We start from the raw sequence: 71,300 nt of genomic DNA on the forward strand, positions 1-71,300 counted from the left end.
TTTTAACAATAGTGGCCCATATAAAGGTCATTAGCAGGCAAGAAAATACTTCCACTGCGCACATACAACCTGCCCCCCCCACACACACACACACCCATGATACCCTTATTGCTCCTTATACAAAATTATGAGATTCTGAGTGGTGCTTATAAAACCAGAGATTTCTAATAAAATACTGCTGGCCAGAACTGCTTTATTGCAACATATGTGGCAACTGGACCACAATACATTATATACCAAAAAGCACTATCATTGTTTCCTGACTGTCAGGACACATTGCACAGAGATCAGATATTATTCAGTACAGAATGTACTTTTATGCACAGCTTCTTGCCCTCGACCAAAACTAAAAGATCTTAAAATAATTCAGTGACAGAAAAAAAGTAGCCAGTTGAAGCAAGCATATGATGACTACTTAATTCCAAAATGCATGGATTTGTACCATTATAACCAAGGTTTTTCAAATCAGTCCTAATTCTAATTCTGATGAAGATACGTAGCATGAAGTGGGGGGAGAGGAGGGAACAGCCACCAGCCTTGAAGTCATTTACTTCATTCTAATATTATTTAAATTGAGAAGTAAAATAATCCCTTGCCTATAAATGTATAAGGAAGCAGCTTGCATAGGTTTTGATCACCTCACTTTGCACTAGTCTGCTCTTGAAAACAAGCAACTGGAGAAACTCAGCTAAAATTTATTTTACAACACTCTTCATATCAACAAGAAAAACACACTTCTCATCTTATTTGGGGCTAAAATAAAAGATCACTTATCTTCCTGAAGATTATCACCCAATTCACTGCTCAGTTAACATACTAATGCTTTCATTAGTTAAAGCCACCACTGTTTTGTGTTGCATTGCAGAGAAAATATTTAAAGAGCCAAAATAAAAATGGGAGTTGTTCAAAAATTTAAGGCTAAGGTTACACCTTATTTTTATATATATATATATATATATATTAGTTAAGATCACTCAAACCAACTAAATGTTCCTATAGCATTGCCAGACTCCCAGTGTACCATTCTTGCTCCTTTAGTACCAGTTTTGGAAGCCGTGTTACTTTTTAAGAGTGTTTTTTCTAACAGTTTTAGAAGGCACCAGCCTATTGAAGAAGATATTTTAAATACTAAAGAAGCCATTATACTGGGGCAATAATTTTGTACCACCATTAAAACCAATCTTTCTTTCTCCATCGTTTCTCATAAGGGTCCCACAAAGCTCACAGTCATAGGCAGGAGGTATCATAAAAACTCTGCCCCTGTAGTTCGCTGGTAAGAGTACTGAACAAGTGAATCCTAGAACACTGCTTTTATAACTGTGTTCAAACATATAATCCAATACTAAGTGTGATGGTTCATCACCTCTTCAACCTTTGACTTTTCTACATAAGTGCTCTAACTTCATGAATAAAGTTTAGGAGGTTTCTGTACCAAGCTATACTAACTGTGTGTCTCATGACACTTTTGTAATTTGCAGTTCATCTGCCTTTTTGAGCAGTGGAAAAGGTTGCTTTGGATACGCTATTTGTCTAAATCAGGAATTGCTGAAATACATCTATGTTGACATAAGGTTGTCTCAGCATTCTGTCTTGTTCTGAGGGTGATTCTATGGAACGGAGTTAAGATGTTTGTGTAACTTTAGCTATATATCTGCATACTTTCATTTCAGCCCTGAGTGGCGGGGCTCAGGCTTCAGCTTTAGCCCTGGCCAGCAGGGCTCAGGCTACAGTCCCCCCACCCAGGGCTAAAGCCCTTGGGCTTCGTCCACCCTGCCCATTGCGATGGGGCTCGGGCTTTGGCTTTGGCCCCCGCTCCTGGGATCATGCCGTAATATGTAGCAATCATGCAGGGATCACAGTACAATGGAGTTTGAGAACCCTTGGCCTAAAGCGATACATGCTTTCAATTTTAACTGCAGGTTCAAGGGGGGTTTTTTTGCTAGGAAACTCCCTCAGGTTTTTCAAAATCCACAAGCTCTTCCAGCAGCCACCCGCCCCTTCTCTTCCCCCTCTTGCAGAACTAATTTCTTAAGAATGAAGGTTCCCTTTGCTCCTCCCTCTCCCAATGGGGAGCTCATGAGCGCTGCTCTTTTAGTGATTTCAGCTCTTAGTGATTTCAGCTTGTAGTAGGGGAGCCCCAGTGCTGGTGCACTACTGACCCAATGTGAATTCAACTCAGCAGCCTCTAGATGGACTCCTAATGGAATCAAAATTAGCTCTGCTCTTCAAACAGTGGAGAGAGGAGGAGGTGCAATGGGTGCTCCAGGCCCTCAAAAGGGGCCCATACCATAAGGTACACACACCAGTGAGCTCTGCAAGTGAGAGTTTGACAGTTCCACAAGAAGGGCTGGAGGTAAATCCATTCCTCCTTAGCATGTGCTGTAGATGTACAAAGGCTCACAAAAGTTACATTTTCAGTCCTGGACTGTAGCAGACTAATCTACTTTTCCTGCTATCTTCCTTAAAATGTGGCAGCACTATGGAAATCTCCCCCCTCCCCGTCAACTGCCAGCAATGCAAATCCAACCTGAGCTCTAAGAATCAAGGTGTGGTTGTTTTATTCACACGCCGTCATTAGTAATAACGTTTCTACAATTTAAACTTGCTTAAACAATTATGTTAATGATGCATGAGGCAGAACGGATTTCTGTTCACTCTCCCATGGCCACGTTAGCATTGCAGAGCAATCAAGGAGTAAGTAATAGTAACATTTTTGTCAGTAAAGTCATCAGATATGACTCAGAGTGTCGCAGGGAGCAGACTTGGTTGGGTAAGATGGCATTATTTTTAAACTGTCTCTTTCTGATCATAAATACAATTCAGTGTGTTGTTTATGGCAGTGGTTCTCAAACTTTTGTATTGGTGCCCCCTTTCACACAGCAAGCCTATGAGTGCAACCCCCCCACTTATAAATTAAAAACGCAAATGTTTATATTTAACACTATTATAAATGCTGGAGGCAAAACGGGCTTTGGGGGTGGAAGCTGACAGCTCGTGACCCCCCACCTAATAACCCTGAGGGGTCGCAACCCCAAGTTTGAGAACCCCTGGTTTACAGCTTTCAGTATCCATCTTAATGATACTCAGACTGTAAGTGATCATATGGATCAAAGAGTCTGTAGTAAGTTAAAAATCAATATATATTTGTAAACAGTTATCAACGTACAACTTTGAAGAAAATATTGAAACTCTACCTGAAAAGTGTCAAGATGCTTAGAAAAGCGATTCAGAACCAAAAGGAGTAAAACACAATCAGTAGATAGAGTTGAGAAGTGACATCTAAGGAAGTTTAGATGCACGAAAAGCTGTGGTTGTAGCAGTATATGTGAGCTGATTTACAAGTATACTAAATACAGTTTTTATTACAAAGTTACACTATAAATTAAGTGTTTGGGTATAGACAAACACAAATTGTCAAATGTAGATCTGAAATGCATGTGCAAATCCTGTGGTCTGCATTTGCAAATGGGCTCTTGCACGTACAAAATGATGAACTGTGCACTTAAGTGTTCATATATGCATGCAAATAAGGAATCTGCATTCTAGGCAGCCACTTCTGAAAACCGAGTCCATTGTTTTCAAAACTATGTAGCTCAGCTCAAATGATTAATGCAACAACAGTTAATTTGCTTTTTGATGTACAATAGCATTTCCCAATCTCTAGATAAGGCATTAGTAAAATAGATCAATTTCTACCATACACACCACACACTCCTGATAATATGGTCTCTTTCTTCAATTTTGCCTCAGACACCTGCATCACCTAAGCAGGCAACAAGAGTTGTGTGACCTCTTACTTTTATATTAATGAAGGGAGTCACACATTAGTTGATAGCTGGAATAAGAAATCATCTTTTCTGTTGTCTAAAAATATCTAGGTTTTAGAAATGTAGTGAAGGTTCTCTCATCCACCTTGGCCCAGTGAATGTTTATATAACTTCCACAATGAGTGCAAGTTTCTGGGTGATGCAGATATAAGCCTAAAGCTATGTGTTGCTCTTGCTCCATGGAAATGCTCCAAATGCTACCAATAGGAGCTGTGTGCAGAGACTGAGCCTTTTAAGTTACCCTTCTAACTATTGTTGCTGGATCCACTTCTCCCTTCGGTACTATTAAACTGTTTTGTAACCTATTTTGGGTCTTGTATATGAAAATATCACAGACCTCATCACATTTGACTACAGTCTATAAATGCAAGTACAATCCATCTATGCAGACTGCAGTATATCACACAGGTAGCATCTATAGAAGTGGTATGGCTGGTTGGAAAATGATTCATGGAGAGTGAATGGGTGTGGGTCTCTGAGCAGCTCCGTTTCCCAGGATTTTATTATTATAATGAACATTAAATGTTAATGTGCCAGGCTGAAGAGAGATTTTGAGGCAGAATCTGAATAGTCAATAGGAAAATTCTTGAGTTTTTAAGGACTTCAAATGTATCAGTGTGTGCACCCTGTGTACAGCATGGAGCTCTGCTCTGTGTGGCTGCCTGAGTAGCAGCATGCAAGTTCTCCCATCATCCACCAAGCACAGCTACGTAGGGGCCCATGGAGGCTATCTGATACATTGTGCCGGAATGGCTCAGCTGCCTGTGGGAACAAGGAGAATTCCTCCCTTGAGCCCCCCTTCCCTTCCCTATATCTGTGCAATGCATAGCCCAGATCTACGCTGGGCACTCGGAAAAAGGTTTGTTTTATATTCCTTTTATATTTTACCTTGCACCAGGCCACAAGATAGAGCAGCTTTCTCCAAAGTCTTGCTTGTGCAAGTAAAAGCAACAAAGCATGGCTGTGATTTTGGTGACTTGGGAAGCTTTACATCTCTACAGTAAAAACAGTAAACCACATTGAACCAATAAAATACAGTTGGATGCATTTTTAGTAAACCAGAAGAGCCTGCTGAACAACCTGGGTTGAGTATCATGTCATCACCAACTAGTGTTGCTAGAATAAAGGATCTTTCAGTGTAAATAATTTCCAGAAATTCATCACTTGACCATAATCTTTGACTATGTTAAGATGAAACCTAGCAGTACAGGTATCATTTTTATTATCAGTATTACAGTAGCACCTACTAGCCTCTTTCTACTGAGCATTGTACAAACACATACTAAGTAAGAGTATATGCCCCAAAGAGTCTACAGTATTATCATCATCCCATTTTACAGATTAGAAATTAGGGCACAGAAGTATTAAGTGTTAAGTATCCAAGGCCACACAGGAAGTCTGTGGCAAAGATGGGAACTGAAGCCAGATCTCTGAATCATAGCCCAGTGCCTTAGCCATAGATCATCTTTCCTATCATCACTGAAGCACATATTTTAAAACTCTTATTTGGATTAAAAGAAAGTTAAACCATTCTGTACAGCATAGTTTTCTGAAATGTCACTGGCGCCCAATGCTGAAGTCTCCACAGGGAAAGCTCCCAATGGAGTCAATAGGATTTTTGGCTGAATTAGGACAGCAGTTTTAAGCTCATTGGGAGAACATTGCTGTATATTAAATAACTGACTGTGGGCTTCAAAACCCCACAAGCATTTCTGCCTAACCGAGAAACTCAAGCATTTCTGCCTAACCGAGAAAACCAGCTCAATTACCTGACCTTTTATTTTTAAAACATTCCAGGCCATAGGATCTGCTCATCAATTTCATTATTTTATCAAGTACACAAAAACTGCCCTGAAAGAAGAAAACCAAAACAAACATATTTTTAGTATAAACATTTATGAAAATACCAGTCTCTGATTTTTGTTTTTGGCTTGCTAATATATACAGTTTTGTGGAGACAAAGATAACTCTTTGTCTCTGTAGGAATCTGACACATGGCCCTTTAACATTCCTCCACTCATGATCTCTTGTATACTGCACCAAGTTGAAGTATCTCATCCTCACCTTCAAGGCCTTGGCACAGCTCCCTCATCATACATGCCAGATGTTGTCTCCTTCCACATTTTCCCTTTCTTTCCCTCCACTAGTGACACCAGACTTAATGCCTTGTTCCTACACCCATTCTCATATCTGATCCTATTTCACGCAGTCACCTATGCCATTTTGCCAAGCCTTTTCTCATGCAAATTCCTCCTAAAAACCTATTTCTGCAAAGCATACAAGAAGTCAACTTATAATAATTATAAAAAAAATACAAAAGGCTCTCAATTATCCCCCCTCTAGATTTATCAGTACATCCCGTCTTTCATGTGTCTGCATATTAGAATGCAAATTCTTTGGCGGGGGGGTGGACTATCTTCATTTTTGTCATTGTACAGTGCTCAGTATATCAGCAGCAATAAATCAATTTTAAAAAGTTATTTTAAAGCCTCTCCTTGTATCATATCAATGATCAGGGTGAAAATTCATGTAATTCTACAGTGCAAGTATGAGTTTGGAAGCTCAGAGGCAATTTGATAAAACACCTACAAGCATGGCAGAAACCATTCCCATCAGAGTCTCAAATAAACTTCCTATTTTCTTTCAGAATTTTATTTCTTCTGGCTCTCCAGTTCATTTTTGTGATTGTTGATGTTCAGTTGAAACAATGCTTTGCTCCAGTTCAGAAGTACCAGTATAAGCATTTTTCAATACAGCTATAACAGGGGTAGGCAAACTTTTTGGCCCGAGGGCCACATCTTAGAATAAAAATTGTATGGCGGGCCATGAATGCTCACAAAATTGGAGTTGGGGTGCGGGAGTGGGTGAGAGCTCTGGTTGGGGGTGCAGGCTCTGGGGTGGGGCTGGGGATGAGAAATGAGGAGTTCAGGGTGCGGAAGGGGGCTCTGGGCTGGGGCACAGAGGGTAGGGGGTGAGGGTTCCAGCTGGGGGTGCAGGCTTTGGGGTGGGGTTGGGGATGAGGGGTTTGGGGTGCAGGAGAGTGCTCCAAGCTGGGATCGAGGGTTAAGAGGGCGGGAGGAGAATCAGGGCTGGGGCAGGGGGTTGGGGCATGGGGAGAGGCTCAGGGGTGCAGGCTCCGGGCGGCGCTTACCTCAAGCAGCTCCCAGAAGCAGCAGCCATGTCCTCACTCCAACTCCTACACAGAGCCGCGGCCCCATTCACAGGCACCACCCCTGCAGCTCCCATTGGCCACAGTGGCGCTTGGGGCAGGAGCTGCATGTAGAGCAGAGCCCCCAGATGCCCCTATGCGTAGCAGCCAGAGCAGGGCCATGCCGCTGCTTCCGGGAGCTGCATGGAGCAGCCCCTGACCCTGCTCCCCAGCCTGAGCACAAGGGCTGGATTAAAATGGCTGGTGGGCCAGATCCGGCCCAGGGGCCACAGTTTGCCCACTCCTGAGCTATAATGTAAGTGACTCACTGAAAGTCCCAGTTTATTATTTCTGCCTTCTGCTACTCAGTTGTTAATTGAGATACTATAAAACAAGCAAAAGTGCTGGTGCTTAGCTCAAACTTGGGGGAAAATTAGCAGGAGCATAACTGCTGCTTCCTTCACATCCTGGGTCAGTACAGCCAGAATCATTCTGGGAATCCACTTGTTGGCTGGAAGCCAGCGCCTGGTTCACCAGATGCCCTGACGACAGCCCAGTCAGATCTGCACACTCATAAGACCAGCCTCGGAGCATAAATTCATAACTTTGCTAGACACTAGAAATCATGGTCTTAATAAAGACACTGGATTTACAGCTTATTACAACAATCTATAACCCACTAATCCCCCTTTTTTGTCCAATGATTTTGTTGTCCTATAGTGTTAATAGGCCAGTTCACCTTGAATCGTCCCTTAGTTTAGCACAGAGGTAGGCAATAGGCAGACCACGGGCCAAATCCAACCTTGCTGGGACAAGGTTTGTCAGACCTACAGAAGAGCTCTGTGTAGCGCCAAAGCAGGTCTCTCTCACCAACAGAAGTTGGTCCAGTCCAAGATCTTACCTCACTCACCCACCTTGTCTCTCTAATATCCTGGGACCCCCGCGGCTACAACACACATCCTAGGGCACAGACTCCTGGCAGACGCGAGTTCTCCCTGCGCAGCCCTAGCAGGAACCCCGCTGCGCGTGGAAGGGAGGTGATGGGCTCCTCATCAGAGCAGACCGTCCCTCAGGTGTGCGAGTTCTCCAGCAAACACATCCTTAGCCGGGCAGCCCCCAAAGGAGTCGGACCCTAGTACTCGTGGCGGTCAGTTCTGCCCCCCGCACGCTGCATGTCACACTGCCCAAGGGGCAGCTCGCCCCGCCCGCAGGGGGCACTGACTAGCCCTGGGACACGAACCCGCAGCAGAGGCGAGAACAGCCGCCTCGGGCGAAGGCACCTGTCCCAGGGCCACAGCTGGACACAGCCCCCGGCACCGCGCAAACGCCGGGCTGCAGCCTTTACCTGGGAGGGAGGCTCAGCCCCGCTCTGGGCGGCCGGCGCTAGGCTTCACCTGCGGGGCCGTCTTGGCAGGGGAGGCGGGCAGCCGGGCTGGAGACCCGCTGATGGAGAAGGCGCCCTACACTGCCCAGAGACCAGCGCCCGCCGGGCTCGCTGCCTGCAGCGCCGCCCCCCTGCCGGCTGCCGAGGGGAGGAGCCCGGCGCTGCACAGCCCCGCGGACCTGCAGCTGCGTGTGAGCGCCGCCGCCTTTCCCCGCGCCTGAGTGGCGGGGCGGGGGGCGGGAGCGCTCAGCTCTCTCCAGCGGCCGAGACGCACTGGCCCTGCTGCCACTTCCTGGGGAGCTTTGGCTGCTGCCCAGCTGGGGGGACTGAGGCATCGGGAAAGGGCCCGGCTGCCTCTATAGCACCCCTCAGCGGAGCATGGGGGCCCCAAACCTTCAAAACGCCTGAGTCAGGCTGCCAGGCATCCTAAGATTTTATTATTTATTAAAAAGGGCCCCAAATTGTCCCTTCTTTGCCTTCTGGTTTGTGATCATTTTCAAAGGTTATTTTCCCCCCTCACACCTGCACTTTGGAGGGGCTCAGGGACTCACCAGCCTCCAGCAGCTGGGGCTTTAAGGAAAACCATCAGCTATAATGAGATGAGGTTACTGGGGGCAGTACCATGGCATTTTCCCTGGGTGGAAGTCAGGAATTGTGTTAAGGATAGTTAGCTCCAGCCATACGGTGGTAGCACACAAAAGCTGCAGTGTTAGGGACACCGTTGTAAATGCATTGTCAGACTCACTCAGTTCCTCACAAGGTATTTAGGCACCTAAATCCCACCAATTTCAATGGGAGTTGGTGCCTAAATACCTTTGAGGTCTGGGCCACAGTCTGCCCTGAAGTGCTTACAACTTTAATTCCATGAACCTAGAAAAAGAAAGCTTAATGATCTGCAATGTCCTTAATCTAACCCTAAGGAAGCCCTATTATAGATGTTATTTTAGGATTAATCTATTGCTGTTAATTTCTAAAAAAAACAACCTATTGCTATGTTTGTATGCAGTGTTACTGTAGACATGTTAGCCCAGGATATTAGAGAGACAACATCGGTGAGGTAATATCTTTTATTTCAAAAGCTTGTCTCTCTCACCACCAGACATTGGTCCAATAAAAGGTATTACCTCACCCACCTTGTCTTTCTAGTACGGCTGTGCTTGTAATTCATGCTCTAGGGTGGTACCACTGCCCTCTACTGGATGGATTCACAAGGCATGAGGGATGAACTGTGTGCCATAGTCTGTGTATAGCTAGCAACGTTTCTTTCCTTTTACTCATTTTGTAGGAGGCTGTGCATTGGGATCAAAGTTCTAAATTCTACACTCCGCCATCACCTTTTGAGCAGCTAGAATGCATAGTGAGAAATGTTCATTCTTCGAATGCCAGAGATTTGCCACACTATTACTAATCATTATATGGTTTGTGCTCTAATAATACAGAGAGCACTACACAAACTTTAATCCTTATGCCCCTCAGCCCCCAGTGAGGTGTATAAATATTCTTATCCCCACTTCACAGACAAGGCAACAGATACAAAAAAGATTTCTTGACTAGCTCAAAGCCACACAGCAAGGCAGTGGTACTGCAACATATACCTTAGAGTCCAGATAATGCAATATAGTCTTTCACAGAATAGAACTTTCATTTTAAAGGATCACATTACATTGTGCTTTCCATACCATCCTGAATGTACAGAATATTATATTATATGCCCTTTGTAGTGCTAATGTGATAATTTATCTATTCAGGTATACACTGGTCATTGTCTGTAGCATTTTCCTAGTATGATACAACAGGTGCAATTACAGTGAAACTTTTGTTAACAGTCACCTACTAACCCTGGCCACCTGTCTTTATGGGCAATGAAATCTCTGTTATACTACATTATACAGCTGCTTGTTAAAACTTCACGGAAAATAGTTACTTAGATGCCCACCATTAACAGTTTTCCCTGTATTTTTTTTAGTCTCATCCCCAAATGAAATGGTCCACTGCAGTGTCATTGAATAGGCAGAATAAGGGATGTCTTAGTTCAGTTATTAATGTTTACAATTTTAATAGATAATAAAATGATAAATAACCTATTGTCTTCTTGACTCCGATTGGCTGAATTTTTTTTTTCTTGATTCCCTACCCATTTTTAAATGATATTGTATAGGCTCTTATTAAAATAATCAAACAGCACAAAATTTACATTTGCAACATGTTTTAAAAGGTTACTATGGTTGTCCTGAGTTTTAGCATCTTACTTCATGAGTCTTAACCTGAATTGCTGGAAATGCTGGTCCTGATGAATGCACAACCTCTTCGATCATGCTGGAAGTATTTCCTACAGAATCTTCCACAGAGCCTGTTGTGCCTACCCATGGTGTTGCTCACCTCCCATTCAAACTGCTTGCATTATGTTTTGTGATTGCCTCTACCAGACAAGGAGAAAATCCTCAAAGTGCTCTCCCCGCCTTCCTTCAGACTTGATTGTTGACTTTTCCGCACAGTAGCTGACCTGGCAGTGGGCCAACAGCCTCCTCTACACTGTGAAAATTACTATATTAGAGTGCCCACTTAATTCAAATATTGCTGGGTTATAGCACAGTTTGGTAAGAAAGTTAAGACATGGTTTGATCCTATCTACACAGGTATGACCAAAAATCACGTGTTAAGCCTATGAGGGCATTAGTCTGTAGTAACCAATCAGCCCAAAGGGTAGAATTTATAGTGTAGCTTGGAACAAAGGTGTACAGAACTGGGAAAGTGGTTCCTTACCAAGCATGTATTTATATTTTTATGTTTCTTTCACAGGACCTGTTATTCCAACAATACACACAGATGCTAATGTGACGAGTTCACTTTGCTAGAGGTTTTGTTACTGTGCTCTGTGGGAGCCTCCCTTGGAATTAAAAAAAATATTATCTGGAAAGCAATTGTCTTCCTTTGGTTCCTTGCCTGGGAGAATCCTTATAAACCTGCTGCATATGCAATATTTCTTTTTCCCATACTTACAATGCTCTCCCTATCGCAGTGTTCCGAGTGCCCACTCTTTTCATTCAAATCGCCCCTGAAATCCCACTTCAGCAAGGTTCACAATATTAACCCACTGACTGAAAAGCAGTGTATGTATTACAAGGCTCAAGGGATTCCAATCTATTGTTTCTGATCTTTGTGTGCCTTTCAGACTACCAGCTCCTTGCAGCAAGGATGTCTGCATTTAGTACAGCACTTGGTAAGCTGTCTGCATGCATAAAACATTCTGCATCGAGAGCAGCTAAAGAATTAGGTCCAAAATTGTCTGTGTTAGAAGCAAGAGCCACACATTAAATTAATTATAGAAAAGTTGTGACCAAGAATGTCAATACACTGGAGGCTCCTTGCTAAGAACGTGAGGTCATTCACAGACTCAAAATTATATAATGGAAGACTCAAGCGTCTCATTTATGGTCTTCTCACTAGATGCCCTCAATGTAATTATTGGCTTACCTACCCATCATTTTCTTGTATTTAAAAATAAATAGTTTTGCCATCCCTTTTAAAGAGGCAGACCTATCACCCGGCTGCAACAAAAATACAGCTCAAAGAGGCAGTCCTGCCCCCCGGGGTTTGAATTGGATCTCTGAAGGAGATCAGAACAAGGTGATGTACTCACTGTTTGCAAGGCTAGGAACCTTGCCCTCCACAAGGAAAATAAACCTGCCTTCAGAATCTGCTGACTATCATTCGTTCCTCCATTCTTTGTAGCTTAACACCAAGCTTGTCACTTCCAGGGCTCTCAGCCAAATCCAGGGTACAGTGAGGTCCAATGGCAAAACACCCCATTGACTTCCGTGGGACCAGGATGTGATCTCACATACTGGTCTTTTAGATGTGCTTTACAGACAGCATACAGAGAGATCGCTTCACTGCCATTGAAATCCAGCCACCTCTCATCTGCAAGCAATCCATCTGGCACCTGCACACTTCATTAAAATTTATGAAGCAAATGAAGAATTACTTATACAAATGAAGATCTCTTTTCCCTTCCCCCCTCCCTTTGCAAAAAGTTCTATGGAAACTTTCGTGAAAATAAGTGCTCAGGATCTTTCATTTACATCTCACCTCCAACCATATAGTGGCCTCTAGCATTAGGCTGGGACATTGATTCATAACTGAATTAGAGAGGTGTCACTTAAGCCCTGATCCTACAAAACACTGGAGCACTTGCATAAACTTTATTCTTGTTAGCAGTCCCAGTGAAATCAATGGGCCTACAAATTGCCAACCCAAGCATTTAATTCTCATGGTAGAAAAAAAAAAAGTCAGAAGATTGGCTTTAAAAACATGACATTTAAAAAATAATTACTGTCTCTTTTGCTTTGCCTTCAGTGCCACGCTGTAGAGAAATATCAGCTAAAATCACCTCATCCTGTGGAAAATGGTGCCAGTAGTCAGTACCAATTCTTTATACTCATAGCTTTATGCAATTGAACAATTCCCTCACCTCTGGCAGGCAGTACTCACCATGGCTGGTGCTGTGAGTGACACCATGCAAAAGTACTCTGAAAGGAGAAGCACCAATCAGCGTGTCTTGTTTAAAACTTTGAGGGATGAAGAGAAGGAAGATTATACCAACAATGGTACCTCTGTGTTTTATCTGTAGCAGCTGCCAGTGCAGCTTTGAGGGGTTCCCCTTCCACACCCGTGGAACACCCGAGCCAGATAAGGAGAAAGAGGATTCTGGATGACATGTTCAGTGAGCTCCTGCGAGCCAGTGCTGCATCAGACTGTGAACAGAAGGCCTGGAGGATGAATAATGCAGATTGTATGGAGAAGGAAAGAGCGGACAGGGGAAAGATCCAGGAATTGGAGAGGGACATAATGTACCAGGACATAATGGGGTTTCCTTCTGCAGAAAACACAAATGTTTCAGACTGTTGTGGACCTGCAAGTTCAACAATCCTGGACTCACCTCCCTTTGCAGCCCTTTGAGAACTCCAGAATAGCATCTCCCTCAACTTTCCATGTGGCGTCAGGGGCTGCATCCTGTTCTTACCACTACATGCTGGGGCGGGGAGGAGAATATCAAGGACAAATCACAGCTTCACACAGGGGCGGCTCTAGGTATTTTGCCGCCCCAAGCACGGCAGGCAGGCTGCCTTCGTTGGCTTGCCTGTGGGAGGTCCCAGGTCCCACGGATTCGGCGGCACGCCTGCGGGAGGTCTGCCGAAGCCGCAGGACCAGTGGACCCTCCGCAGGCATGCCGTTGAAGGCAACCTGCCTGCTGCCCTCGCGGTGACCGGCAGAGCACCCCCCGTGGCTTGCCGCCCCAGGCACGTGCTTGGCATGCTGGTGCCTGAAGCCGCCTCTGGCTTCACATACATTGACCTGAGAGGCCACAGTTGATGCATGTGTAGCTAAAATGAGGGGCAATGCAAGGATGTTTCACGCCCTAGGTGTGAAAAACACCTATTTTAAAGCGGCAACTGGAGAACACATCCCATCAAAAGCCTTCCTAAAAATCAGATAGATGCACATTTTGTATAACAACTGGACTGGTGAAAGTGTACTAATTGTGCATTTCAAAGACATACCAACCTTGTAATACCAAAGTGACCTGCACATGAAAGGTATCTTCCTCTTGCCCCCTTTAAGGTGAGAAAAACCCCACACATACACCCAGAAAGCTAAATTCAAGAAGCAACACACATGGTTAAGGTTCTTATAGCAATTTAAAGCCATCCTACTGCATTCTAATGTTTTTGGATTAGTAGATTGTTTGGCATATAATATTAGTCTGTAGTACATGCACTTCAGGAGAATTAATGATATTATGAGAACCTTAGCTTCTCTTTAAGTATGCTTACATTTGCAATCAACAATGCATTAGTGCTTTAAAAAAAAATAAGCACATATGCTAGCATACATAAAGAGACCATTGTAGATATTTACTTGTCTATATTAGTTTCAGTCATTTGTTCAGTTTGATAGTCTCTCCCATTATAATGCTAAAATTAGAAAAATTACAGAAGCCCTATTGGTAACAAATAACCCTCATCTTTACAGACCCTCAGAGAAAAAGGTAAAATAAGTATATATTTTAATGCATTTACAATGTAGTCTCTCAAATCCTGCTAACTATGGAAGACCAGGGGTAATTTTCAGAACAGACAGCATGAACACAATCCTGATAAGCAGTAGAAGCTGTAGGTGCAGCCATCACATCAGACATCCCCAGCCAGCTAAAACTTGATGCCATACGAGGCAGTGAACCTGATTACAACCCAGATAACTCCCAGTTTCTGTTAGTGCTGTTGTGTCAGAATAGCAATGGCTACCTGACCTACCATTAGAGAGAAACTCATCTCAAGCAAGATGACATGAATCTTAGGATCATAGAATTTTTCACTGGTACAAGATTGTATCAAAAGCCTGCAAGGTTATTTAGTAATCTTCCTAAAATTAAGGTCTCAAATATCACTAGCAGTACAAGAGAACCATGCTTCTGTTTTAATTATATATTTCTAATTACACTCTACCTCCACTGTTTTACTATAACAAACAATTCATATATGCAATAAGGCAGATTTAAGTGCATTGCACAATGCAAGTGAAGGGATTCAGCTGATATGGGGAGAGTGGGAGAGGAAGGAGCAAAAGTTAATATGATGCTGGAACTGTAACGGAGGATTTCCTCACTGATGAGTAATTTAGTTAGATTTATTTATTTTTTTAAAACTAAGTTGCTCTAAGGGAAAAACTCAATCCAAATAAGAAAACTCAATTCTAGGCAAAATAGGTTATGAGTTAGCATTCACTTTTCAAAAGTGAATACATTGCAAGGATTTGAGTAAAGATATTGAGCTCAGAATCTTCCTGTATCCCTAAAAAATGCTTCACTATTGTCCACTATTTTCTGACAGAGAGAGAAAGAGAGAGAATTGCTTTTTACTAAGATACCAAAGATTTGAACTGGGTAATGAAAAGAGAATGAAAAAATGCCACAATGCAGTCAAGCTATGTCAAAGTCATACTTGGTTTTATTCCTGTGGCCAAGTACCGGAGATTTGAGATATACCAATTCTTACAGAATTGATGTATATTAAAGTTAAACAAACAATTATTATTTGGGGGGGGGGGGGGAGAGGGGAGAACAATGGAGGAGAAAAGAGGAGCAATATAAAATGAAGTTCATAAACGTATTTGGAGGAACAAAGTCTCTCTTTGTACTGATCCGCAAGATGTATTTTAGTAGTTAAATAGCTTTGGAATAAAACTTTAAAATCTTTGTGGTCAAAAAATTACATGGAAAGTTTGTCTTGAAAGGGTCCGTTCTTTCTGTCATCATTAATCCAGTCTCTTCAAAACACATCCTGCAGGAGTTGTTTCCATTTCCTGAAGCAAAATAATTTTTTTTTTCTGTAGCAGCTTTCAAAATACTATCTGGGGAAAGCTTCGTAGATTTCAAATCCAATGAATTTTCCACAAATATGATGTATGGAATTAGACAGTTAGTTACTTGTAGCTTGTTCCAGAACCCTCAAAATACCATTAGTTTTGTTCTCCTCTAGAGAAGTGGCCTTTTTCTTCGTCATGGTAGCAAACAGTGTATCCATCATTCCCAAAACTTCAAGTAGTTCCGCCTGGTAATCAATTTCTTTTTCTATGATCTCTTGGAGTCTTAAGAATTGTTTATCAATTACTGCCGATTGTCCAACCACAGGGAGATAAATATCTGGAGAAAGGAATGTTACTTAAGTTAGTCTATGTGCAGATATCCATTTCACTTGGTTTATATTTTATAAGCATGTATTATATTTTTTAAATAGTTATTTCTGATAAGTCTTGCTTTGTGGTAAGATGGAGAATATTTTAATAGCTTTCTGAAAAGTTATTGATATAGTCTTACAGTAACTTTCATGCTAGTAAGCCTGAGGGGGGGCTTAACTTTTGTTTAAATGTTTACTACTTGTGGTATTATGCACTGGGAGAAGTTGGGGAAGCTAGTCATACCACACAACTGCATAAAAATAGCGCCGAGGGCATTCAGCGCCTGGGACAGGTGCTCTTCTGTACAGTGAGCATTAATCAAAGTGAAGTGTACAGTCTGATCAATCATCTGGCAAGAAAAAATAAAGCCTGGAATTTTCTGATTTTATTTTGACCACTGGCTTTTTTATTACCGTATTTTCCAGCGTATAAGGTGACTGGGCGTATAAGACGACCCCCTAATTTTCCAGTTAAAACATAGGTTTTGGCCTATACTCGCCGTATAAGACTACCCCCCCCTTCCGAGGCAACACCATTTAATAACATCAGATTTGATTTAAATAATTTTAATTAAAATGGTTTTGACTTACCGGTACTTACAGGGAGTCAGAGGGCTCTGGGCTGCCCGCTGCGGCGGGGAGCCCAGAGCCTTTTAAATCCCAGCCGCGGCGGGGAGTCAGAGGGCTCTGGGCTGCCCGCTGCGGCGGGGAGCCCAGAGCCTTTTAAATCAGCACAGGGACGTTCTGTATGTAGCCGAAGCTACAGTATGTTTATACCCGGCGTACAAGACGACCACCGATTTTTGGGGGTTGTATTTTAGTATAAAAAGTCATCTTATATGCCGGAAAATACGGTATATCAGTTTTAAATTCCACCCTGGGTGGTTAGGCAAAAATGTAGAACTTTACTCTTTGGAACAGCATAAGCTTAGCTTGGAATACTAGTAGTTTCCTTTTGGTACATTACTTACAGAACATTCATTTGACGAAGTGGGTATTTGCCCACGAAAGCTTATGCTCCAATACATCTGTTAGTTTATAAGGTGCCACAGGACTCTTTGTCGCTACTTACCAATAATCATTTCTGCAACTTTTATCAGCATAGGGGCAAATCTTGGCTCAACCACATACCTGCAGAGACAGAGCAATTCTTAAAATTGGGGAGAGGGATAGCTCAGTGGTTTGAGCATTGGCCTGCTAAACCCATGGTTGAGAGTTCAATCCTTAAGGGAGCCATTTACAGATCTGGGGCAATAAAAATACAACAACAAAAAACACTGTCAGGGACAGTATTTGGCTCTGCTAGTGAAGGCAGGAGACTGGACTCGATGACTTTCCAAGGTTCCTTCCAGCTCTATGAGATAATTTTATACCTAAGATACTAGCCATTTACTCCCATTCCACCAGTATGAATAAACAAACAGTTTTCCTATACGTATATACAATTTACCACACAAAAGTTTAACTAGACAACTTTTCATTCACATGAAGGGGTAAAAGCAGTCCAAGGGATGGGATAATCAGGAAGTCACACGTAGCAACCCCTCAATGAGGAAAGCACTGGGGCTTGGAAAGGTGGCAATATTCTTTTTAAATAAAGGAAGATAAAACACAAGCTTCAGACAACAGGGCTCATTAAGATGGAGTGGGAGGGTAGCAGGCAAAGGGGCAATAAGGCAAGTTTAAAGAAACCTCATCCTCTTTTTGGTGGGTCTCATACTTCCTCTAAAAAGAGAGCAGCAAACTTGATCAACATACATTTTATAAACAAAAGGCAGTGTAGTTACCATACAAGCACAAGTCCATTAAGAACACAAAGTAATTGTGAACAATGGTAGGGGTAAATTCTAAACTTGTGCCTCCACTGAGGTCAGTGGCAAAATTCCTGTTGACATCAGTCGGGCCAAGGTTTCACTCGAAAGAGGTGTCTGCAGGTAAGTGTGGCAAAAGCTGGCAACAAGAAATATCTGCCTGATGAAATAGCCTTGTCAGAGGTAATTTAGGTGAGTGATACCTTATCAAGAAAGCCAGGAGGACGCTAAGTTGTGTTTCATCTCGTCCTGCAAGTGCATTTTGAAGTGTTCCTCTGCGATTTAGCTCCTGCATGACTGCAACTGTAATTTCAGGCGTCCTGTTACGGGCCTAAGTGTAGTAAAGAGTTTAGTACCAGTGCTCATCTTCAACATGAAATGAAACTTGCATAAGCAGGTCTATGTACACAAGAGAGATTTCTTCCCCTTCTAGCCTTGTCTAAAAGTTATATTATTTCATAATATGTAAATATAAATGTCAAATGAAGGCACTGAGTATTGATGCACAAAGCAGTAATGGCCTTACCTCAAGTACTACATCAAGAGCCTTGGTGACCTGGAAGCTTTTTAGTAGTTTGTCATACTTTTTTAAGTGACTTCTCACAGGTTTACTGACAAAGAAATCCTCCTAGAATTGAAAGGACAGTTCAGGACTGAGCAAACATGTTTAATATGTATTTTTTCAGCACTAACACTACTTCTCAATTTCTTTATATTGCTTTTCCAGATAGTGCAATTTGCTGTCCAGGTGTCTTTTGTTCTTATCAGAGTTCTGGGAAAGTTTTCAAGGGGGGGGAGGGAGGAGGAATGTTGTATTTGGAAAGTCATGTTAAAAATACAGTTGTCAGCACAGCTAATTAGATCATTCCCTTTAAAACCCTTCATACTAATATTAGGTGTATAGATTTTTTTTTTTTTTTTTAAAAGCGCAATTTTTATTTTGAAGAGTTATACAGAATGCAGCTACCACACACACACACCTTCCTCTCCCCCATACCTGCTTCGGCATGTAGTTTCTTCCTTTTACAAAGGTTCTGTATCCTGGCCGTTTCTTCTTTGGAAAACGTTCTTTGCTTTCTTCGTGTTTTCTGTTTCTCACATTTAGTACCCCATTGGTCATACCTACAACTATAGTTTCATCTTCAGGCTAAAATGAACACGAAATTGAGTTAGTAACAAAGTGTTTTTGCTGTGATGAAGCTTTCCATAGCAGGCAGAGTTCTCTGGTTATATAAACATTGTTAATCTATTTTGTATGAAACAGGTCTGATAAAAACCCCAAAATACTAAGGCCTGCTGATCTAAACAAAATTTTTGGACACAAGGGCATGGAACAACTCCCAGAGGAGAGACTAAAGATTAGGGATGGTCGTCTTAATAAAGAGATGATTGTGGGGGAATATGATAGAGGTCTACAAAATCATTACTGGTGTGGAAAAAAAAATTCTCTTTCCCACAATACAAAAACCAGGGATCACCTGATGACAGGTGGCAGCAGGTTCAATACAAACAAGAGGAAGCAGGTTTAATACAAACAGGAAGCCCTTCTTCACACAATACAGTTAACTTGCGTAACTCATTGCCAGTGAATGTTGTGAAGGCTCAAAAGTATACGGTAAGTGGATTAAAAAAAAAACTAAATTAGTTCATGGAGACAGGTCCATCACTTGCTATTAGCCAAGATAGTCAGGAATGTAACCTCATGCTCAGGGCAAATCTAAATCTCTGATTGCCAAAAGCCAGGAAGGGAAAATGAGGTGGATCTCTCCAAACTTGCCCTGTTCTGTACACTCACCCGGAAGCTCTGGTGCTGACCACAGATGGAAGACAGGATACTGGACTTGACAGTCCATTGGTCTAACCCAGTATGGTAGTTCTTATGTTTGCCATGGTACTAAAAACAGGCTGAGGTCTCTATACTCTGAACCTTGACCTTTGTTTAAAACTGTTAATGTTGTACAGTGACAGGGTCATGTTAGCATCTTTGACTCTTTGGGCTCATATTTATCTAAATACCACAGACCCCCCTAGGACTCAATACCTCCCTTCCCCCCTGGTCCCCAAGAGATGGCTGTGAGGGGCCAAGACAAGGAGACCTCCAGAAGAGCCAGAGAAGGGGGGGGGGGGTTTGGGAAGGGAGAAGAGGTAGTCAATTGATGCCAGACTCTCTACCAACTATGAGGGTGGCCCTCTGAACTACCACTGGGGGGAGAAGGGAGCTGTGTCTGACCAGCCTTCTCAGCCCCACCAAGCAGAGAATTTGGCTCTTCCCTTGACTCTCAGGCAGGGAAGGTAAAGGGATGGCTTGCCAAGCAGTTCATTCCCTTCCTCCTCTGCAGAAGTTCTGACAGGAGAGCAGCCACAGCTAGCTCTGCCTGCAGTAGGAGTGAGCTGTCAGGCAGCCAGAGAAAAGCAAAGCCAGCCCCTGCATTCCCTGCCAGGAGGTTGTTTGTCCACAGCTCCTCCTATGGAAACTAGTTTCTAATGTCTCTATCCTTAACCCTTCATCACAGGGGAAGCCTGTTTGTAGAGTGAGGAAGGTTTCGGCAGGTGAACTGTTTGATTCTATCCATGTCTTCCCAGACCAGATTGGCTCTAAAAGGCTCCTGGGGCAGGTCCTCCCACAACCACTGACTAGCTTCAACAACTGGTCCACTTCCAGCTGGAGCTGCAGAAGGCTCCCCAACAAGAAAAAGTACAGCCTTCTTTACAAAGTGAAGGTCAGACCACAGCAACATTCCCTTCCCAATCACTCACTCCTTGGGGGAGCGCACTGCTCAAGACACTCCCAGCTCAGAGTACACTGCTAAGACCAGTGCCAGACTCAGCTGCGGGACAGCATGTTAAGCCAATGGATTGTTATGACAGCCTAATGTATAATACTCAAAGTCTCCAGGTAATATTTGTATGTGTAGAATTCACTTAGTGACACACACACCCCACATACACACCCCATCCCTCTGACATTTAGAGATTGCAACAAAAGCTAACATGAATTATGTAGACCACTTACTTTTTTTTTTTAAATACACCAGTTCCCAAAGAGCCTAAAAATTATTTTTTATATTATACTTACGGCCAATGCAAGACTCAGAATTGACGCAGCATAATCAAAGCTGTGGACTACTTTGTAGGAGGCTGTACTGTAAACCTTCACATGCCTGCATAGAAAAGCAACTTATTTACAACTTCACATTTCCATGTCTCAGTCTAGATATTTTACAGGAATTTCACCTCTTACAAATGTCACAGACTCGTCTAGAGAGAGTTCAACAAATTTTACATAAAAGTTTCTTCATTGTACAACAGATTCTACTTTTATTGGTCTCTTCAGATATCTAGCCTGCAGAAAGATTTCATACTCTCAAATTCTTACACTTGCTGTACCATCAGGCCATCAGGTAGTGGTTCAAACATCTGGCTCATGGTCCAGACCTGGCCTCCACAATATATTTACGTGGTTGGTCTAGGATATGCAGATTCTGCAGAAACTAAGCTTTCATTTAAAATAATATTTCAATTTCTAACTTTCAAATAACCTTCCAAACATGAACCGAGTGTCAGGGTACTACTGCCTTCCCTAGGCACCAAAGGAAAAGCCAGAAACAATGGCTCAATCATTTGAACCTTTTATCTTTTTAATCTCTTCTTGCACTAGGTACGTCCCTCTGTGGGTTTGGGCCCCTCTTGCTAGTGAGTTAGAAGGAAATACTCAGAAGAAAGTAGAGGAGACAGTTTCCCTTGGAGCTCTTATGCTGAGCTGTGACTCAATCCAGGGATCAAGGACCAGGGCAGCCACTTTTGGGGGTAGGGAACAACTGCTAATATGAATAAAGAGTGGGGTGGAGGTTGCCATTTTTGATGTAAGGTGCAAGTGAGGATTATTAGCAAGAGAGGACTCTGACCTAGACTGAAATCAGAGGCACTAGTAAGTAAGTAAGTAAGTGCAGCTCTCTTTTCATATTAAAATGGGACCAACTGGCATGGGGGGGGACTTAAGTTTGGAGTTTCAGGAAACAGAATAGCAATTTGGTGAAAAGTCACAGTTTGGCCCTTTGAATGATTTATGCATTTGCCACTTAAGTCAGTCAATGGGAATTACGAGTGCACAATTAAAGGTAGAACAAGGCCCCAGAATGTGTTTCAAAGTTACTTGCACCAGTAACTGTAATATGAAAAATATTGCTTTTATTACTTTTAGTCTGGTGTTAGTCTCCTGCCTTGATCTATAGCAGTCATGATTACAATGTGTTTTTCCCAAATTTAAAAATAACAAAACCCCTAAAAAGTTAGATCAAGTGAAAGATACTAACCTGTCCAATGAGCCTGAGAGCAGCCTTTGCCCAGAGCTACTGAGGCATAAACAGGTTACAGTTTTATGGTGATTTTTCAGCGACACTAGTAATTGCCCTCCTTTTAGAATGTCCCAGACTTTAACATACCGGCCTCCTGTAAATAGGAAACACATGCAAAGCAGTTTTGACATATACATGTTTAAGTTTCTTTGCATAAATTTTCAAGTTAAGAGCACAAAAGAACACACTAGCGGAAAGTCATGGTTTCCTTTTAACACTAAGTTTACTGCCTCCACCCTTGTCCACTTATGATTATGGCATAAGTACCTGTCAAACAAACAATTTGAGTTTATATTCTATAGGAGACATGAACTTCCTCTAGAAGCAACTGGGAGAAAAATATTGTATCACTCAGGTTATAGCAGCTGTGGGCGTCAATCATGGTCTGTTAGAGATGTTAAAAAAGGAGAAAATTTATAACTTCCCTCTATAAGAACATTATGGAGGCTCAGCATGGAGTTGGGGATCTTCTGTTTGTGTTCAAGCAAATCGAGGGGGGGGGGGGGGGAACGGACCCTGAAGAAAATAAAGATTCTTAGCTCTACAGATCAAGAGTGAAAAATTGACATCTTTCAAGAATAATCTTTGTCCCATGAAACAATTTATCCCATTCTTCCACCCTTGCACACTATGGCACTACGCCAATGAGAGTCAGTTTCCAGTCCTAAGGTTTCTTATTTTAAGTTTTGATTAACAGCAAGTGGGAGCAGATTACAAAGATGAAGACCCTCTTCTGAGAATGCCCTGCTGCCTACTCCTTGAGTTTAGCTCTTAGGACAGACTGCAAATTCACTACTATAGTAGGATCTCTAAGACAGCTGGAACCAGGCCACTCATGGCTGCATGACAATCGAGAGTTCAATGCATTATTAATTCATAAGGCAGTAGAAGTGTGCAGCCTTGGTGTTTCAGTCTCAGCAATGACAAATGTGATACCTACTCTGTGGCTGCAAGTTAAGGGGGCGAAGAAAGGAAAGAAATTTCATTTTGTTCAAATACCTGCAGACACTAGAAGACCCCCAGAAGGGAAGAGAAGAACACTCTCCACAGGCTGTCCATGCTCTACAGTCATAACACTTTTTTCTGTCCGTACATCAAATACTTTCACAGTGTGATCGTACGAACCTGAAAAATACCCCAGTGAACAATTTAAGAACCCATAACATTTCAAGTACCAAAAAACCCCACACACTCATCTAAGATTAAATGTTCAATCTCAAACACAAGTCCATAGGAACTGCTGACCAACAGAAAAGCATTTTGCTTCAGTTTAAATAGCCAGTATCTTACATAAGTGAATTTCCCTCTTTCAGATGTTATAAGGATCTCACCTTTAGTCCTACTACCAAGACACTGGACCTTACAAACCCTGTCATTCAGATCAGTTTTCTTCCTACCCACCCTTGAATTCATATGACTATAGCAGCAAGAATCACTAGAACCACTAGAGCTAAAACACGTTTTATACCATGTAAAAACTTGGAATATCAGTTTTCAAGTGTAATGAAGCATAACTATAGTCCAACCAGTGGTCTGATAACCATAACTTTACGTTAGTAGTGTTCTGTGTAAGAGTTATCCATCAGTTATATTGTGCTATAGGAGTGCATGGTATTTAATCTAGATTATGATGAAAATATCAGGAAACTCAGTAGCAGTTGGTTCTAATAGCTACTTAAGCTGCATTTGTTCCAGTTTTGAAACTTCAACTTTTAGACCACACAAGCCATGTTCACTGGTGCCATCTTTTCCTAAAGTCTTAGCAAAAATTTTCAATTGCATTGATGTATTAGGTTTTTGCTAATTGCTGCCCAGAGGATTCAGGGGGCCTGGGGCAAAGCAATTTCCAGAGGCCCCTTCCATAAAAAAAAAGTTGCAATACTATATTCTCGTCGGGTCCCCTGTAGGGCCCAGGGCAAATTGCCCCACTTGCCCCCCCCGGGCAACCCTGTATTAGGAAAGTGGAATGCTTGCTTACTTATTCTTAAAAAGTCAAGAAATAGTCTAGTATTTTAGCAGAATCATTAACCTTAAAGGACTAGTGTAATGTTCTAATCACTATGAAACATGTAACACACAAAAAAACCCAAAGAACTGGCATAAGAGGCAAGCCCACTGTCGTACTGTAATAACAAGAGTCATCCTGTAAAGATAAATGCTAAGATAATCAATATTTTAAACAGAAAAAATCAAGGAGAGAGAGAACACATGAAAGGCAGGAGACTCCCAGTGCAGGGGAGGGGAAATTAGTGCCATTTAGATGTAGAACCCAGGTCAAGAAGAAACTGCTTTTCTGAGTTTCTTATATGAGACCAATTCAAGACAGACAAGTATTTTACAGAACAAACCTGTTACAAAAAGATCTGTGTTCAGTTTACTTGTACAGCCACATCTCACGTAATCCATATGCTCGCTGTATGACACAATTTCTGTTGCACTTGGAATATCCCACAACTTCGAAGTATAATCGTCAGCACCAGAGACTATACGGTATTTATCAGACAGAAAGTCCACTACGTGTACTGCTCTAGAAACCAAAATGAACGATGTCCAAGATTACTACAAGTACTTCAAACTTTGAATACACAGTTATTATAGGAAAATATGTCCACTTAATCTGAAGTGCTATAATAAACTGGCTAACAAAATATCTGCTACTGTAAGGTATAGTGCCGCAGCTTGCAAGTCAGATATGCCTTCAACGGTTCAAAGTTTATATTAAAAATACAGATCACAAAATATGGGCTATGCTGACTTTTTTCTTAGAATATGCATTAATACCACTCCACCCCTCCATCAAGGGCAATTACATATTCTTTTGTATATAAAGAGAAGATTCAAATAGGGTAGGAGCCTAGTAATTCTATATAAAAGTTGTAAGGGATTTTGGTATGAGTGTTAGTCTGATGTTAATATTTCTTGTTAAGGAGTGCCTGAGTGTGGTTATCAATAAAGCCGGATGCCTGTGTTTGAGTGACATCTACCCCATCCCATTCTGTGACTGGTTGGCCGCCACCCACAGAATGGTAATATCAGATTGTACCATCATTTAAATGTACTTACATAATAATTCTAGATGCGATACAGGAATATTCCATATAATCTGTGTCTTTTATTTTGGTGCGCCGCTTTAATTATACGATTCTTTAAAATGTAATTCTATTGTGTTTTATTCTATTGTGCTCTATATACCGGGTATTCTTTCTTGCTTTATTAAAAACATTGTAACCACTTATTTCTTTTAAATAAATAATTATTTTGTTTTCGAAGAAATTCTGCTTGCGTCCATAACACCCTAGCAATTCCTTTAGGGCAGGCCACAACCTTGTTTCCCTTTCGTTAAATTAGAAATGCTAATGCATGCTAATTTTAATTGGCGTGTAAAATTTAGGGTAACAAACTTATCTAGTTCTGAACCCTGTTAATGTCTTCACCTTCACAAAGTATTCCGTGGTATTTCAATCATAAAATGTACACGAGAAAGCTTTTATACACAATGAATAAAACCATGTTGTCTTTCTTACTTAGTGTGACCATCATATTGTCTCAGTGCTGCTCTTCCATGGATATCAAAGAGCCGAACGACACCTTCTTCACTTCCAGCAACAAGCAGCTTGCCATCATCTCTATATGTAGCACAATAAGCAGCATCTTTGAAGCGAGAGAATGTTTTGATTGGCTCCTGAGAGTACCGACCATAAATATGGATCTAATAAAAATAAATTTTAAATTAGTACATTCTCATACAACACTAATTGAAAAACAAAATAGGGCTAATTATGAAAACTTACCCTTGAAGAGGCTGTGACTGCATAATTATGTGGAGGAATTGGAGAGAAGTCAATTTTATTCACTGCACCAAATTCCTTTATCTGAACAGGAGTCTAAATGAATTGAAATGAGATTAAAGAAATTTAATCTTTACCAAAGATTTTTATTAGCAGTAGTCTTACAAAGACATGAAAGCTTGACATGGATATTCTACCATTGTCTAGTTTCTAAACTGAATTACAAAATCCTTTTAAAGAATTAGAACAGAAAAAATCATGGCTGTATTTAAAAAAAAAAAAAAAAGTTTTTGCCCCTCCCAAAATTTTACTTCCTCTTTTTTGCTTTAAGAATTTTTTTTTCTAATTTTATGTTTAAAGTGTAAGGTTGTTTCATTACTAGGGAATTTTCCAAAATGCAAAACATGCTCATATTGTATAAAATATGTACTTTTCAAATACCCATATGTACATTATACCTAAATTGTCTGGTATACATTTTCATTTTTAAAAAAGAGACTTACTACAACAAACTTATTGTAATGATTGCCAGTAAGATAAATGAAGGTGACCATATTTATTAGAGTGATCTGCATATATTAGAGGAAGAAATTTGTGATTCAAGTCAGTCTGGGGTCTTGAAATGTTGACAAACTCATTACACGAGTAAGATGCAAACTTGATTTTAAAAACAAACATAGGCAAGCTGTCACCTCTACTGAAGCTATTTTGCTATAAAGTGCACAAAGAGAGAGTCCAGTTACAACAATGGATAGGAAAGTCATTTTTGTTTTTAAGTTTTGGCCATTTATACTGTTGCATAAAAGCAAGACAAAAATCTTTAAGCAAAAACTACTACACAAACGCTTAAGTTATATTCCCATATATTAACTATGCATTCTTACCTTGTAATTCTTCCAATACAAAGTATCTTGTGTGATTTTCTCACCAAGCTTGGGAAATGACTGAACCACTACAGGTTTATAACTAGCCATTTTTTCGTATAATTAGGTTCCCAAAAGCAGTAAGTGCAGCCCCTGCTGTTATGCTCTCGGTAAAGCAAAAGTGTGGTATTTCTTTTTTTAAATGCAAGTGGAGCTGAAAAAAACAAGAGTTTACAATAAATTTTAAATTTGAACCATAAAAAAAAAAAACAAATGAAATTCCATTATGCATGTGCTGAAATATCTTATCCAGCTTCCTGATTTTAAGTTTTGGGGGCAAGGGCCAAGGATGAAGGGGACAGTGTGGAACATAAGGCCAGGGCATGCAGTAGATTCATATAGCAGCCTTACATCTAGAGTGTTGAAGCTGGATCAGATCACACGTGAGCTCACCTTAGCTTCCATCCACGCTCATCACAACAGACACAGGTCAGTAACACAGCGCCCTGCTCAAGAGACATTTCAGACCAAGACTACGGACTCACTAGTCAGCGCCTGCACAACGCAGCCACTGTGATAACTCCCCTTTCCACACCACCCCGGCTACCCCCTCCCCGCCACCGTGACAGCCCCTCCCCAGTCAGCACAGCAGGGCTCCAGCTTGGCCAATAGTTGCGGAGCTGCCGGTGCCTGAGACAGGGGCAGCCCCGTTGCTCAGCAGCAGGCCCCGCCTGAAGGACACGGGACGGGGCAGCCCAACGCGGGTCGGGCCCGGCTCACGCGGGCTGGCGCCGCGCTCTGCACGGGGCGGGGGTATCTAGGCACAGGGGCTCGTTACCCAGCAGCGGAGTTACAGGGTCGAGCGGAGCAGAAGGAGCCGGCAGCTCACCAGCCTCAGGAGGCGGGCGGGAGAGACCGGGGCCCGGCTGCTCTCCGGGCCGAGCGGCGCGGCGCGGCTCCCTCCCGGGCCATGCGGGGCGCGGAGGGGGGGGGGGTCTCTGCCATCGCGATCCCCACCTCGCAGCAGGCTCCCGTCCCGACTGGATGTCACTGGGGCAGCGCCGGACGAAGGAGCCCGGTTCCGCCTCAGCAGGCAGAAGTCACGTTGCGTCCCACGGCAGCTGCCATCGAGCATCAGGTCGGTCCTGTCGCGGAAGAACTGCGTCATCACTGCTGCGCCTCGCGTCACCTCTCACACCCACGTCTCTGACCCGCGTGACCTCTTGAGAGGCCCAATGAGAAAAAGGAAAAGGGCACCAGGGTGTCCAATCGCACCGAGTGTTATTGGTAACGTAAATGAGAACTCCCTTCCGGGACGCGCGCGCCCGTGAGGCTGGAAGACACTTCATTGCTCCGGATCCTGTAAACAGAGGGGAAGTGACGTTCCGGAGAACAATAACAACAACGCCAGTAACAATACCGAGGAGGAGCCGCCGCAGGTGAGACGGTCCGACCCCAGAGACCTGCCACGGCTCGCGCCTAGAGCTCCCTCCCCACCCCCTTCTTCGCCGTGCGAATAACGGTGACACCAGGCGCGCGGCCGAGTATTAAAGTGGCTGCGGGCGGTAGCGGGCCTGAGGTTCGCCCCGGGCAGCGTTGGGTGAGTCTCTGCCAGCGGCGTTGTCTTAATAAGGCAACAAAGGTTTCCGGAAATGAAGTGCACTTGTCACGTGGTGCTCTTGCTTGATTAACAGCTGGTTTAGAAGCCGTGGCCCAGCGAGCGCAACGTTTGTTCGGGATGTGGATCACGCTGCCATTAGCTGCTGTCTTTGCCGCTTCAAGCCTCGGGTTTATAGGAGGTCACCGCTTAAAATGAATGGGAAGCTGGAACTGGAGTAGAAACTGGTTGCTTGCTTAGTAAGCAGGACACCTTATAGCGATCAGCTGACTCCTATACTCAGGATCTGTAGTTGGTATCTGTGAGCTTACAGATAGATTTTAAGTGTTGGGTTATATATATGTCTATAGTCATAAATAACCAACATCTAGCCTACCTCCATAATACACTGCTGCAGATGTAATCATTGGAGGCAGTGATGCCAACTCCACCTTAGTATAATAAGGACCCCAGCACTCTGGACTGCCTTTCTGCCCCCGTCTGAAATAGCTTGGATTTACCATCTTTCAGTGCTTGTTTCATTTGACCTATGAAGAGAGTCAATTATTAAAAATTCTTGCCATTTTAGGGTCCCTGTACTTATGTTTACAATCTTTTTCCATCTTGTTTTCTTCCTTTTCCTTCCTACCTCATCTTTGTTCTTGCTGAAAAACTGAGTTACAGAAGACTCTGAATTTGGAGGAACTAAACATGTACTTCTGCACAGTCTAATTTACATAGAGACATTTTTAGTACCGATCGTGACAGTTTTTGAGTAGCTCATAAACATTAACAAATTAGGCTTTGTAATATGCCTGCAGGTTAGGGAAATATCCTTATTTTACGCAGACACAGGAAGACTTACATGAGTGACTTCCCAAAGATTACAAGAACTGGGAATGCCCTAACCCATAAACCATTCTTCCTCCCTATAGGATCTAGCACTTGGAGTTTATCATTTTTTTTTATTTATTTATTTTGAAAAAAGAAGGAGAAGACTGGAGTCCTGAACTCTGTTCTGGTTTAATAATAGTCTGGATTTTATCTACACAAGTTAGAGATTTGAATTAGTTCTGAATGTATTGCAGTTCACACACATTTCTTTTAGAGCAAATTAGCTTGAACAGATTTTCCTAGATAACAGTGAAAGGAATGGCCGCTTGTTTCACCTAACCCATAGTAACTCTGTTAAGATCTTAATTCTGCAAGGTGACATACAGTACAATAAAGGACAACAACTATTTCTTGCTAACTTGCTAATTGGAGCCTGTCTATGACAATTTAGGCTTTGATGTAGGATACAGTCCGATGAGATGTGAAGTCACCTAACTCGCATGGATCAGTGAATTATTATGCTTATTGAAATCCAAAAGCTTTGTTTAACAACATTGTGTCTAGTCCTGATATCCAAAAAAAAATTTTTTTGATTTACATTTTTGTAAGTTAATTGAGTTATAATAGTGTAAAACAACCATAAGTGGATCAGAATCAGACTTAATAATTGTGTTGCAGTTTCACTATAAACCAGCAGGCTACACTCAGGATTAGTTTGTTTTCTGAGACACACAGTCATGCTATGAGGAGGGGGGATGGGGGGGAATAAAACCAAATACTGAAACGGTACTGTTTTCCTGAACAATTTTCTTTTCTGTTCAAAGAAAAATTATTTCCTTCTGTATGTAGCCTTAGGCCCAAATCCTACAGTTCTTACTGAGGCAAAGCTCTTAATGAAGCCTACAAGATATGGCCCTATGAGGAGAAGCTTTTCTCAAGCTGCTTTAGAGCAAAGTTTATGCACTGTATAGAGTCAAAAAGACCAAGTTCCCCCCCCCCCCCCGCCCCTTCCCCGGGTATCTTTAATACAGAAATTAACAACAGAGTTCAGGTTAAGCCTTCTCCTGAGATGTGACTGATTCTAGGATTCCTACCTCACTACTGCTCTTGATTCTTTTTCTCTAATGAGTCACTTATGTCCACGTGGGACAAAGTGAACCACCTACCTCAATGAGTCATAAAATGCACCTACTGTAGTCCTTTCTTCCCAAGTATTCACTAAAAGGGTGAGTGTTTCAGGCAGGCACATAGTAATAAATCAGAGTTTCAAACTACACATTTTCAGTGCTTCCTCAAACCACGTTTTCCGTGTAATAGCTGGGGACAGCTAAATTATAGTCAAAGAAGCAAAATCCCTTGTTATCGACAATTTTATGTCTTATTTCTTTGCATTGAGCTGGCTGTAACCTTAGTAATTAAAAGGTCAAATCCTGAAATCCTTATTTAGGTACAATTGTTGTTTGCTTCAATTAGAATTTTGTTTGAATAAAAACTAAATAAAATCTAATACCGATTTTGTGATTTGGCCTGAAGTTTGTAGCCATAGTAACATAATTGCAGCTACTTTAAAGGAAGAAGTAATAATGTATTTTTATAGCATTATGAAGTTGTGACATTGTATTCAAACCTTAAGAATATTTGTGTTCAATTGTAGATTGTTCTGAAGTCCAGATCTCTTCAAAGACTGCTTGACTGGTTGGAAATTATGCTAGTAAACCACTACCAACTGGAAACCATGAAGCAACATTTTACATAATTGAGATTGAAATTATGGCATCTTCAACAAATCTAGATGTTGGGGCACAGATAATTGTGGAAGAGTGCACCAGCAGCTATAGTCTGTCTCACATGCCAGACATTAAAGTAGAGCATCAGCTTGACTCCACCACTGAAGAAGGCCCAGCTCAGAGTGTCGCCATGGGAATGAAATTCATTTTGCCTAATAGATTTGATATGAATGTCTGTTCTCGGTTTGTGAAGTCATTGAATGAAGAAGATAGTAAAAATATTCAAGACCAGGTCAACTCTGACCTTGAAGTGGCATCTGTCTTATTTAAAGGTTGAACTTTATGGTACAAGTTGTGTGTGGACTATCTTCCCCTTCTCCTCCCGCCCCCCCCCCCTTCACTTTTCAATATTTTTCTTTGCTTTTTATCCTCAAGATTATAGATCAATTCATATAGTTTCCTAACATTCTAGAGTGGTTTTAAAACTAAAAAACAAAGTTCAGGATGATTATGTCACTGTCTTCTATTTGCAAAAGATTGCATAGGGAAATATAAGTAGTGCAGTAACTCCCATTAAAGTCTTTGGAAAATTTTAGGTGCAGGAAGCAAGTTCCATTGCAAAGCATGCAAGCTGACTTGTAAAACTATCTTGCCTAGCCTATTGATGTTTAAATTATAGAAAATTGCTAATGATTAATTCCTTAACATTTCTGTTACACATCCAGTTCAAAAATGGTTTAATTCAAACCTCATTTCCCTCCTGAGAGTACATACGTATACATATCTTTCAGGCTTTTAAAAAAAAAAAAAAAAGGCAACAGGACTGAAGAAAAGTCATAAATGTACTTAGACCATGAGTCTACACTGAGGCAGATGTCTATATTTTTTTGAAAAATTAAACTACTGCCACATTGAGAATATAATCATCTTTTGATGGCTTAGTCCATAACCCTGCAATGTGTTGCACACAGGTAGACTCTTGCACCCACACAGTGCCCCACTGAAAGAATTGCAGGATCACTTGTTAGCTTTAATACACTTTTGGGGGAAGTTTAGAGAGTTTTCTCTTTTCCCTAATATTGATACAAACTTTTAAGTTATTTTGTCGCTGACAGTGGCCTCTTTTGATCTTGTTTTATCAGTATGATGCTGCTAGACCTGCAATCATTGCAATAATTGCCTTGTTGAGTCATTTTCACCTATTTTTGAAAGCGGTTAGTGATTCTGGGTCCAATTCTGTGAGCTGTTCCATGTGGGCAGACCCTAACACCTGTGTGTGCAGTCCCATTGAAGTAGAGGGGGGCTCTGTGCAGGCATTGGGCTGCTCACACAGAACAGCTTTCAGAACTAGGCTTATGTCTGTTACTTCTTAAATATCTGCGCTTTTAAACTTAATTTTCACATTTCTGTACTATATCAAACAATCAGTGATCAATCTTGTCATGGTGTTGAATCTAATCAATTTGCCATAATGAATACAAGCTTTGACTGGTTACGGGTTTCCATTTCCCCCCCTCTTGTATTTGGCTGCAGTTCAGCCACCAGGTTAGGGCATTTAACTTTGTAACCACAGCTGCAGCTATTTGACCTACAAGCAAAATGTAATTTTGCTTGAACTACATTTGCCCCAGGGTGTCACACTTTTTTTAATCAGTTCTCTTCCTGAATTTGCACTCAGAAGTTCTTTACAGTATGACTCCAGAGTTATTGGACCTGTTAATTAACCTCAAATCATTTAATTACTATTGCATACTAATGCCAAATCAATTCAGCCAGTAATGCAGCTTAATCCTAGTTATGACTTCCTACATTTAAAGTGTTTGGTTTGGTTTTGTTTTTTTAATTCTGTGGCTTCTAATCTAAGTTCCCAGAAGTAATATAGCCACTCCTAAGAATTGGAATCCAAAGGACAACGTCTATAATAGATCCTTTTAAATTACTGTTCCTATGCTCATCTAATGGAAAGCTAGGAAAATAAGCCCATGGAAAGTGCAGATAAAACATGGCATAGAGTGACCTTTAGGACTCTAGCTTCCCCACACTATAACAGCTAGTCATCAATTAATTTGGGAGGTCTCCATTTCTATTAGATCAATAGTCATAAGACATCATTCACAATGCAATTGTAGTTTTGCTAAAGAAATGGTGAAACTGTACCAATAAGGAAACATAGTTAATGTAGACACCTGGTAGAAAATTTTTATTATTTATCATCTTTGGATGATTGTAGGTCATATTCATCCCTAGAGCATCACTGATTTAGGGATGAATTTGGCCCTTTCACTTTATTATTCTGTACATGTAATTAATAGTGGAAAGAAATACATTCCATCACTCTTATTTAATGCAGGTTTTAAATATTCTATAACATTAACGTATCCTAGTTTGATTTAGAATCTGTAGCTTTCCTTTTAGCGTTCTTACAGTCACTAAAATCAATTATCTTTTCCCTGTTGAATTTAGCTGAATGCAACATCCATACTTCCCCTTCTCCTGGAATTCAAGTAAGACATGTCTACACCCCATCAACAACTAAACATTTTTCGCCCATAAAACAGTCAACTACTTTAACTAACAAACATAGGGGAAATGAGGTCTCTACAACACCTCTCCTTGTAAATTGTAAGTATTCTGTGGTATAGTAAATGTTGTGAGTTGTAAGTTAGATGTTTGACTTTTTCATTGGGACCTTTCATAGAATAATGCCAGAAGAGACCATTAGATCATCTAGCCTGACCTGCATAGCACAGGTCATAGAATTTCATCCATTCACTCTGTATTGAAGCCAATGAGTTATGCTTTAGCTAAGCACATCTTCAGGAAAAGTATCCAAGTCTTGAGCTGAAGACCTTGCAGACGACCTTTTTGATTCTTTGTAGTCTTTAAATGAAAGTACTTGATTTTTTTTAACCCTATTAATCTGTTATCAGTGTAGGTACAGCAAGTAGAACTTATTAATTAATGGGTAAGTGCCAACAATGTCCTGGATGTTATACAATAAATATTCAGGCAGTCTCTGCTCTGTAGTGATTATAATCAAGGAGACAGAAGATGCACTGACAGAGGAAGTTGTAAAATTATTTTTTTTAATGTAAACTGATAACCTAGTAGAGTTTTCACCTACAAATGGCCACAATTTGAAATCTTAAGCATACATCCCTCTTAAACTTAGAAGTTCAGTTATAAAATTTCCCCTTTCCTACTGGGCTAGTGAATACAGAGATATACCATACAATGCCCTTTTCTGAATAAAAGGTGTATCCTTTCTGAGAAATCAAACTAACAGTGAATAGGAATAGCACAATGGACATTTATTTAATGGACCACTGGCAAACAACACGAAGTGTTATCAATTAATATGTATAACTGTGGCCTTTCCCCAAGACAGAATGGTTGTACCCACAGTGAGCTTGACATAGGCAGACCCCCTGTGCCTGTACAAAGCACGTTGCAGGATTAAGGCCTTAAATGTTTGCTCTTAGATTATTAAAGCACTCTGCTGTAATAACTGATTCCATCCCCAAGTTTTTTTGGGGGGATGGGGTGGGGAGAGGGAGGTTAATGGAAATATTTTCCTCCCCGATATAAAAGTAGGTCATGTTGTGTATGCTTACAAAAGACTTGATCCAATGCTTATTGTACTCAATGGGAGTTATGCTATTGACTTCAACAAGCAGTCAACTAGATTCATACAGAACACTGTGTGACCCGTCACAGAGTATTTTGGATATTCTAATGCAACAAAGAGTTTGATAAGTGCTTGCAGCTTTCTTAAGTCTTAAAATAAGTAAGAATATTCCCTTTGTCTGACCATTATCAGCAGCAGGTCTCTATAAAAATTCAGTGCTGATGAAGCAACCTGAGATAAGCTTAAGAATTAAACAGAAAGGAAGGAACATTGGAGGAAACATTGGTTAATAGTTTCAAAACGGGAAAACACTGAGGACATGTTCATCAGTGATTTGGTATTTTTAATCTTTCTCCTTTAAACGTTCTTGAAGGCAATATAATCTTGATGGCAAAGTGACATTAAATTACAAGCCGGGTGGCAAGAAGCCATCTCATGGAGATATTGAGAACATAATAAAGTTTGTAATTCAACATCAGTGGAAAATATTTTGCCCTAATATGATAGAGAGTTGGTGGAAAAATGGAACCACTTTTAAGAAGACTGCAAACCTGATTCAGAAGTTAAGCTGACATCAGTATGAGCACTTCCTTTTGTCATTGGCTTCAGGTGGAGCAGGACCATGCCTTATGTGCACATAATACATCTTTGTGCTCTTTTTGCAGCTCTGTCAGTTCACCAGCTGGCTGCTCAAGGGGAAATGCTTTATTTGGCCACACGTATTGAACAAGGTGAGAGTCTGAGGGGCTTTAAACCTCATCTTTTCTTTGGAGGATTTTTAACCTTGTTACATGGGATTATATCCCCCAACATTCATCAGCTGCATAGAAAATCCCCCACAGATCTATCACAAACCCCATAAACTCATGATGGACATGGATTTTTTTTATATCTGTCTGTACTTTTAAAGATGTCGAGTTGCCCATCACTGCAGTTCGGGTGTGCAAAGTAACATTAGTCTTAATGGGAATTACATGTAAATCCTTTCTGTACTGAAGCAGGGGGAAAAAACCCTATAGACTGCATATAGATAAACTGTGAAAGTGAGATATGCAAAAATCTGCAAATTAGTTATGAGATGATTTAACTGTAGTGTTCTTTACTGCATTTATAGTCTGATACACTCACTTTAGTGGGAATTTGTATTTATATTCATAATTTTATCAGTTAACCTATACAGCATTATATTGTAGTTTCAGACGGCTCTTCACTGCTTATCATTCCAAATCTGAGTTATGCAATATCCTGCAGTGAAACTATTGTAATTTTATAATAGATATTATTTTCTGTAAAATAAACTGCGAAATAGCATCCACTGTACTGTACATCACTCCTTTTAAGTAATTATATTAGCGTGAATATGGATGACTCGCTGGCTGGCTCAACAGGCTATACAAGCATTTACATTAACTTCTCTGGTACGAATCTGGCCATTGTAGGCAGTCATTGAAAGTCATTACCATCTGACATCTGTTTGTTGGCCTAAGGCGGTGTTATGCTTGAATATACAAATTTGAAATTTGCTTTTTGTTGGCATTTATTCAAGTAAAACTGTCTCGCCTTTGTAGGAGGCAAAGGATTGGGAATCCAGAGAAAGCAAATTCATTTTTAAAAATTTGAGCATATATTTATTTAGATTTGACTAATGGTTTAAAAAAAAAAAAAAAAAAAAGTTACCCTTATAAGAGCTTTGGGCACCCTGACACCTAATTTATCTTACAACAATGTAAATATACTCAGCAGCATTGAAAAAACAAACATCCATCAGGAACAAATTAACTCAACTCATCCAGCCAATGAATCAGCTACAAAAACACACTTACCACCCCCCTTCATTTCTGGGAACACGCTTAACCCTCTGCACAGAACCCCAATCAAATACATGAAATTGCCAACTCTTTATTCTAGACCTTAGATTTACATGTTATTTATTTGAGAGACTAGAATGGCTCATTATCTTGGAAAAGCACATTTTAGATTGCCTAATAACTATTAATATGGAACGTTTGTTTATTTTGGGGGCATCTGCTGTACTATCTCCAAAAATATCCATAGCCAACATTATGGTTAAATGACCTGCAATATTTTAGTATAAAAATAAAGCTTTATTTGTGGAAATGTGAAAGTCATCAGAAGCTAGGTTTTCCTTCCCCCTCCCCCCACACAGAATAGATAAGTGTATTTCTGTCACTGTCAGGGTTAGATTTTGTATGTAAAATGTCAGGCCAGAGTGGACTTTATGGTAGAACTATAAACGCAGCTGTTCATAACAGAAATGTTGACACAACCTTTACTCTAACAGCACTTGCAGTACAGCAGCAAAAATGATCATTGAACTGTATTTTTCTTTTAAACAGAAAATGTAATCAACCATAAAGATGAAGAAGGTTTTACCCCTCTGATGTGGGCCGCAGCGCATGGGCAGATAGCAGTGGTAGAGTTTCTGCTTCAGAATGTAAGGAGAAAATACAGTTCTTCTCAAAATCTTTAGTTCATTTTATATTGCTAAGTTTAGAGATGTAGCATCTGCAAAAGTAGTAACATTAATTGCCCCACAAAGGGGAAATAAAAGGCAAATGTGGTAGGGGCACACTCCACTTTGGAGTTCTGTCTTATGTCAGTGCATAATGTCATTGGTATCCTGAGCTCCAGCACTTCCTGCAAGTATCTTCTGTGGCTCAGCCCTCCAGCCAAGTCGCATAAAGCTTAAATCCCCGTTGGGGTAACTAAAAGGTCCAAATGAAAATCCAAACAAATCTGAATAAAGTTCTTGCTACATTCAGCTACTGAAGTCTTCTGCTTACAAATTCTATCTCAGGGCCACCCCACAGGAGCCTACTCTACTCCCTTTGGGTGTCTTTGGGACTACCCCCCACCCCTCCATCCCTGTGGGTTTCTGTCTGTAGTAGAGTTCTGCTGCCTCTGTAGTCTCTCTCAGACCCCAGCTGCAGCTCTAATCACTCTAACTCTAGTGCACCAGGCTGGGATCACTAATTGCCCTTTCGGGGCAAGTCTGAGCCCAGCTTGCCTTAAAGGGCCCTCTAGCCTGTGACAGTAAGGTTTCTAAATAGGACTGGTAACACCTTTTTTTTTTTTTTTTGTTCCCTTCAGGGTGCAGATGCTCAGATTTTGGGGAAAGGGCGAGAAAGTGCACTCTCATTGGCCTGTAGTAAGGGATACACAGATATTGTCAAAATGCTGCTTGATTGTGGAGTTGATGTAAACGAGTATGACTGGGTAAGTCTGTCACTGGAGTGTACATTATCTTAGTGTGCATTGGTCAGAAATTTGCTCCTAACTCTAGAACAGACATGGATTTGAAAACCATATTAAGTTTTCAGAAATGTAAGCTTGGAAAACCTAGGACATGGTGTACTAATTGATTGTCCCTGGGAGGACTTTTTTGTACAGGACCAAGAGAGTTTTTTCAGGTCTCCGTGGCCAACTGTAGTCTCTTGGTGGTATGGATGGGGAGTGTCTTCTAAGCCGAAATAGGAGGGCTAGATGAGATTGTTCCTGGGCTCACATGATGGCTGTGAATCAGGGACCTTAAGTGTTTGTCCTCACACCCCAGGACTTACTATGGACCTTTTGGAAAGGTGAAATGTTTGTTTTTCTCCAAACTAGTGGGGTGTTCCCTACCCAGGTCTTCTTGCCACAGAAGAACTTTGCTATATCAGTACTTACTATAGAAGAGTTCCTTATGCAGAAAATTACAGAGAATTACTTATGATATTATTAGCACAGGGGAGGGCTACTCCCTGAAGCCAGGAAAAAATATCTCTGGGACGAGGGCAAAATCTGAGGTAACCTTTAAAATGCAGTTGCTTTTAGAAGACAGAAACTGGCCTTTGACTCTTGTGAATTTTGCATTTCAAAGGAGATGTCATTGATTAAACTGCACTGTCAGAAACATAAGGGCAAAAAAGCCAGTATGATTACATAACAGAGAAAGGGTCTAAGTTAAAAAAGTATTCACTTACTCAATTTTCCCTTTTTTAACATAAATGTCAAGTTAATCAATTTTTATGGTGTGATGAATCTTACTGTTGAATTATTTACATTTCACCATAAGGATTCCTTTAGAACAATGGCAGCAGTACAAAATATAAATAAGAGAGATGAGAATGTATTTCAGGTTAATAGTCACATTTGAAAAGGTTTCAGTTTTCAGATTTTGAATTTATAGACAGTTTTCTAAAGTGGCTGGAATTTACATACGTGATGAGTGCTTCAGAAGATTTTGTACAAGTTAAATATTTTTCCATATTAATGCAGTAAAAATGTCTGTTGCCACTTTATTTATATTGCATCAACAGTGTGCTCAGTACTAAGCAATAGCAGTAAAAACAGTGATCCAGAATTGAGGTGTGGATTGGTTAATTTGTGCCACTCTGGAGTCTGGGCATGGAACTGGCATAACCAGCCCTTGTGATCACCCCTTGTGTAGGAGTTGATCTGCTAATTCCTGCTCTTTGGGCTGTTGGCAATTGCTATAATTTAGAACAGCCTTCATGGAAACACAAACAATTTGGGCCAGTTTCTGCCTTGAAGAGTCTACAAACTTCAGGTTCTGCAGTCTGACCCACAGAGACAGATTTGCCCATGCAAAGCTCCTTTCACTTCACTAGGACTCCTCACAGGGACAGGGGTCTGCAGACACAACCCACTTCCAGGATTGTGGCCTAAAATAGACCCATAGAAGATGGGGGACACAGAAAACCATAGTTGGAGAAGAGCTGGTGACCTTTTCATTGCACATTATGACCCCTGTTATCTGAAGGACTCACATATGTGTACTACTTATTATCAGGGGGGAATTACAGATACAGTCTGTTCAGTTTTTGAACTAGCTACATGAACTCCAGCTATTAAAGACTGTAAGTCTTTTTTCTCCTTTTGCAGAATGGAGGGACACCTCTTCTATATGCAGTACATGGAAACCATGTGAAATGTGTAAAAATTCTCTTAGGTGAGCACATTAAGGATAACATTAAGAAATCAAACCTAAAATAATTTTATTATTGATAATGATAAACTACTAATTATCAGAATAATTTAGGGATTTTGTTCCTTCTATTTTACATAGAAAATGGTGCTGATCCAACTATTGAGACAGATTCTGGCTATAATTCCATGGATTTGGCTGTGGCTTTAGGCCATCGGAGCGGTAAGGATTTAGAGCCCTTTACGTTTGGCTGTTTTTATTGCAGTTTGTTTATGTAGTTACAGTAACAGTGTTTTACACATGTAAGAAGATAAAAGTCCCTGTCCCAAAATAGTTTTAGATTGCTAAATCTGTTAGGGCTGTTGTTTTCAGTTGATTATGGGCTAGTTAAACATCTTAATTATGTAAATATTAATTGACTAAACTCACGTTGTTTTATTTGCTTGACTTGTGCTTTCAAAATCTATTAAAATGTTAGCTCTAGCAGCACGCACTGTGTACATCTTACAATATGTAATTTAGAGGACAGACCTGGATTGTTCAAGGAACTAGTAACAGGTCTTTCACCTCTAGTTCACGAGCCCAGGTCAGTAGTGAAAGAGAGTCACTGTTCTTGAGCCATGTCTTTAGGCACAGTTGGGAGTGTATCTAATTTACAAACTCCTTTGTCTATGTGGAGACAAATGTACCAGAGAGAGGATTTATTCTAGGAGAGGGCAGGCAGTGACACTACTACCCCCTCCATCCTGAAGGGTTTGGCCATAGGAAGACAGCGTTAAACCGTGTGTTGGGATACACAGGAGCCCTGTCTGCTGAGGCTGCTCTCCCTCTCCCGGCAGCCTTTCAGCCTGGGGTCCAGCTTTCTCTGAGAGGGAGACATTGTTGTTCGGTTTTTTGAGCACTTGGGCCAGGCATCTGCTCTCACGTACATTAAATAGTCACAGGATTCTTGGACTTACCTCTGTGAACTATTTGAAATTGTTTGTATTTTCATCTAAAACCACAAACATTTCCTGGGGGTAGAGGGCATTTCTTCCGGGGTCCTGCATGGTTGTACAGAGTCAAAAAGGGGCCTCTTCAGTGGTGACCCTGGCTTCTGAACCATGTGAAATCTTTGGTTTTTTTAAACCCTGAAGTGAATAAAAAATGATAAGCCTACCCAGGCATGTAACTGCTGCAAGCCCCTGGGCTTATGTTGGAATTGATAACTTCATGGATGGCTCAGATGTGGAACCCATAGCGGGTTCAGTGTGTAAATTCTGAACACTGAGGAAAATCACTACAAAGTTTCCAACAGTGACTATGATTTTACCCCCTAGTACTCACATGCTCTCCACTTCTAGGTTAGAATCCCCCATACCCTACCTTAACCTATCCCATCTACATTTCCAAACCAGGCCACAGACCAGGGCTTCCTCCCATGCTCACTCAACATACTGGCCCTCTGTTAGTGTATTTATTGTTTTGCATTATATGATGTTTTAATTTTCATAGGTGATACAAATCCATAGTGCATTAGTTCGTCTTGTACAATCATCTAATCAAAATAAACAAGTCAGCATCTAGCAGTAAAATACAAGAACAGTAGTGATTTGGAAATCATTGAACAGTAATTAACTAGGTTGTTTCTCCACTTTAGTTCAACAGGTTATTGAGGCTCATTTATTGCAGCTCCTTCAAAATATCAAGGAGTAATGGCCTGCTGTTAATAGAAAATTGTTCCAGGCCTGAAGATTTGGACTGTGTTTTAGCCCCACAATCAGTGATAAAGGCTTGTTAACTTATTTAACTTTATCTCAGTGAAAATATTTGCTGGTTTTAGTCAGATTTTAGTATACTTTATGTATTTCACTGATGTTCATAGACATCTCTGATCATTGATCCTTTTGTAAATGTATTTTATGTAAATTTTAAAAAATTTAATCGGTGTGTGTTGCATGAAAACCTTGAATAAAAATATAATTATAGCAGCATAAATGTTCACATTAAGTACAGTAGTTCACTTTCTACAGAGTATTCCACTAGGTTGTGTCAATGATATGGTATCCACATAGACTTCGTTTTAGATTTTTAGGTGTGTACCACAGAAGATAAGTGTCTTTATTGTTTATAGGACAAAAAAAGTGCACAATGTGTGGTTGTTTACAAATTCTTATGCAGTTGAATTAAAATACTTTGTCAATTTCTGTATTTGTCTGATTAAACTGTTTTTTGGGGGGGGGGAAAGCAATTCGGCATTGGGAGCTCAATTCCGCTCAGTAGTTTGCCCCAAAGGATTTAAGGACCTAAATCAGAAACAGACTCTCTGCTCTGCTGCTTTTTTGCCAGTCAGGTGGTGCAGAGACAGCATCCCCTTAGCTGGGATTCCCCTGGCGTTGGGGAGTCCCCAGCAGTCTTATACCCAGCATACCTGGCTCCTAAACCACCCTCTTCAGAGTGCCTGGCATAGTGGATGTCAGTGATCGGTGGGGCAGGGGGGAGAAGAGTACCTAGAGAGCACTGTATCTCAGCCAGCTATTTTCAGCTGAGATAGTCCCTTGAGTATCTCCTTGCCAGCTGATGCAGATTTAGAGCAGTCATTAGGCCAATTTAACCTGCACTGGGGAAAGGCAGAGAATCAGGAAGGGTGACTGGCTCCCTGGTAGGCTCCCCTCTGCTTTGCCAAGTCTAAACTCAAAAAGGCAAAGAATGTGATTCTTTATCTTTGCACAAACAACAAATCAGCTTCTGAAACAGAATGTTAGAGTGTTATGGATTCTTAGCACTGTTTTTCCACTACATGTCCCTTACACTATGCTGTTTAAGAATTATCCTCAAAAATATAACAGGATGAAATTAACACCACGTAAAATGTCAGAACAAAGGGCTTGGGAAGGCCCATGGACCCCCAGACTAGTCCTTGGGTCAGAGCCAGAGATATAATAAAATACAAAATACTGGTTTCATTGTTTCAAAGTGAATGAAACAACCAGGGGGCAAATTTAAATAGCTACATGAATTTAGCTTGAATTCGGGCCCAATTCTCCCCTAACTTACACTGTACCTTCACTGAGGTTATACCAGGTGTAAGTCAGGGCAGAATTTTGGTTGCTAGGAAAGCCAGTTAAACATCTGTGACAGTGAGTTCTCTTTCGGAGAGTCAAAACCTTAGAGTGAACCATAAAGAAGGAGCTTTGAACAGAAGAATGTCATTGATCTTCATGGTTTGCTAAAATCCTAGCTAACGCTGACTGAGCATTATTATTATGTGTACCACTTCATCTTTCAACATCTTTAACTGCCCTTTTTCTTATGTGGGTGAGGTCACGACCTTCTCTCTCTAATATCCTGGGACCAACACAGCTACAACTACAGTACATACTTTTTCTTACGTAGCATTTATATCTCTTGCATCCCATCACGGCTCTAGTTAAATTGTATATATTCATCAAGTAAAAAGAACACCAAATCTGAGGTCGAGGGGGGAGGAAGGTAAAAATGTTCTATTATAATTTTTAGAAATATATTAGCAAGTTTTTAAATCTATCTATTGCTTGTAATGTGAGTAAACTCTTTAATAATAATAATAATAAAAAGCCTGAAGTAGATGGTAATTATTGTAGAATTGCAATATTGGAAATATTTAGATGTAATAGCCTTTGTGGGGAAGTTAACTGATGTTTAAAGTTGTTTTTAATTTGTTTTCATGTCTGTTTATACAATGTGTATATATACTGGAAACATTTTTTTTCTTGAAATTAATGGTTTTATGATCTGTCAAATACTTCATTTCAAATATATTTCATGTATATATGGCATATAAATATGTATAAAGAACAAAAAAATCCTTTTTCCTGTGGATTTATATAATAGAAAGCGGGTCACTTAAAGTATAAGCATTCAATAGCTGTTTCACATTTTGTTTTAACCTTCAGTTGGTACTGAATAAATTTAATGGATATAAATTAATTTATTGCCATCCAATAGTTTTGAAATGTGATTTCACCTAACTTGGATTTTCAGATTGGGTGGATAAAAGATAGAATAAATGGAAAGAAACGAAGTAGGAAAAACTATTTGTCTTCTCCTTTTTGCTGTAGAATTTCAAACCATTTTGTGGGCTCTACAGTGATGTGTCATACAAATGCCTCTGAATAAAGTTGAAAATGTTCATCTTTAGAAAGTTACCTATTTTCTGAAGTCAGGAGCACTTTCTGTAGCTTGACCTTTTGCTGTTAGAGCAATGCAACTGGAATTGAAGTTCACTCAGTAGCCATTGTGATGGCACTATAGGGAATAGATAAGTGTTTCATGAACTATGATTCTAGCATCCTGGGGGAGGCTCAGTCAAGAGCAGGAGAACTGGGAAGGGAGAGTTTAAGTGGGAGGGGGGGGAGCTCTTCTACCTTTATTGTTCTGTTTTCATTTGAGTCAAAAAAAAGTGCAGACATCTGTTACTGTTCTGTATTCAACAGGGTGGCCTAGTCCACATGTAAGTGCACTCTTTTATTGGTGTAAACACTACTTAGTATAAAAATACAATAGTGGTACAAAATACAAAAGGGTTTGTTTTGTACCTTAAAGGAGGAAAATTGGAACAAGCTGAGAAACCCTGATACAATTGCTAACATTCCAAAAGTTAGGCCACCGCACTAGCTTTGATGGAATAAATGACTTCTTTAGCCTTCATCTTCTGAGTCATATGGTTTTGATGGTACTACTGGTTACCTGTGAGCCAGACCCTGGGTTTGAATATAGATGTATCTTATGATTGGGCCATAGGACTGGGAAATGAGAAGGTTCTTAATTTTGATTGCAGCTCTTAGGCCGACTCCCTCTGTGACTTTGGCCAAGTCACTTGATCTCTCTTCTTCAGTCTCTTCCTATGGGAAATGAAAATAATGCTTCCCTACTTACCTCACAAGGATGCTGAAATGCTCTGAAAATGAAGGATTTCTTTCTTCTTTTCAGTGTAAATCAACAAGAACTCCAGTGAAATTAATGGAGTAAAGCTGGTGTGAGAGAGTAGCAAATCAAGCTCAAAACATATTTTTGTTGGAAAATGCCGATTCATCAAAACTGAAACCTTTCATGGGAAAAGGTTGGTGTTGATGAATTTCCCATTTCAATACATTTTGGACTTTCTTTTTAAATTGTCAATATCCCATTTTGGCATTTTTGAAAGAAAAAGTTCAATTTTTGGTTGAACACAACCTGTTTTTTTTTTCATTATTTAATTTATTATAATTAAGAAAAAATGTAAAATTTTAAAAGGTCAAAATCTAAAGGAAATGTGAAAATTATTGAAACAAAAATGTTTTGACTGACCCATTCCAAAAAACTTTTTGGATTTTTGGTGTGCAAAAATGTTCAAGTTTTTAACATTCCATCCTGATGTAAGAGAAGGTTTTGTTTTTTATATCAGATTCTCATGGCACAAGAAAAACAATTTCCCTGCACAGTTTTACCAAGTGTTATATTCAGTGTTGCCACTCTGCATTTGTTAGTCAAAAATGTTTTTTCACAGAAAAATTGATTTTTTTTTGCAGAAGAAATTCAAAAAACCCAAATATATCTATTTGAAAATACTCCCATGGTGTATCACAGGAATTGTAATTCAGGAGCCTTATGCTCCAAGTCTCCTCTACATGCTGAGCTCCCTGGTTAGACTGTTCCCCATGGTACACCACAGTCTCACATATTGAGAAGTGAAGTGGTGTATATTGGGAGTCCCTGACCCTGGTGTATCATGGGACACAGTCTGGTCAGGGTATCCAGCCTATACAGGAGAACATTTGCCTCGTATCCCCAAACTACAACTCCCATGAGGCCCTGGAGCTGCATTTCCAAGTTGAAATATTTTGATTTTCAGATAAAATATTTCAATTTTGGGGCATTTGTTTTTCTGACAAAAAGATCAACATTTTCCTTGGAAAGTAGACAATTTGCAAAAAAAAGTTCAGTAAAAATCCCAGTTTTCTGATAAGTTTCAACAGAAAATTTTTGACCAGCCCTACTCTGCATACCATGGGCTTGTTACCACCAGAGCAGCTCTTACATCCTAGATGTATTACAGTCTGCCTCACAAAGGACAGACTGCTTTTTACACTTTTATGTGGTGCAGTATCTAATACATTTCCAAAGCGGTGTAAAGCCTTTCTCCTGTTCATTCATGTTTCCAAGTTGCAGTGTATTGTGATCTACTTTGTGGAGGGCACATAATAAATTAATTAGAACTAAAATTACGTGACTGCAATACATTGACAGCTGCTACTTTGTTAGTGACAGGCTTAGATCCCTTGGCAACGGAAGACAGCCTTGAGTGATCTTAAAGACAGGCTAATGAAAGACAAAGAAAAAAGTGAAGCTCTGTTCATGTAATGCAGCAGTGAAGACAGTATGAGTTACATCAACTAAAAATTGAAAATTAACACTTCTGCTTTGAGTGTCATTTCAAGAGTTAATGGTCTAGATAGGGGAACTGTTGTTTGACTTGTGGTCATGATTAGAGAAAGGGGCAGCAGTGGTGAGAGAAGGCAGAGCTGATGGAAAGATGAAAAATAAAGAATAACCTCAAATAAAACACTTTAAATATTTACACTATTAAAAAATAAGGTCTGTTCATTTAATAGTCCTCATAAGAGAATATAAATAGATACACAATTTACATAGCAAGATATTACAATCCTGTGAAGAGAGTTTTATACAAAAGATGAAATTTAAGAACTTGTTTTTCTGAAATCCATATGCATCTCCCTGTGGTAGCTTGTAGTGATTGGCAGGCCCAAAGAAACCATGTAGTCTTTTAGCAGATGTGAATTAGAGCCAGTGCTCCATCCAGTCCCGTGTCTGCCTCTGACCAGAGCCAGTAACACATGCTTCAGAAGGAGATGCAAGAATCTCTATAATGACTAATGGGGGTTGGGGGGAATCTGTCTATTAGGGAAATTTCTTCTCAACCACAAGAAATGGAAATAACTTTATTATTTAGCATCCAAAGTGTGCTAGGCACTTTATAAAACTGCAAGGTAGTATATATAACCCTGCTGCTTCTCCTCTGCTATGGGGCCCTGCATTCTTGACTCCACTCTGTTGCGCTCTCGGTCCATCAGCCTCCCAGTCTGAATTCCTTACTTGTGCTTATGAGACAGGTACACGCAACCAGCCAAACAGAAGACACTGCCAAAGTTTAAGGAGCCAAAGGTAGTCTCTGGGGCTTCCCCTTGTGTCCTTAAGCAACGCCTGTTGCTGCCTGGAGTGAGCCCGTATGGGTATGTCTGCACAAGCCTCCTAGCTGAGGTAGACAGGTACATCGCACTAGTGGGGCTCAAGCTGGGACACTACAAACATCTGTGTGGACTGTGCGGCTCTGGCAGAGACTTGGACTAGCCACCTGCGCTCAAGCCTGGGGGGATGTGACATTATCTAATTAGAATATGACCACGCAAATCATTGTTGCTACCCCACTGTTATATAATTGCAACGAATCTTATACAAACTGTAGTACATGGCCAGAAAGGGTTAAGCATCCTGCAGGCTAAATGACCCAGAGTCAACCTGTAGAGCCATGTTAGAAAAGTATATAAATGGTAATTAGGGCCACTCCATGTTAGATAGGCTAGAACTTCGAAGTTCAAACCTGTATTGTTAGAGAATTGGAGGTGATACTAATTGTGTGTGTATTTATATCATGTTAGATGTTAGCCGTGTAAACAAACAGTTCCTGTGTGTCACTATAGCTATTAATTCAGCGATCAAAAGGAAATATTAACATTTAAATGAACTGTAAACATAGTAAATCACTGTATTCCTCTCTTTGAAATGTATAGCAAATCACCTGAGAATGGTGGAAAACAGGCAATTGCCTTATGTTTAGCCATGTAGCTAATTATTGGTGATGCTTAGGAAAAAGGCTATTTCAACGTCTCCGTAATTGCCTATTGTGGCCTGAGGATTCCGAGCTGTCAAAGAAGACCTAGAACAGTACAAGAATGTCTGAGGTCCTGATCCTTTTTATCTCAGATCTGCTTGATGCTTCATGCAGGGGAAGCTTAAGCCAAAAGGCTGAGCTCTCCAGTCCTAACCTGGAATCACCCTGAATATAAACATTGGACTATAACCTATGAACTAATTATGAAAGGACTCTTTGCAACTACAAAGCTCACCATCTCTACTATGAATCTGAATCTCAAGAACTGTACTCATGTCTGTATGTATATGGTTCTTTTAACCAATACCCTCTCTCTTTTCTTTTTTAATACATTTTAGTTTAGTTAATAAGAATTGGCTGTAAGCATGTATTTGGGTAAGAGATGGAATATTCATTAACCTGGGAGATAATGTGTCTGATCCTTTGGGATTGGTAGAACTTTCTTATATTATGAATAAAATTTTCAGTAATCCTCATCATATTTGACTTGGGTGTCTGGGTTGCTTTAAGGCAGGGGTTCTCAAACTGGGGGTCGTGAGGTTATTACATGGGGGGTCACGAGCTATCAGCCTCCACCCCAAACCCCACTTTGCCTCCAGCTTTTATAATGGTGTTAAATATATTTAAAAGTATTTTTAATTTATAGAGGGGGTCGCACTCAGAGGCTTGCTATGTGAAAGGGGTTACCAGTACAAAAGTTTGAGAATCACTGCTTTAAGGCTTCTAGGTAACCACTAAGGTATTACAGAAGCTGTTTTGTGCTGGTTTGTTAAATCTAAGTATTGGAATATTCACCAGCTTTGGGGATTGTCTGCCCCATTCTTTGCAGTTCACCCTAACTGAGTAACTCCAGTGTGGCCCCCCCAGGACTCTGGTCACAGGGAGTTGAGCCGCCTAGCCTGAATCACTGCTGGAGCCTCAACATCCACACTGATAATTTTAGTGCACTATCTCAAGCCCTGCTAGCATGAGTCTGTCTACTTGAGCTGGGAGGCTTGCTCCCACCTGCAATGTGAACATACCCTTTGTGGGGCCAGCTGGGAGTTGGAGGCAGGTTCTGGCTACATAACCTCTCCTACCCTTTCCCCACCACCATGTCTCATGCCTCCTGGGCCTCTTGAGACAGCCGGCCTTTCATTCCCCCAGTGCAAATAATGCAATTGAGCTTAGCCTTTGCATGTGGGGGAAAGGTGGCTCCTGGCTCCCCTGCGTGTGCCCTCATGCACAGGCCAATCACAATTTGGCCCTAAATTAGACATAAAACAACCTGGGATGACAGACAAAGGGTCACAACAGGGTCAGATTAGAGATACTTCTTATTCCATTTGCATTTTACTAGTTTGTTTTTTTATTTTGTCTACATCTGGGGGCAAAACCAAGACAGAGGCTGGGAGTGGATGTCAGTGATGAAATGGCAAGGCACACTACAGCACTGTATGATTGCTGGCAAGTCTCTCTCTAAAGTTTGGTTGTTAAAGACCTGTACTAGAAAAGGGCCCTGCTCTTACTGGAGCCAGGTGGGCACTTTGTCATTTGGCTTCAATGGGAGCAGCAGAAGATACAAAATTCTCTCCTGTTAGCTTCCTTTGACTCATTCATCCATCCACTCCCAGCTTGGTGTGCTCTTTCACAACCCTAGGGGAGGCAGGGATAGCTCAGTGGTTTGAGCATTGGCCTGCTAAACCCAGGGTTGTGAGTTCAATCCTTGAGAGGGCCATTTAGGCATTGGTTCTCCTTTGAGCAGGGGGTTGGACTAGATGATCTCCTGAGGTCCCTTCCAACCCTAATAATCTATGATTCATGTACCCTATACTCTTCAAAAAGCTCCCAATTAATGTATTCTAAACTCCCCTCTCTCCTACACTTGAGGGTGACCATATATAAGGTCCTACTTCATTCACAATATTGTGAAAATTGCAAATTCCACAATATTAGGTTTTCACCACAATTTTGTTTTAAATGAGCTTACTTTGCCCAGTTCACAATTTTGCACACATTTTGAGGTTTGCAACACACACTTTGCCCCCCATTAGTACATTAAAATGATCTTGGACAGTTTGGGGATTCACCTGCAGTTGTACAGCATTGTCCAGAGAGAGCAAAGGGATCACTTTTGATCTTGCCTAATTCTGTGGAGGCCGAGCATGCAGTATTTTGGTACGGACAAGTTTTCACAAAGGAAAGACAGGGCATGAAGGAAACCACTGCAGCAGAGCGTACTGCACGAACATTCAATTCCTGAAAAATGTAAATGGCTGAAGTGACTGGGCTCAATTTCTACAGCAGTTGTGTTAAGACTTTTAGTCTTCTGAATTTTATATTGTACTGGTCATTTTTTTAATGAATGTAATATAGATGCACCAAATTGTCTGGTTATCAAAAAATTTCACAGGTATAACAATAGTTAAGTGTTTATATCATTCCAGCAATTTTTTCTTAAGCAAATAAGTCTAGTGTGGCTTTTCCAAATTACCTCTATTAATAAAGGTCCATTATTACTTATCTCCGATTTTCCATGTCTTGTCTGCAACTCAGCTGCAATTATTTGAAGATCATCCCATGATTCAGGTGGGGTCTTAACCATATACCATTTTCTTCATGGTGCTTGCTGCTTGGTGTTTTTGGTAGGGATGTGGCTGAACAGAGAGGGACTGAAGCCAGCATTTGCTGCTCTGCAGCCTTCTTCCCCTTCACCCTTGTGTGGATTTTCCATCATGTTTTTGAACCTATCAGCATGCTGTGCTGTTACTCCTCCTTCCCCGCAACCAAGGATAGGTTTGGTATGGGTGGGGAGCCAATGGGAATCCTGCAGCACAGTATCAGGCTTCCACATTGTCTTGAGATCCAGGATGGGAGACCACAACCCTTGGCCATACCAGTGGGAGTAGGCTGTGTTCCAAAGGGCTGATGCAAAGGAAAACTCGTGAGTCCCACTCCCTGGCCATTCTGCGGTCTCTCATGTAGAGATGATCTAGCTCTCTGCGTGTAGCTAATTCAAACCATTTGTGTACAAATGTTATCCAGGTCTGAAGAAACATGCTGATTACGGATCTCTAGAGGGGACTAAAATCAGCCATTAAATAGTAATAAAAGAGTAGTTTGGTATCCACACAAGGAATCCTGTGAGCCAGATTTGAAAACTGTCCACTTCCTTTCCTTTATTCTTGGCCTGTTTTCATTATACCTCTTATGTTTCCTTGTGCAAATAAAATGGTCTATCTCAAGCACACTCCACAGAGTAAACATGCCTTGAGCAACAATCTCATTGTCAGTCATTAACGAGCTGCCCTTTTTATAGCCATGACAAACTAGGACTAATTTTAGATTTCCATAGAGAAGGTGCCTCTTTTCTTATGCCTCATCCTTTAATGACCTTTATATGATTTTGAAGCAAGCTTTGAGTCCTGAATCAACTGAGAACATTTATAGAGAGCAATAAACTAGAGACAAAGATATTTTATTGCTCTTATTTTTATTTTAGGATTGCTTTCATTTTTGGACAAGCATGTTGGAAGCAGTATATCATCACCAATGAAAGATGCAGTCAAACAGAGTTTATCCACAATTTCAGGTAATCTATTCCTCCTAAATAGTTCACATTTACTGCAAAATGAACCACATGTGACTCCATAGTCTCATGACTCACTAAAGAAAATGTTTTTCATCATTCTTATGGCAGGAGGATGGAAACAAGAAAAGGCTGATCATGTGATGACTGCTCCAGTCCTTCACTCCTACACCAGAAAGATGGTTAGCATTCCAGCACAGTTTCCCTGACCATTGTGGACAGCAATTTTTTCTCCAAACAATGGTATAAAACCATGGAGTGTAGACATAGCCTGGTAATGGACAGATCTTCATTAGTATTGTTATAGCAGTTCCGCTTGCATGCACCTCCTGCTGTGCAACATGTATGCTTCAGGAAGTATACTGCAATGTCTGGCAACGAATGTATCAACTGGGTGAATTAAGAATCCAGTCACTTGGAACGTTAAAGATCAAAGATATTGTTAGGGGTTATTCCCAGGGAAGATGTCTGAATAGATCTCTCAGTTGAGGTTGATTTATCACCAAATGAAGCTAGCAGTTCTTTAGGCGTACAGGACTGAAGGGCACATCCGTCTTCAACAGACAAGCACTGATGAAGTCAACCATGCACACAAGAGAATTAGAGGATCTGGGGAGAGCAGCAAAACTAGGTGGAAAGAAGGAAACAGTCTGGAACACAAAGTGGCCACAGCAGCAAGAGGGCCAGGAAGGTGAATTGCAGCAGTTTATCCACACACAGGTATTTGTATGGGTTTTGTGAATTTCCTGCTGAAGGAGGCTAAGTAATCCTGGGTACCCCAAAGAAATTCTGAACTGTTAGAAATCCAACAAGCAGCACTGCTTGTATTGGTGGTAAGTTACTTGGACTCATTTGTTCTGTGGAGCAGCTGCATGAAAGGGTGGCGAATACAGCTGGATGACAGATCTTTTCATAGCCAGCACAATTTTATGATATGTTAGCTGTTTTATTTCTCTGATACAAAATGTGCCCTTAGGGCTGGCATTCTCTTCACATACTGTATCTTTGAAATCCAGTTATTTTCTTGCACGCATCCTGAGATAATATGGTATGAATGAACCAACCCTTCCAGAACATTATCAGCCAGAGAATGATGGATGTCATTTTGCCCTTTTAGCATGTTTAATGTGCTGGCACTTATCTACGTTACACTGGTCCTGGGGGCTTTAGGCTGCTCTAAATTACACTGGCAGGAACAGTCTGTTGAAGACCATTCTTCTGGCTAGGGATTACTGGAGCATCACACACTCCAGTCATGTCCCATCGTATCCCCACATTGCACCAATCATGTCCCCCTATCCCTAACCCTGGAGACAAGAGTGGCTGGCTGGCAGAGAGCTGGCTATGATGGCTTTACACCGTCCAAGAATTCCCCTGTACCAGAGGGAGCCCCAGCTACCTCTATAAGGCAACTTTCCAGCTCCTGTGTGCTGTCTGAGCAGTGCAAAGCAGCCAGAAGGGTGACTGATGAGCATTTTTATGATATCTCTGTCTCCTATCCCTTGTTTGTCCCTTGTCCTGGGAACAAAAATAAAAATGCCCAATCAAAAGCTGGAACTATGCTATGTGCCCTGTCACTTTGGTATTATATGTTGTCCAGCTCTCCCTCACTTAATCTGGTTTTTGGTTTCATCCCAATCCTGCAAACACTTACACTCCTGTGTAACTTTACAGGATTGGGACCTTCGATTGTAAAATATATGGGACAGTGACTCTCTCTGACTATCTGCTTATGCAAGGCCCAATTTTGTTTGGCACCTTTGGGAATTGCCATAATGCAGTAATATAGAATATTAATGTTGGTTGAGTGGCCGGCATAGCTGAGGCCAAGCAATTTTAGAAACCAGTTTGACTGCAATGGAACTTAAAGTGGGGTTCTACTCTGAAAAAAAATTGTAAAAATGGTACCTACTTTCTTCCTTTGGGTATTCAGAGCCATATCTTAGCGGCTAAAATGAGTTTTCACTGCTTTTTACTCATGTTAGCCCTGCAGAGACAACACAGTTGACACAGAAGCTGGATTCTATTCTAGCTTGTGCAGGATCAACATAATTTTTTATTAAGTTGCAGATAGTTTCATACAGGGATTATGACTGTAGGCATAATGTGACAGGATGGGTAAGCCAGGATGGGTAAGGAAAGGTGTCCCTAGCCTCTGTTTGTCAGAGGATGGAGATGGATGGCAGGAGAGAGATCATTTGATCATTACCTGTTAGGTTCACTCCCTCTGGGGCACCTGGCATTGGCCACTGTCGGTAGACAGGATACAGGGCTGGATGGACCTTTGGTCTGACCCAGTATGGCCATTCTTATGTTCTTAACAATATGGCTTCATATATGTCGCTGAGGGACTGATTTTGCCTGCAGAACCTTTTTTACAGGTCCTAATGCATGAGAAGCAAAGACCGCAGCTTAACTCTTAGATCCCAATTGAGTCTTCAGGACTGACAGTTAAAATATCTTTTTATTTGTAAATGGAGCACAGTTGCTATGGAAATCACTAAGACACAAACATGGAACCTTGCACTGCCACTTAAAGGTCACTTTTCAGAGCAGATCTGACATTTAGACTATGTTTAAATGGAGTTGTAAAGCCAGTGTAAAAGAGGTCTTAGACAGTCTGCTCCTCCATTACTGACTGATTCTCTTGAAATAACAGGGCTCAAGCCTGGTGTGACCTAGCAGAGTTCCTACAGTCAGCACATTTCAATATTCTCATTGGCTTTTTTTTTTTTTTTTAACCACTGGATCAAACTGTACTGCAGTTTTGTTTCCTGTACGACCCAGAGGTTTCTTCTGCTTCAACTGCAGTGTCATGAGAGTGGTACAGCCAATCACCCTTTGGGGGAGAGGTGGAGGGGCATTATGGTCCTGCAGCTTAGTTTGAACGACTGCCCCTAATTTCTGAGCCGTATGGCCCAATGTCTGGGGTCGACAAGGTGGCCTTCCTATGCTGGGCTTTCCTATGCAGCTCAATAGCCAGAGTCAATGGGGTTTCCCTCCCAAGTGGCACTGTGTGGCCTAATGGCCAGAGTCAATATGACTGCCCTCTCTGTCAGGGCGGTGTGACCTAATGGCCAGACTCCCTATAGTTGCCCTCCCAGTCAGGGCTGTGTGGCCTAATGGCCGAGGTCAATAGGGCTCCCTCTCTGTCAGGGCAGTGAGGCCTAGTGGCTGATGGGTTGGAGGGGTAGGCTCCCACCTCAAAGTGGGTGGTGGCCAGGTCCAGGCCCTCCCTTCTCCATTGGGTCCCAACCAAGGGCCCTGGCGGTGGCAGGGTTGCCCACCACTAGCTTGGCAGGGATCCTGCCAAAAAAATGCCACTCTAATCTCTGGTTCTACGACCCATTCCCCATTAAATTCCCATGGGTTATTTCTACCTGTTTCTCTGCAGCTTGTCATCTCGGGGTTCATGGTCTCTCCTCCCTCTGTGGCCTCAGAAGCCTTGGGGTCATGGGTCATCACCATCTGGCTGGCCTATGAATCCTGAAGTGTCGGCAGTCCTTCCACAGAAGCCTGCAGCGCACCTCCACTCCCTCTGGTAGTCAGCCTAGACTGAGCTAAGTTGCTCCCTTTTATATCCTGGTTCCAACTGGAGCATGCTCAGCACAGCCGAGGGAGCATGGCCTCCTTGGCCCACAGAGTAGGATTAACCCCTGCTGAACACCCCATCACATGCAACAAGACAGAACTCTCAAATGTCTTTGAATACTTAATTTGGGAAAAAATGAAATGAAACACACCAGTTCTGCATTTTAAATTAATAGCAATGTTAAAATATTAATCAAATATTTGTAACAGCTGTGAATACTTGCCATTTAAGCATGGAACCAGCAGGCAGTGCACAAAGAGTCACATGATGGTTGCAGAAGAAATGCATTACCCAGTGTGTTTGGAAAGAGGGTTCAGAGTGAGGCAGAGGTTGCCATTGTATGTCATCTGAGACCTTGTGCAGCATATCAAACCTCTGGCTGAGTGGGAATAACTGAGAAAGTGTTGCATAGGCATAATGTGGGTTATGATTGGATACCATAGGCCAATATAATCACCTTAGGTTGCTTTAAATTACTCCAGGCCATTTTGATCTTCAACTGGCCTAGGATCGGGGATGAGGGGGGCAAAAAGTTCCCTTAGAATTTACACTTTGCTCAGTGGAGGATAGAGCCTCTAATTTCTAAAACCTACATAATAATAATTGGCATAGAGACACAATGAATAATAATGATGGTGCTTATGCATCTCAATGCTCTTTACAAACATTACTTAGCCTAAGATTTGTTCAGAATCATTAGTAAAGCAAAGGGCTTGGTTTGTAGTTTCAATGCCATAAAAGCATCATTAATCCCTGCAGAACAGAGGACTATTTATTAGGATGACTCTTGCCTTACCAAGCTATAACTTCAGTGTGGTGTATAGGTGACAGCAATAAACACTCCTGCTTTAAACATACTTCTCACAAGGGCATTGAATCTAGCAACAGGAAATGTAATATCATTATGTAAAATGTTTTCTTTCTGCTGGGCACCATCATTCCCTAATGGTGAGCCATTTATGAAAAGTAATTACAGAAGAAGAGTGACTATCATGGCAATAGAAAAGCCAAAAAGACCTGTTCTGCTCTGCTAAGTGCTTCAGCCTAGGGGCTCAAATAACTCACAATTTTAACCTATAAATTACTGCTTAAAATCAGATTTTAGTACACAAAAGAATCAGGGTAAATAAATAAGTCCTGTTCAGTATCACAGCTACAAAATTAGCTCCTTCTTTTCAGTTTCTCTAAAACTATCCAGGTTTATTCACAAAGTAAGATCAATATTTTTCCACTGTATGTACAGTATCACTCAGATTACATGGATGAGAGTTTTCCTTTCAGTTCCTTCTCCATAGAAAGATTTCATTAGAACTTTCAAATCCCATTCTATGCTCTAAATGCCTGCTCTAATGCCCACTGACTTCAATGGGTGCTGGAACAAGCCCTAAGTCAGGGGTATAAAACAGGTGTTAAGAACAGCCTAGAAAAGTACACAATCCTGTTCCATGCATTTATGAAAACACAAGATGTGCCCAACATTTGCATCAATGAAAGGTCTTTAAATTACAATAATATTGCACTGGTTTTAAAAAGTCCTCTCTTCCCCTGATGAGTTTTTCTGTATAAGTGAATGATCTAGCACTGGATTACTGCGACACATATTGCAACCACATGCAATATCTTTAGCGACCATATTGTATTAAGGGTCTGAATGGTTTATGTATCACTGTGAGCCAGAGACTGTATGCAACTCCGGGGGGGAGGGTTGCCAAAGCTTTGCCAGGACCTAAGAACAGTGCAGGGTGTTGCAGAGAGGCAGCTCCCTGGCTCCTTCCCCAGCATACATTTCTGTCATCCATTTATCCATCCATCAGAATGTATACAGACCTCATCACTGTAGCAGTAGGTATTTGTGCACCTCATTTTAAAATCTCAGGATACCTCAAATCCTCAGTTGGGACAAATGCTTTGGTAGCTTTCCCTCCCTTTTTACTTTAATTTCCTCCTCTCCTCACCATAAGTGGAAAAGGAGCCCAGAACCCACAGTCCTTACTCAGGCAAAACTCCCTCTAGCTTTTGTGGGAGTTTTCCCTAGTAGAGTTCCAGACCAGGCCCATAATAATGGGAGTATTTGGTTTTAAATGACAAACACAAATTCACGAATCACCAAATGATGGTGGGCAGTTGTGACATGCAGTGAATTTTTTTGTTAGTTTTGTTTAAACTATGCATAGTCAACAGCCCCATTTACTAATGGTGCCTATACACACCACAATAAAATACAGTAGCACATCTACCCCAGAGAGAGCTTTATTATTGACCTGCAACATCCTTTATTACAAACCCCTCCCCCCCCAATAGAAAACATTTCCAATCTAATTTATGTTGTTTCTTTGCTCACTGAACATGTAACTGGAAATCCTATTTTTTAAATCCACTATGCCTTTACTGTGTGAAAACATCTACAGCATAAGAAGCAATTTACCTAGAAATCCTACCCTTTTCTACTTTCATGCTAGATTAGAGGTCATGCTTCTATCTAGGAGATAGGTCCTTATTATCTGTTGTGACAAAGACAGGCTGGATGGCTGCAGGAGGGTCTAGGAAAAGAGGTATGTTAGCCCTAGAATGCTAAAGGCCTTTTTTCCTACAAGCTGGAAAGGGGTTACTTCAGGTCAATTAGGGACACCTGAGTCCAATTCAGGGCTGCCTGAAACCTGTTAAAATCTCTCTCCCGGTGAGAGGGGACCCAAACTGCTGCAAGGCTGGTGGCAGCAGGGAGATAGGCTTCTCCAGTGTGAGAGACTGCACTACTGCCCATAGGGAAGACACCGAAACCCAATGCCTGTTTAGGGGAAGGACTGACACCCTGGGGCCAGTGACAGGACAACATCTGTCCCAGTGAGGGGGCCAGGGAAAGGCATTTCCTTTTTGTTTTGGTGCTTTATAGACTTGTTCCCCTTTGTTTGGCAGAGTACCATGCCTCAGGCCTGCCCAGAAACCTACCAGGAAGGCGCCGAGAAAAACCCCAAAGAGGGAAGACAGAGACACTCCAGAGTGGGGGCTGATTGACCCCAGGCCCTGGCCCTGTCAGAGGAGGGAGCGCTAAGCCCGGAGAGGCAGGAGGAGTGCCCTTGCCACACAGTATAACAGTTGCTGCTAGCAGCCTAGGAATTCATTTTGGAATACCAGGGCAACCATCAAGTAAGCAGTTGGTCTGTGAACTGTAACAGTCTGTAGCTTACATGTGAAGCTATTGGAAAAAGAGGCTAATACTATATTGAAACGTGTGAGAGAAGAGGGAATTAGTAATTCCTTTGTATACAGCCTTGCTAAGACTTGTACTGTTAGGTATCTCATTACTATAAAATGACACAGGATTCACTTATGACTCAGAACAATTAAAGGGAAAAAAACCACAACTGAGGACAGGTACATCTGTTTTATGAAACAGTAATCGCTGGATAGTTACAGTTGCAACTGAGTTGTCATTCTAAGCCCTGTTTTGAGCCTCTCTCAAAAATCCACAAAGTAACATAATAGCCTCAAAATTAGATGATTAGACCTAAGGTAGAGACTGAATTGTATTACAAAATTTGAAGAAAATTGGATAGGGTGTTTGTTCTTCATAACACCCTAAATACAGGGATGGCGCAAAGTTAAAGAAGTTTTGTAACAGTTTATGCCATTGTCACAAAAAAATCCCAAAAGAAAAAGGCCCCACCAGAAAGCAGGAGAGAAATAAGTCTTAGTTCACTGAACTCCCCCAGTGATCTAGTGCCCATAGCCAAAATGTCATTGATTAAAGTTTAATTTCAAAAAGGTTTTAACTTAGTAATATTGTTATGGAACATCAGTGCTTAGGGTAGGATGTAAAAAAAAAGTGCTGGAGACCTAATTTTTTAATTTTAGAAAGTAACAAAAGCTAGTCCTTTTCCTTGCAGAGAAAGAGACCTACCTCATCATACAACTCCAATTCTAGCAAGTCTTGTTGCGCGGTTGGGGGAGAGGAATTTTCCACCTGAAGTTCTTGAAGAGGGGCTGACTAGGACTCCCTTGTGGGTTGAGCCTATTGAACCTTTGCTTTATTAAGGCAACCCCACCTTTGCTCTATCACCACTGCCAGCATTGATTGCCCATTTGTCAAGTTTTCCTACAACCACCTTCTTTCTTTTCCCCATAGCCTCTCTCTTTATGCATGGAAGGAGTTCCCTGTACAATACCACTACATTATCTTCCCTTAATATTTCACTTAAAAACCTGTGCATTTCTGCACATCTTTTTCTCAGAAATCGCAAGCAGAAATACTTTGACTGGCTTTTTTTTTAAAGAGTATTTCTAGTCCTGATGAAACCAGTAGGACTAGCAATCTTGGAAGAAAGCACTTCCTTGTAAGATCTCCACCTCAACATCCAATAAAAAGAGCTCTACTTATGCATGAAAGTGTTTGGATCTTCTCAAGTTGAAATTTGAGGTGTCACAGCAATAAGCCTGATCCAAAGCCATTTGAAATCTGTAGAAAAACTCCACTGACTTCAATGGACTTTGAATCAGATCCAACATGCATGCTGCAGTGGTCTCAGCACAGGGCTGGGATCTAGGAAGTCTTAAATACTGCCCCCTGGCTCTGCTGCTAACTACCTCTGACCTTGGGCATGTCACCTAGCCTCTCTGTGCTGCAGTTTCCCCATCTGTAAAAAGGAGGTAATAGTCCTACCTTGCAATGGGACTGAGAGAATGAAGTAATTCGTAAAGCCCTTTGAAGATGAAAGTCATTGTATAAGAGTGGTAAATATATCTATTAAGAAGTTATATTTTAATTCTCATCTGAACAGGTAATCTACCTAGTAGGCTTCCACAACACTTGATATTTAAGTGCCCTAACAAGAAGGTCTGGCTTTCCGAACAGTTTGAGATGCAAGGCTGCAGAGACTGTCCAGGTAAGACCTTAAAGAAGCAAACTTCTGATGCTTGTTTTCCATAAATTCTTATATAACAGTCTCTTACCACACATGGATTGCAGAGTTAAAAATAGTCATTCAGCCAGCAGTTTACCTCAATCTGAACCACAACAGCAGCTGGAAATAGCAGCTTTGGCAGTGAAGGTGTGGAGAGGTGGCTCAGACAATAAGAATGTCCCTATTTGAGAGGAAGGGGAGTCACTCCAGTGATGGAGAGAGCCACAGTGGAAGGTTATATCTGGTCCAGGGATAGAGAAAAAACTGCCAGGGCAGGAGTAAACATTTTGGGACTGCTCAAAAAAGAGAAGGCAGCAGATAGGAGCCATTAGTGGCAGACTGAAGGGAGATAGCAGCATCAACAGAAAGTCAGAGAGGACCAAGGAATAGCAGCAGAAGAGGTTGAGACAGAAGGGCAAGAGGGTGTCTGGACATGGATCAGTTACTTGGGTCCATAGGCAATTTTTAAATTACAGGGCTATAAATTTTTATCTCAAAGTCTTAGTGCCTTGAGTCCAGTTCTCAAGGTTTGTCAAAGCCCCTTGACAGAATGATAGCACCCAAATTCAAAGGTGCCTTGTATTTCCTGGGTGCCCTTGCTAAGTTTTAGTTAGATCTCAAATATAAAATACAAATCCACTTGTACTCTTTGATAAGCCAATTTCTTAAATAGCTATGTTTTGCAATCTCCACTCTTACGAAAAGGATCAACAGCTTAGACACTAAATAAATTATATCCCCAAAATGATCTAAACATTTAAAATGATGAGAAACTAAGTAATAGGCAAAGGTGAAAAGATGTTAGATTAAATACTCAGTGCTATGGAGATACAGGAAACTATTCCAGCTGAAGCATGAATCTATAGGATTTTCTATACACAAACTGTATTTAGGCAAGTAAAAATAGTTTTGTTTACCGTAGGTACTCTGTACCTACAACCTCCACTGAAACATTTGTTTAGGTTTTTAAGAATTGATTTTTGGGGTATCTAATGTTAGGCACAAGCTTGAAAATTTTGGCACTCATATTCAAGTGATCTCTCCTAATACCATTAGCAGAGTCACTGAAGCTAAAACTCCCATTTAAACTACTGACAAGGCAATCTCTGTGAGCCTTCTCAACTTTGGAGCTTATGGCCCCTGTTCCACAATAGCCTGAAATGTTTTGATCCTTAAAATATACTCCAAAGGGTAACTTCTGGAATAGCTATTTAGGGACATGCTGAGTGAGGTCTGTGCATCAGGTGGATTGAGAAGGTTCTTTCAAACAGCTGTGAAAGGGAAAGATTGTTTGGTAGTTTTGCTGACTTGCTGTTGTCCATCCACAGGGCTCTGCAGCTGCTTTGGTTTTTATTATGGACTTTATTTTTTGATTGACAGCAGGACAGCTACAGCCTGGAATAGGTAGCAAGTTTAAAATAAACTAGATTAAAGCTCAAACTGTGACCCTAGAAACTGGTAAAGAATGCCCTTTCAGCACTGAACTACTATACTAGAATCCAGGTGTTCTAAGGTTTAATTTGACATTTACAGGGAAGCTAGGTCAGTTTTAATGATTTGCAAAGACCTTTGTTTTAAACAGAAATGTGAACATGTTTGCAGTTCTGCATTGTCAAAGCTGTTCAGAATATAGGTATGAAGTTTTCTTTGCTGATTGTGACTATACCTAGTGTTGTAATAGTTGCAGTCAACATGGAATGGACTGGAGTGATGAAAGTACACGTTAATAAAAAAAGTCAGCTCATAACTTCCAGAAAACTGCCAATACTTAGTGACAACCTCTAAATGTTTAGGGCAATCAATCAGTTAACTTCAAGAGGTAGAGACAACAGAACATGGAATCAGACTGAGCACATACAGAGAAAAATTAGAATCTGTTAGTCAATTATATTACCATGAACCACAACAAAAGTGTGCCCTCTCGCACCTTCTTAGGATCTACTGTAATCATGGTTTGATAGATATTTGGATAGTCCTCTAAATTAGTCAAACTATCTTAGGAAATGCAAGTATTTCTTAAGTGCTGCATGCCCTGAACTCCAGTAGACTCCATTAAGAGTATTAGATCTGCCTAGTTAATTTACAAAATGGAAACTTTTACAAGCAAGTTTCTGCCTAGTTCTATAGGTGGGCAGAAATGCTGCTATTCTGAGATAGTCAAGTAAAGTGTTGTGAAAATGGTTCTCCATTTGTACCTCTTGGAAGTCTCTGCTAAGGGACAGTTCTTCACCAGCATCCTATATCAAATCTTGGAATGTGTTGCACAAAATCATCAACCATCTTTATGCCACTGCTCTTCTAAGTGCTTTGAGACATTACAGCAGTCCATTATTACTGAAATACCCCATATTTTACTATTGACAGAAACTAGATTAATTGAAGCATGGAAGTGTGACAGTACGAATATTCCAGTTTAATGCTAGATAGTAAGTGTGCACTGTGAAACAGAATTCCTCCTCCATAAAGTAGGAAACTAAACTGCAACGATTACTGTTTGAATTCTTAGACCAGACACACCCAACTTCTACCCTGACTCAAATTGTGGCCGTTAAGAAATAGTGGAGAAACTTGTTACAAGTTGCACAATAAAGTCATGGCATGACTTACATGGCTTGGCAAGTTACACGGAGCCCCATCCTTTCTTGGTTATGAGGAAACAAGACTGGTTTGCTACCAGTTTTCAAAGTATCATATTTGGGATCACTGCTGAAGTGTGGTTTTAGTCAAAGTTACTCTAAACATGACATTGTACACGTAGTTTATTTTAGAAGAAATAATTGCCCTGTAGAAATCCACAAAAGGAAAAAAATCATCTTTTTAGCTGCCAGGACTACATTCTCAACCTCAAAGAAACTAAAGTTCTCTCTCATCCATCACCAGAAACAGGCTCTCCAATCCAAAGTCTGGCTTTCAACTCCACTCCCTTCAAGTATTAGCCCAAGTCAGACTAAATAAATATCCCTTTTTATATATGAGTATAATCCATTTTAGTCTTAGCCCATTACAACAAATGCTGCTCAAAGAAACACAAACTTGCCATTAAAGCAAGCAGAGGTGACCAGACAGTTAACAGTTCTGTTGTGTTTTAAAAAAAATAAAAATTACAAACTCACTTTTCAGAGAACAGCCATTAGCTCTACTGAATCTTTCCCTTTCCCAAACTCCATAGTACAGCCTAGCTTCCCTACAGTAACTATAGTGCTTTAAGTGAAAATTGATATTGGGACAATTTTAGTGAGAAAAATAATTTTGCTATAATCCACTGGATTGGGTTTCTCTATGTATCTGTAATTTCTGAACACAAGATTTGACATTAATACCTAGTTTTCCCAAGTTATCTGCAACCCTTAGTTTTATTACAGACCAATAATATGGATTTAACTGTCAATCTGAGCACCAAAGCAATACCACAGTGTAGAAGAAATTTTGATCAAACGCCGTTGGGTCAAAAGAAAAAAAGTTCCTGAAACCCAACAGGTATTGTACTGGGCTACAACTATCAGGGGGCTTCCCTGCTTAATCATGAGCATTTCAAACTTATGACAATCAATTCTAGAACTAACACTTTAAGCAGCATTGTTCTGTGACATGGCAATTGGGAGATGCTTTGCAGAGAAGCAAGATCTTCTAGGAATACGATTATTCAACATTTAGACCAGATTTCCCAATTAAAAATATTTGCTTTTCTAATAAAAGCCACACTAAACAAGTTTTCAATTTTACATCTTTTATTATATGCCAAAATTCACTAAAGCCAGGTTTTTGCTTGTATACAAGTTACTCAGAAAATTAACTGTATAGGCAAAGATTGTTAGCAATTTGATTTTAAACTAATTTTTAGGTTTGTTCAGTTCAACCAGGCTGATTATTAATGTTGTGTACAAGCAATAACAGAAAAGAGCTGCAATGTTCAAGGAGTTTCCAAATATTACAGATTTTAGACCTCATCAGATCAGTAAACATAATACAAAAAAATTACAAATAAAAGCAGTCACAATATAAAATAGCAGCTCATGTAGCTTTTTTCAAGTTTTAATTTTATTCAGAAAGTGACATTTAGTTCAGTTTGCCTCATTCTTTGAAGCTTCATCAAAATTTTCAACAAGATCTAGAAAGAAAGAAAAGTACATGTTGAAACCAAAGCATCAGTACCTTTTTCACCTTACCAAATATATCGAGTCTAAGATTTTTATCTTAAAGTTGACTAAGTATTTTAATTATGAGATGTAAATGCTAAAGCTGTAACAACGATACAATTTCTACATAAAAATATAAATGCCACATAAGACACTGGTGTAGATGAACCACTAGTATCTTATGAATCCTGTCTTCAACAACCACCAACACCAGATTGCACACTTAATTGTGCTATACCACACTTGTGTGGTGGGAAGTGGAGAGGGAAGAGAAGAGGAGGTTTCCTCTGTACCCTCGTGATACGTATTAGGCCAATTCCTTGATTCACACCATTGATAGCATGTATTATTTTTAGTTTACCAACATTAAAAACTGCAGATGCTATTATTTCTACAAAATGCCTAAAAGAGTGGATTAAGCCAGAGGCCCATCTAGTCTCATACCCTGACAGCAGCCAGTACCAGATACTTCAGAGGAAGGTGCAAAAAAATTTAATAGTTGTCCACCATGGAATAACTTGCCCATAGGGAAGTTTAACTATTAGTGGCTGACTAATCCCCTAACCATTTCTCCACCATGCCCCCGACCCCAAGTCTATTTCATGTGTGTGATGTTCTCATTGTCAAACACCTAATCTTTTTCTTTTTAATCCTACTGAATTCTTAGCCTCAATTCTGCATGTATGTATTATGTACTTTGCGGGACAGTTTCATCAGTTTCTATTTTATGTTTGTTCTTACCTGGGACTTCATCATCATCGTCCTCTCCAGTAGCAAGCGGTGCTTTTCCATCCACAGCTGTAACCATAAATAATGTAATGTCCATTTTAAATGCCAAGCTTATTTGTAAAAATCTCAATTTACAAAATAATTCTTTTGGAATAAAGCCAAAACTGAAGTTTGATGTTAACTTGAAATACATTTTCAGCAGGGGAAGTGTCTGTGATGCAAGTTTATTACATAATTGTGAAATAAGACCCAGCTAGGAGTATTTTTTTTTTTTTTTGGTTTCAGAGTAACAGCCGTGTTAGTCTGTATCCGCAAAAAGAACAGGAGTACTTGTGGCACCTTAGAGACTAACCAATTTATTTCAGCATGAGCTTTCGTGAGCTACAAATTTGCTCCGAAGAAGTGAGCTGTAGCTCACGAAAGCTCATGCTGAAATAAATTGGTTAGTCTCTAAGGTGCCACAAGTACTCCTGTTCTTTTTTGGGGGGAGCTATTTCATTATGTCTCATCAGAAGACACCCAGCACATCAGTAAAAATAGTTGTATCATGTATCCTGTTTCCTTGGTCAACTTCTTACAGCAATGTACACTTATTTCAATCAACACTGCAAATTAAGTGCCTTGCATGAATAATCATTTTCATCTGCAAATGCAAAAGCTGGGATTTTACTCAGATTAAAACAGCATCTTGATCCATTGATAATTCATTTGTTCTCTGTCTATCCCAGACACTAAACCAGGGGTCGGCAACCTACAGCACACGTGCCAAAGGTGGCACGTGAGCCGATTTTTGATAGCATGCAGTGACGGGCTGAGTGGCTCAGCCAACCACTGCTCTGGGGTTCCGGATGCTGCCCCATTGCCAGCCGGGGTCCTGGCTGCCGGCCCCACTCAGCACCCACTGCTGGCCTGGGGACCTCCAGGGAACCCCAGGCTGGCAGCGGGCTGAGCAGGCCGGCAGCTGAGACCCTGGCTGGCAGGAGCCGGCAGCCAGAACCCCAGAGTGGCGGCGGGCTGAGCTGCTCAGCCTGCTGCCAGCCTGGGGTTCCATTCACTCAGCCGGTGGCGGGTTGAGTGGCTCAGTCCGCTGCCAGTCTGGGGGTGCCGACAGCACTCAGCGGGGTGCCGGTCTGGGGTTCCAGCTGCTGGTCCTGCTCAGCCTCCTGCTGGCCTGGGGGAGCAGAACCCCAAGCTGGTAGCGGGGGCCAGCGTCTGGGATCCCGGCTGGCAGGAGCTGGCGGACAGAACCCCAGACCAGACCAGCTCCTGCCAGCCAGGATCCTGGACGCCGGCCCCCCTCAGCCCTCTACCAGCCTGAGGTTGTACTCCCCCAGGCCAGCAGGAGGCTGAGCGGAGCCGACGGCTGGGACCCCGACTGGCAAGAGGCCGGCGGGGGGCTGAGTGCTGCCGGCACCCCAGACTGGCAAGCGGACTGAGCCACTCAGCCCCCCGCCGGCCCCTCTCAGTCTGCCACCGGCCCGCTCAGCCCGCTGCCGGCCGAGTGAATGGAACCCCAGATCAGCAGCGGGCTGAGCGGGACGGGTGGCTGGAACCCCAGACAAGGATCACACTGAACTGATAAGATCTGCATTTTAATTTTATTTTAAATGAAGCTTCTTAAATATTTTTAAAGCCTTGTTTACTTTAAACACGACAGTTTATTTATAAAATATAGACAGAGAGAGACCTTCTACAAACGTTAAAACTTATTACTGGCATGTGAAACCTTAAATTACAGTGAACTTGGCACACCACTTCTGAAAGGTTGCCGACCTCTGCTCTGAACAATAAGCTACAGCATGCTTAATTGTGCTTATCCTGGAGATTATAAAAGAAGTGAGTGTGTTTACCAGAATTTTGAGTTGGGAAGACTGAACACCTTCATCACCCCACCAATCAATCCTTCCCATTAAAAGTCTGGGAAGAGTGTGATGACTTTGCAGCAGATCTCTGAAATCACTAAATCCTGGCTCTGGGGACCAAAAGGGTAGGTGGGAAGTAAATTTAAGCCCCTGCCTCCCAACCAAGAGCATCCTGCACCACATTGAAACCAGAAAGGAGGTTGTTCACTTCAAGTACTCCACCACAAGATGAAAGAGGGAAAACCCATTTTGGGCTTGATAGGTCAAAAAATCAATCTTAAATCAGTATTAAAAGCAGGCTACTAAGAAGTCAAACTTTGTAGCTTACATCTGAGCTTATTCACACACAGAAGGGCTCCTTACATCCATCCCCAATCACAAGCTCCCTCTATACCACACTCCCCCACCCCATTATTTTTTAGGGAGTCCCTGCAATTCACCCTAATCTCCCCCCCCGCTTGGGTCTCTGTGCCCCCTATTACCCACCCCCCTCATCCCACACCAGAGTCCCACATTCTGGCAGCTCTATGTGCCCCTTGTTCACTCTCCCCATTCTCCTTCCCATGGCAGGGACTCTGTGCACACTTCTATTTCTCCCTTCCCCACCTCCACTTATTCCGGCATCCCCAATTCTGCCCCCTTCCCCTCCACATACCAAGTCCCCCATTCTTTGCCCCATGGCTGGGGCTGTGTGTATGCCTCCATTCCCCCTTGCCCCCACCATTCTTCTGTCTGGGACAGAAGTCATTCAGAGTGTCAACATGTTAAACTCTATTGGGAGGATAACAGGAGATGAGATACACTTTAGCTGGAAAGCATTAAAGGGTTCCGCCAACCAGTCTGATCTATAGCCAATTGCAGAGGTACTCAAGGTTGTGGCTGTGCTAAAGAGCTTCATGTGTCCCCCATTTTCCCCCAAATCAATAAGGTTCTGGCCAGTGATGTCTAGCACATTTCCTGAAATTACTGATCAGATGCAGCACTCAAAAGCTGGCATTCTACAGAGACTCCAAGTGTAAGGCCTCCACAAGCTTAGCCAATAAACTGGAGGAAATCAGCTATTTCAGGCCGTTATAAATTGAGCAGTTTTAATAAAACAGCATGGGCAAGTCACTTTTCAACAATTACAGATTCCCAAATCCAATAAGCAATATTGCATGGTGGATTTAAGCAACTGTTTATCAATTCAAAGTTGAGTGTTTTACTGACTCAAAGTAACATTTTAAACTTTTTAATATTAGACCTTCGAAGTTTTGGTGTATCCAAGATTAGCACTTGGTCATATAAAAGAGAGTCAAGGTCCATTATGGTGTCACGGGGTCCTTTTATTTTTGAGGATTTAGGAGTTCCAAGGAATCTTGCTACCACTGTCCTGAGGAAATCTAAAAGGATGACAGGAGGAAGGGAGGGATCTGAACTCCTGGTGAGATAGGAACAGGATGCCCAGCTGCTGAAGATGTTCTGCAGATTCCTCTGGGCCACAGGAAAGCATAAAGAACCTTCTAGTCTATCAGAGGGGATCGAGCAACCTCCTCATCCACATCTGAATTAACAGCAGAAAACAGGAGACCCACCACCCTCCCCCATCCATAGAATAGACAACTACGCCTCCCCTACCCAGAAAAGGGCCGTGCTGGAGGAGACTCGGTATGTCTACACTGCAATTAGACACTTGTGACTAGCCTATGCCAGCTGACCCAGGTTCGCAGGGCTTGGGCTAAGGGACTGTTTAACTGCAGTGTAGACATTCAGTTTCAGGCTGCAGCCTGAGCTCTAGGACCGACCCTCCCACCTCGCAGGGTCCCAGAGTCTGGATTCCAGACAGAGCACCTACACTGCAATTAAATAGCCCCTTAATCTAAACCCCTTAGCCCAAGTCAGTTGACATGGGCCAGACACAGGTTTTTAATTGCAGTGTACACAACACCTAAGCCATTCACTACCTGACCGCAGATATAAAAGCAGCAGGCGGGGCCAGAGGACTGTCCAAGCAACATTTCTGCACCCCCGAAAAAACAAATGCCTTAGATTCTGAGGGGGGTGCATTGGAACAGGGAAAGCTGCAGCCAGGCTCACTATTGCTGGAAACTGGCTATCATCCCAACTGCTCGCAAAGGCCTCATCCTCTGAAGGAGAGGGGATAAGCTTGAGCAAACAGTTTGTGATTCCTCTCCCAGGTATTTCAAAAATTTAACCTGGAAGAGAAGAGCAAGACCAGGAAGCCCCCATCCACAGGCAGTGAGAGAGATGCCCAGTGACAGTTAAACTAGCCACATTCCACCAATTCACTCTCCTCCAAACCCTGCTCTGTAGCAGCAGCACCTTTCTGGGCGGAGGGGACCCACCCTCATTTCTACTTACCTCTTTACAATTCAGGCATATGGCATTGATGGTACCTATCTCAGCCCCTACCTGTGGTAATCCAAGACTGCACGGTGATGATTGCTTCTGCTGCTGGTGGGAGCTGTCTTGCTCCCCTCTTCTCATTTACCTAGGAATTTGGAGGTGGAAGCCTTGATACTCTCTCTCCCCCATACCAACTCTAGGAACTCCCTGATACTGCTTCATTGCCTCCTGGCTACTGAAACATTTCGCCAGGCAGACCTACCTTTGCTAAACCAGACGGGGAGCATGACATTAGAGCTCCTTAGTGCCTCTAAATCCCCTCCTGAAATTCTGTGCAAGTGAACACAGCCAGCTCAAGAGGAAAAACAGCCCAGGCTACCTTTTTAAAAGATAAATGTAAATTAATAAATTTTCCAGATAAAAATGTGCTAACCTATTTTACAGATGAGTGTGCTCAAATTAAGCAAGCTGACCTAGAGGAGTAAAATAACCATTAATTACTTTGCTTCCAATTTCTTGGAATTTGGAAAACTACATGCAGGTTAAGGGATATGGGCCAGTTTCTTTTATTTTACTATATCATGTTGGAAACTGATGTGCAAACAGGATCTGAGAATTAAATTTCTCTTTTGATTACATTTATTAGTTTATGGGTGGAACACTGAATTTTTACGCCTGAAGTTCACTGCTGAGATAAAAAAAAAAAAAATGTATAAATCTGCTGAAAAAGTATGTTGAGGTTACTACTTACGTTGCTTGGGTAGAGCCTCTGCCAATCTCCTCAAGCTAGTCAGACTATCAGCTCCAAGCTGGTTTAAGATGCTGGGAAGCATTTCCGTCAGCTGCTTTGTCTCAGCATGGCCTGTGATAGTGAAAGTGTTGGCAGCCAGAGATGCCTGAACTTTAGGGTTATTGAAGTGGATGACTGTTCCCTGGTTGGTAAACATGTTTACCTGCAAGAAAAAGTAAAATCATATAAAGACAGTCAAATTTTGGACTACAATTTAATGTCAATAGAAACCTTGAACAACTAAGCATTGTTCAAGCTCAAGGCTTACTTGCAACATTTCTAACAGTTCAAGAGGGTACTCAGAAGTAGATATAACAAACTTCACAAAACTAATTAAAATTACTTAAATAAAGCAGTTACCTCTTCAATACCAGAGATGTTGTTGACTCCCAGTTTCTTTAAGGAGAACTGAAGTTTCTTGTCATCTGCTGTAGCTGTTCTGTGGACAACCTTCTTCTTTCTGCGAGCAGTTCCCTTTGTGGAAAGAACATATGTTTTACCTTTATACTACAGCAGTTCTCAAATTAAAGTACTCTTATTTCACACATCACTCACAGGGGATGATGATAGTATAAATGTAAAGAAGGAACAACTGGTAAATTTGACATCTATGTCAACATCATGGGCTAAAGATTTCAAACAAACATCCCATCTTAGCACACTTTAAAGATTTGCCACATATACTTTATGGAAAGTCTATCAAATCCTCTTTCCAAGAGAACCATTTCTAGAAAGGAGAATCGAAACCTTTCTAGGTTTCTTAAATTATATCCAAATTCTGATATTTTTATAAACTTGAAATTAAAGGAAATAAGTACAAGAATGATTTCCTCAAGTTATCAGAAATCAATTACTATTCAAAAAGAAATGAGAAAAACTATACAAAATCCCAAGAATAATAAGACATGCTACAGCACTAAATAGGAATGTGTCACTCAAACACAGAGAAACTTTGCCCCAAGCAGATGATACTTATGTCTGACAGATTGGGATCGGTCTTTTCTGACCTGGCAACTCATATTTTGCACATCAATAAATGTCCTATTGAACTGAATTCTAGGTCATACCCATTTACAAAGCAGATGAGATGAGTTCTCCCCTTGCTGAGGGCCAACTCCCCCCAACCAAAGAGCCCTAGATTTGTGATTTGGTGCAGTTATTTGGCAGGGAAGACTGCTCTTCTCCATGTCAAAGATCCGCATTGCCACTTAATGTTTCTATTACGGTCACAAGAAATTGGCATCCCCTGAACTAAAGAGCACAAAACTGATGGCTCTATTAACCTCATTCCTTTTCCTTCCCAAGTCTGCTGTCCCAAACCCTGCTGGTTCTGCTTCAGGCCAGCCAGGTCTTAGCAATAAGAAACGGTTGCACATCCATTTAGACATAATTCTCTCAGCGAGAGTACCGATCAGCGAATTGGTGTAAAGAAAAATGTGGGTGGACATTATAGGCTTTAATCCAGTCGAAGCAAAAAGCCCAGCCCCTTTTAAAGTTGTGTGTGGAGAAAGATGCGTAGGCTAGTATAGGAAGACCAAACGTAGCCCCAGTTAAGGTGAAATTCTACCACCAAATTGGAAAGGAATCTCAGCCTGAAACTCGGCCTGCCTAGAGTCTGAACCCAGCTCACTCAGCAATTTGAAAGTCACTACAACCAGAACAGTGACCTTTCATGTAAGGAGTGATCCAAAAGGAGCTTTTTATCAGCTTGTCAGGACTACATTAATATTTCAGAACAAAGGGCTTTTTAATAGGTCTAAAGTCATGCCTTGCAGGAATCTGACCAAAAAAAAGGTTTTTTTGGCATGTGCCTGCAGAGACACC

At 41.3% G+C, this 71,300-nt stretch overlaps 4 protein-coding genes across 9 annotated transcripts in view; 1 reads left to right on the plus strand and 3 right to left on the minus strand.

The window, feature by feature from the left end:
- Positions 1-8,403, minus strand: part of ARHGEF28 (Rho guanine nucleotide exchange factor 28) — a 188,905-nt gene extending 180,502 nt beyond the window's left edge. The window contains exon 1 of one of the 2 annotated variants that reach the window (XM_045021308.1): positions 8,321-8,403. The gene's annotated coding sequence lies outside the window, so the exon portion shown is untranslated. The remainder of the gene's footprint in view (positions 1-8,320) is intronic. The other variant, XM_045021309.1, reaches the window with a different exon arrangement.
- Positions 8,404-15,344: 6,941 nt separating this feature from the next.
- Positions 15,345-28,088, minus strand: UTP15 (UTP15 small subunit processome component). Of its 2 annotated transcripts, XM_045021452.1 has the most exons (14): positions 27,930-28,088; positions 27,366-27,418; positions 26,934-27,126; positions 26,053-26,145; positions 25,786-25,970; positions 24,610-24,788; positions 23,261-23,386; positions 22,220-22,355; positions 20,983-21,067; positions 18,904-19,053; positions 18,433-18,534; positions 18,110-18,237; positions 17,168-17,226; positions 15,345-16,061 (listed from the first exon to the last, which is right to left on the minus strand). In XM_045021452.1, the coding sequence occupies exons 3-14, from the start codon at positions 27,021-27,023 to the stop codon at positions 15,838-15,840; spliced, it is 1,557 nt and encodes a 518-aa protein (XP_044877387.1). In that variant the 5' UTR covers positions 27,024-27,126; positions 27,366-27,418; positions 27,930-28,088; the 3' UTR covers positions 15,345-15,837. The 2 variants fall into 2 exon arrangements, with proteins under 2 accessions (XP_044877387.1, XP_044877386.1); XM_045021451.1 differs by lacking the exon at positions 27,366-27,418.
- A 92-nt stretch (positions 28,089-28,180) lies between these two features.
- Positions 28,181-41,836, plus strand: ANKRA2 (ankyrin repeat family A member 2). Of its 3 annotated transcripts, none has more exons than XM_045021453.1 (9): positions 28,181-28,351; positions 30,998-31,402; positions 33,534-33,692; positions 35,364-35,429; positions 37,056-37,153; positions 37,810-37,935; positions 39,604-39,670; positions 39,788-39,868; positions 41,286-41,836. In XM_045021453.1, exons 2-9 carry the CDS (start codon positions 31,114-31,116, stop codon positions 41,339-41,341), a joined length of 942 nt encoding a protein of 313 aa, XP_044877388.1. In that variant the 5' UTR covers positions 28,181-28,351; positions 30,998-31,113; the 3' UTR covers positions 41,342-41,836. The 3 variants fall into 3 exon arrangements, with proteins under 3 accessions (XP_044877388.1, XP_044877390.1, XP_044877391.1); XM_045021455.1 differs by lacking the exon at positions 28,181-28,351 and adding an exon at positions 28,358-28,512; XM_045021456.1 differs by lacking the exon at positions 28,181-28,351 and adding an exon at positions 28,648-28,769.
- A 21,487-nt stretch (positions 41,837-63,323) lies between these two features.
- BTF3 (basic transcription factor 3) overlaps positions 63,324-71,300 on the minus strand; it is an 11,107-nt gene continuing 3,130 nt past the window's right edge. For both annotated transcript variants that reach the window (XM_045022135.1, XM_045022136.1), the window contains exons 3-6: positions 69,837-69,950; positions 69,438-69,639; positions 64,491-64,547; positions 63,324-63,721 (exon numbers count right to left, since the gene is read on the minus strand). In XM_045022135.1, the coding sequence (XP_044878070.1) occupies positions 63,675-63,721; positions 64,491-64,547; positions 69,438-69,639; positions 69,837-69,950 (420 nt within the window). In that variant the 3' untranslated portion in view covers positions 63,324-63,674. The remainder of the gene's footprint in view (positions 63,722-64,490; positions 64,548-69,437; positions 69,640-69,836; positions 69,951-71,300) is intronic.

This window comes from Mauremys mutica, chromosome 6 (genome assembly GCF_020497125.1).
Source record: "Mauremys mutica isolate MM-2020 ecotype Southern chromosome 6, ASM2049712v1, whole genome shotgun sequence".
NCBI classification, from domain to species: domain Eukaryota; kingdom Metazoa; phylum Chordata; order Testudines; family Geoemydidae; genus Mauremys; species Mauremys mutica.

What these genes read in the sequence shown, in the direction of transcription:
- UTP15 (XM_045021451.1), bottom strand. Translation starts at nt 27,023, where the DNA reads ATGGCTAGTTATAAACCTGTAGTGGTTCAGTCATTTCCCAAGCTTGGT. An exon ending in CACAGATCTTTTTGTAACAG is followed by an intron (nt 23,387 to 24,609) that starts GTTTGTTCTGTA and finishes GGTATTTTTCAG; the next exon opens with GTTCGTACGATCACACTGTG. An exon ending in AGTTGCAGAAATGATTATTG is followed by an intron (nt 16,062 to 17,167) that starts GTAAGTAGCGAC and finishes TCCTTTCTCCAG; the next exon opens with ATATTTATCTCCCTGTGGTT.
- ANKRA2 (XM_045021453.1), top strand. Translation starts at nt 31,114, where the DNA reads ATGGCATCTTCAACAAATCTAGATGTTGGGGCACAGATAATTGTGGAA. An exon ending in GGCCACACGTATTGAACAAG is followed by an intron (nt 35,430 to 37,055) that starts GTGAGAGTCTGA and finishes TCTTTTAAACAG; the next exon opens with AAAATGTAATCAACCATAAA. An exon ending in ATGTAAACGAGTATGACTGG is followed by an intron (nt 37,936 to 39,603) that starts GTAAGTCTGTCA and finishes CTCCTTTTGCAG; the next exon opens with AATGGAGGGACACCTCTTCT.